Raw genomic sequence first — 70,986 nt, forward strand, 5'->3', positions numbered from 1 at the left:
GAAAGGCCTCATGCTACAGCAGATGTGCCTGCAAGTTCTCAAGAAAAACTGGGGAGGGGACTTAGGGAAGGCTGAGGCCCTGCCTCCACATGAAAGCCATAGTAGAATACGGGTCATCAGTGTTCACATATCTCCTCTCCAGCATGTGTGAGCCACATCCAGGGGCTTCCCAGGCAGCTCAGTAAAGAACCCGCCTGCCAAAGCAAGGAGACACAGGTTCAGTTTCTGGGTCAGGAAGATCTCCTGGAGGAGGAAATGGCAACCCACTCCAGTATTCTTGCCTGGAGGATCCCAGGGACAGAGGAGCCCGGCCAATGGCTGAGCACACACAGAAGCCACAGCCGTGGCAGGGCCTGGAGCCCTTGCACGCGCCCACGGTGTGCAGTGATGGCTCTGCACGGTGGGCGTGGGCCAGGTTTCTTCCCAGTCTCAAGCTTTTTGCTCCCTTGAGTGGTTGTGCGCCTGCATTTCTCCCCTTCTTGTTCCTCATCATCTCCTGCTGCTCAGCCACTCGATCCTCGATAGCTCTAGTCACTGCCACAGACAGCTTCTGTCCAGCTGAGAAGACAAATCTAATGTCTGTTCCCCATCTAGACTGGGGGCTCCCTGAGAGCAGGGAGTACTCTTGTTTTGTTTGTCCTTGGCTCCATCCTCAGGGCTGGACACATTACAACCGCTTCATAGATACTGGATGACTAACAGTGATGGGAACACAGAACAGAGCTTTTAACCAAGCCAGAGAGATGGGGAGGGCTAAAATAATAGAACGTCAGCCAAGACAGGAAGGGTGAGTGGAAAGAAATGAGGGTGGGGTGGGGAGAAAAGCAACTTCCAGGGAGAAGTAGTAGCAACCTGGGTGAAGGCCCTGAGGGAGGAGGGAATACAGCTGATTGGTGGAACCGAGAAAAAAGTGAAAACTGGACTGGAGGGTAGGGAGATGGTGAGAGGCAAGGTTAGAGAGGGGGGTAGCTCCCTGAAGGCCTGTTAACCCATGCTGTGGACACTGGACTTCACTCTAGGGACCAGGGGAAGCCACCAAAGGGTTTCAAGCAGAGGGCATGATAACACAGGCACATCTGTACTGTACAAAAGGTCAAGTGGAATTGCATGCAGGGATTGGGTTGGAGGGACCACAGGAATCCAAAAGATAAAAGACATTATGGGAATCCTAGAGATAGAGGCAGAGAAGGCAATGGCAACCCGCTCCAGTACTCTTGCCTGGAAAATCCCATGGACAGAGGAGACTGGTAGGCTGCAGTTCATGGGGTCACGAAGAATCAGACACAACTGAGTGACTTCACTTTCATTTTTCACTTTCATGCATTGGAGAAGGAAATGGCAACCCACTCCAGTTTTCTTGCCTGGAGACTCCCGGGGATGGGGGAGCCTGGTGGGCTGCCATCTATGGGGTCACACAGAATCAGACATGACTGAAGTGACTTAGCAGCAGCAGCAGCAGCAGCAGCAGAGAGAGACGATGGTGGCTAGAATGCGGTTACAGTGTGGAGGTGGCCAAAGAGGAGGAGTCAAGGATGACGTCCAGGTTTCCAGTTTGAACAACTGGTGGATAATGGTGGCATTTACTGCGATAGGAAACAGTAGGGAGGAGTGTGCTTTGGAGGAGCAGGGAGGAAGACAAATTCTGTTTTTGCCATGTTGACTGTGAGATGACTGTAGGCATCATCATTGTTGAATATGAATTCATATCCAGGTGGGGAATTTTATATCTGGATATGCATCTTTGTAGAAAGACCCAGATAAAAGATGTAAATCTGAAAGTCATCTTCATTTAGATGGCACCTGAACCCCCTGTGAATTTGTGAAATGTTTGGGGAGAGTACAAAGTGTGGAGGGCAGAGGGCCTTTAACCAAGCAGTGAGGAACTATTAAGTAAGGACTGAGCAGGAGGAGCTGATTCCAAACCTGACTGATCTTTAGAATCACCTGGGAAATTTTAAAAGCCTACCTGCTGGAGGAGGAGTATATCTAGTGTGGTGGACATGTGCTCAGTTGTGTCTGACTCTTTGCGACCCCAAGGACTGCAGCCTGACAGGCTCCTCTGTCCATGGGATTCTTCAGGTAAGAATACCTGCGTAGGTTGCTATTTCCTTCTCCAGGGGATCTTCCCAACCCAGGGATCACACCAGTGTCTCTGGAGCCTTCTACCCTGGCAGGCAAATTCATTACCACTTGGGCCACCTGGGAAGTCCAGGGAGCATGTCTACATAACCTATATTTTGAAAAAAGTATAGTGTGATTAGAAACCATTTGGTAAAAGAAAAAAACTGTCAAAGAAAGGATCCGTGGTTAGGAAAAAGGGGGAAAAAAAAAAAAAGGATGGTGGTGTTTCAGAGTCCCAAGGGAAGGAATTCAGGAAGAAAGGAGGAGACAAAATCAGGACTGAATTTTGTGCTAGGAAGCCAGATGGTGAGGTACCCACTTGTCTGACTCCTCGAAAGCAGGGGATAGGTGTTTGAACTCAGTAAACATTTATGATTTAGGGGATTATGGGAATGTGCCCAGCAGAGCACGCTGTGCTCGATGCCCTCTGGGAGGCATGCACAGGGTGGGCACAAGGCAGGGGAGGGAAAAGGAAGGGGCATCAGGTGGCAGGGAGCTTTTCACTGGAAGTAGCATCTGAACTGCAGCATTCTTAGAAAATAGTGGAAATGAAATTATGGAGAATTATCAGAATGAATGTACACTCTAGGCAAGAATTAGACCCACCCAGAGCACAGAGAATTAAATGTTCGGTATGAAACAAGAGAAGCGGGCAGAGGCAGTTATTAGGAACTGTACGTTGTTGTTCAGTGTGTCTGACTCTCTGCAACACCATGGACTGCAGCAAGCCAGGCTCCCCTGTCCATCACCAACTCGCAGAGCTTGCACAAACTCATGTCATGGAGTCGGTGATGCCATCCAATCATCTTGTCCTCTGTCACCCTCTTCTCCTCCTGCATTCGATCTTTCCCAGCATCAGGGTCTTTTCCAATGAGTTGGCTCTTTGCATCAGGTGGCCAAAGTATTTGAGCTTCAGCATCAGTCCTTCCAATGAATACTCCAGACTGACTTCCTTTAAGATTGACTGGTTGGATCTCCTTGCAGTCCGAAGGACTCTCAAGAGTCTTCTCCAACACCACAGTTCAAAAGCATCAATTCTTCAGCACTCAGCGTTCTTTATGGTCCAACTGTCACATCCATACATGACCACAGGAAAAACCATAGCTTTGACTAGATGGACCTTTGTTGGCAAAGTAATATCTCTGCTTTTTAATATGCTGTCTAGGTTGGTCATAACTTATCTTCCAAGGAGCAAGCATCTTTTAATTTCATGGCTGCAGTCACCATCTGCAGTGACTTTGGAGCCCAAGAAAATAAAGTTTGTCACTGTTTCCTCTTTTTCCCCATCTATTTGCCATGAAGTGATGGGACCAGATGCCATGATCTTAGTTTTCTGAATGTTGAGCTTTAAGCCAAATTTTTCACTCTCCTCTTTCGCTTTCATCAAGAGCTTCTTTAGTTCTTCTTTGCTTTCTGCCATAAGGGTGGTATCATCTGCATATCTGAGGTTATTGATATTTCTCCCAGCAATCTTGATTCCAGCTTGTGCTTCATCCAGCCCGGCATTTTGCATGATGTACTCTGCATATAAGTTAAATAAGCAGGGTGACAATATACAGCCTTGACGTACTCCTTTCTGAATTTGGAACCAGTCCATTGTTCCATATCTGGTTCTAACTGTTGCTTCTTGACCCGCATACAAGTTTCTCTGGGGCAGGTAAGGTGGTTTAGTATTCCCATCTCTTTAAAAATTTTCTACACTTTGCTGTGATCCACATAGTCAAAGACTTTGGTGTAGTCAATGAAGCAGACGTTTTTCTGGAATTCTCTTGCTTTTTCTATGATCCAGTGGATGGTGGCAATTTGATCTCTGGTTCCTCTGCCTTTTCTAAATCCAGTTTGAACATCTTGGAGTTCTCAGTTAATGTACTATTGAAGCCTTTCTTGGAGAATTTTAAGCATTACTTTGCTAGCATGTGAAATGAGTGCGGTAGTTTAGTTGTGTGGTAGTTTGAACATTCTTTAGCATTGCCCTTCTTTGGGACTGGAATGAAAATTGACCTTTTCCAGTCCTGTGGCCACTGCTGATTTTCCAAAATTGATGGTATATTGAGTGCAGCACTTTCACAGCATCATCTTTTTGGATTTGAAAAGCTCAGCTGGAATTCCATCACCTCCATAAGAACCTTATATGCCAAAGTAAAAGGCCACTGAAGAACACAGGTGACGTGATTAGCTCTGTGATCTAGTCAGATCATTCTGGAAACCAGTATGAAGGGTGGTCTGCGGTCAGGGTGGTATCTGAAAAGACAAAAGTTCAAACTGACATAAAGGGGCTTTGTGAGATAACAGTGTAAATCCAATATAAAATAAAAATTAAAAAAAAAAGTTAAAACAAAACAAAACAAAAAGAGCGTGTGTGTTGCAAGGATCCAGATGAGGGTCAATGGATTCCCCAGGATAGGAACAGAAGTGAGGGGGTCGTTACCCAGAATGAGAAGAGAATGGACCCAGGAGGCCAGGATCACTACCTAGGTTCTGGCTTAGGTGACAAGCCTGCTGGAGGTGTTAGTTACTGAAATAAGGAATGAGGAAGACTAAATCTAGGTGGAGAGGGGGTGCAGATTGGACAACACAAGGGAACATTTCAACAGTGGTAAGCTATTCTTTTCTCTAAAGGAGAAAAGATGTCAGTAACATTACTACTAGTTTCCTAACTCTTCTTTCTCTCACCTTTTAAGTCATTTTGCAGCCTATTTCTTTCAAATATCCAGATTCACCAATATCCCTTTTCTCTATCAGAAAACAGCAGCTTCAATGAGTTACTACAAGGTTTTTAATTACTTCATTCAGTTTTAATTACTTCATTACATTCAGTTTTTAATTACTTCATTACAAAAATACGTATAATGTAACAACGACTTGCAAGGTACTTGTGAACCTGGGAAGGAAAAGTGAGGAAAACATAACTGGTTTCCCCTCATACAGCTTGTGTTCAGCAGAAGCCAAATAAATTAGCCTACCAATTATAAACCAGGTAACTTATGTCATGAAACTTTGAAGACATATAAAGTAGTACATGGTTAGTAACTGAGGGGGGCAGGGGGGTGGTGGTGTTCCACTTAAGTTTATAAACAGGTTTTAGCAGATCTGTGAACTTTTTAATGTTTGCTTGTACACTTGACATGGACCTAACAGAAGCAGAAGATATTAAGAAGAGGTGGCAAGAATACACAGAAGAACTGTACAAAAAAGATCTTCATGACCCAGATAATCACAATGGTGTGATCCCTCACCTAGAGCCAGACATCCTGAAATGTGAAGTCAAGTGGGCCTTAGGAAGCATCGCTATGAACAAAGCTAGTGGAGGTGATGGAATACCAGTTGAGCTATTTCAAATCCTGAAAGATAATGCTGTGAAAGTGCTGCACTCAATATGCCAGCAAATTTGGAAAACTCAGCAGTGGCCACAGGACTGGAAAAGGTCAGTTTTCATTCCAATCCCAAAGAAAGGCAATGCCAAAGAATGCTCAAACTACTGCACAATTGCACTCATTTCACACGCTAGTAAAGTAATGCTTAAAATTCTCCAAGCCAGGCTTCAGTAATACGTGAACCACGAACTTCCAGATGTTCAAGCTGGATTTAGAAAAGGCAGAGGAACCTGAGATCAAATTGCCAACATCTGCTGGATCATCAGAACAGCAAGAGAGTTCCAGAAAAACATATATTTCTGCTTTATTGACTATGCCAAAGCCTTTGTGTGGAAAATTCTGAAAGAGATAGGAATACCAGACCACCTGACCTGCCTCTTGAGAAACCTGTATGCAGGTCAGGAAGCAACAGTTAGAACTGGACATGGACCAACAGACTGGTTCCAAATAGGAAAAGGAGTACGTCTAAGAAGAGTCTTGCTTACAATGCAGGAAACCTGGGTTCGATCCCTGGGAGGATAGTCTGGAGAAGGAAATGGCAACCCATTCCAGTACTCTTGCCTGGAAAATCCCATGGACAGAGGAGCCTGGTAGGCTGCAATCCATGGGGTCGCAAAGAGTCGGACACGACTGAACGACTTCACTTTCACTTTATTTAACTTATATGCAGAGTACATCATGAGAAATGCTGGGCTGGAAGAAGCACAAGCTGGAATCAGGATTGCTGGGAGAAATATCAATAACCTCAGATATGCAAATGACACCACCCTTATGGCAGAAAGCAAAGAACTAAAGAGCCTCTTGATGAAAGTTAAAGAGGAGAGTGAAAAAGTTGGCTTAAAGCTCAACATTCAGAAAACGAAGATCATGGCATCTGGTCCCATCACTTCATGGGAAATAGATGGGGAAACAGTGGAAACAGTGTCAGACTTTATTTTGGGAGGCTTCAAAATCACTGCAGATGGTGATTGCAGCCATGAAATTAAAAAACGCTTACTCCTTGGAAGGAAAGTTATGACCAACCTAGACAGCATATTAAAAAGCAGAGACATTACTTTGCCAACAAAGGTCCGTCTAGTCAAGGCTATGGTTTTTCCAGTGGTCATGTATGGATGTGAGAGTTGGACTGTAAAGAAAACTGAGCACCAAAGAATTGATGCTTTTGAACTGTGGTGTTGGAGAAGCCTCTTGAGAGTCCCTTGGACTGCAAGGAGATCCAACCAGTCCATCCTAAAGGAGATCAGTCCTGGGTGTTCATTGGAAGGGCTGATGCTAAAGCTGAAACTCCAATACTTTGGCCACCTCATGTGAAGAGCTGACTCATTTGAAAAGACCCTGATTCTGGGAAAGATTGAGGACAGGAGAAGGGGATGACAGAGAATGAGATGGTTGGATGGCATCACCAACTCGATGGACATAGGTTTGTGTGGACTCCGGGAGTTGGTGATGGACAGGGTGGCCTGGCATGCTGCAGTTCATGGGGTCGCAAAGAGTCGGACACGACTAAGCGACTGAACTGAACTGTACGCTTGCACGAGGAGGTGTGGAGGGGGAGCTCAGATGCTCAGTGGGGTCGGTGACCCCTATAAGGTTAGCAGCCACTCTACCCTTCAAGTTTATCTGGGTACCACGAAACACAAACTTCTGAGCAACAAAGCTGCGTCTAAGGGGAGAGCCAGGAGCGTCGCAATACTGGTCCACAGACAATGCCCTTACTTGTATACTTACAAGTATAAACTTACAAACAACAAAAGGGATCAATCTTCTGACCTGAGAAGAGACAACTTGGTGATTAACTTTTTAAAAATCCACTTAATCAGAACAGATCGTGGGATGGTCTAATCCTCCATCCCTGGGGACGTCCTAGCACGTGCTCGGCGTCAGAACGCGGGAGGAGCTGCATTGGGCCGTGGCAGACGCCGTCCCGCCCGGAAGGAATAAACTGTTCCGAGCTCCGCCTTTTAGATCTGGCCCAGAGACAAGTAACGCACGCTCCCCGAGTCCGGGCCGGGTTTTCAACCATCGAGACGGAAGTACAGCGAGCCGGAAGTTCCAGGGCCTGCACCGGGACCCGAGTGGGGAGGGGGGGAGGAGCAAAGCTCAGGGTGGGAATGGCGGCTCAGATCCCCATTGTGGCCACCACATCCACTCCGGGGATAGCCCGGAACAGCAAGAAGAGGCCGGCCAGTCCTTCCCACAACGGCAGCAGCGCCGGGGGCTACAGCGCCAGCAAGAAGAAAAAGGTGTCCGCTTCCGGCTTTGCGCAGGTTCGCTGTCACTCGCCTAATCTGCGCGTGCGCGGAAGCCCACATTCCCTCCCCCTCCCGATCCAAGGGGCTCGAGGGCGCATGCGCGGACCCGAGTGGGTGGGGCTCAGCGAAGCTGGGCGTTTCGTGTGGGCGGGGCCGTACAGTCACACCTCTTTCGTAGATGCGGTCTATGGTGCAAGTGAAACTTCTCCGCACCCTCTTACTTTGGCTACGTGGGGTTTGATTAAATAACCACCCGCGTTGCATTGTCCAGAAGAACAGGGGAGGTGGGGAGGCTGTTATTGCCTTAATCGTAGGGCCACCTCTTCCCGTCGAAGTCTCGTTTGGAGCGAGGCTCCGGACTTCTCCTTAATGTGAGTTTCAGTTAAGCAGAAGTTCGCGTGTGTCTCGCCTTGCTCCATTCTTCAGACATTTACCAGATGCCTGTGAGGTGCAGAGCGCCCTAATGAACTGTGTGGAGGAATATAAAGATGTATTGCTACGGATGGTTTCCCTCATCCTCAGGAAAGTGCTTTTTTGACCTTTAGTTTCCCTGCCCCAGAGTGGGTTTGGTCTTACCTCATAGGGTTGTTATGAGGATTCAATGAGATCATGGTCGTAAAGCTCTTGAGCACAGCGCCTGGCACGACTTCACCGCATCTGGGCGATCCGGGCTCTACGATTCCAGAAAAGCATTTGCAGCACAAGAGTAGCTTGGTTAGATAAGTGTTTTTCTTGGCTCCTGTATTTTATTTAAAGCCGTGAGAAAGCAAAGATGGAGTGTGTTACTTTGTACTCTCCAACACAAGGTGTAGCATCCTTAACCCAGAAGGATAGTCTAGCGATATTAGCTGTCTATGGTTTTCTCCATTGGTAATTGGTAGTGCACTTTTTCGGAGAAGGCAATGGCACCCCACTCCAGTACTCTTGCCTGGAAAATCCCATGGACGGAGGAGCCTGGTAGCCTGCAGTCCGTGGGGTCGCTAAGAGTCAGACACGACTGAGCGACTTCACTTTCACTTTTCACTTTCATGCATTGGAGGAGGAAATGGCAACCCACTCCAGTGTTCTTGCCTGGAGAATCCCAGGGACGGGGGAGCCTGGTGGGCTGCCGTCTATGGGGTCGCACAGAGTCGGACACGACTGAAGAGACTTAGCAGCAGTGCACTTTTTTCCTTTTAAAATATTTATGTATGATTTGCCTACAGTGACATGCAAGAGTATAGACCAGTGACTTTACATATGTACCCACCTATGTGGCCACCATCCAGATTAGGATAGAGAGCATTTCTAAGAGCCCCAGAATATTCCTTGGTGACCTTTCCAGTTGGTACTCTCTTCCCTCCCAACTGAAGGTAATCGCTACTCTGACCTCTCCCACCATAGCCTGACTGTCTTTTTGAGCAGAATATAAATGGAATCATACAGAGCATAGGGCTTCCCTGGTGGCTCAGACGGTGAAGAATCTCCTGCAATGCAGGAGACCTGGGTTCGACCCCTGGGTTGAGAAGATCCCCTGGAGGAGGGCATGGCAACCCACTCCAGTATTCTCACCTGGAGTATCCCATGGACAGAGGAGCCTGGTGAGCTGCTGTCCATGGGTCACAAAGAGTTGGACACTCCTGAGTGACTAACACTGTTTCTTTTCTTACAGAGCATATTCTTTTGTGTGTGTTTGGATTTCTCTGTGAAACAGTGTTTTTGAAACAGTGTTTCCCCATTTCCTTCTCCAGGGGATCTTCCTGACCCAGGGATCCAACCCGAGCCTTCTGCATTGACAAGCGGGTTCTTTACCACTGAGCCACCAGGGAACTAAACTATAAGAATTCTTTACATATTCTTGGCTGGGAGAAGAAATGGCAGTCCACTCCAGTGTTCTTGCCTGGAGAATCCCATGGACAGAGGAGCCTGGTGGGTTACAGTCCAAGGGGTTGCAAAGAGGCAGACACGACTGAAGTGACTTAGCATGCATGCACTAGCTCGCACGGAGTTCTCGGCCAGATATATGCATTGTGAGTGCTTTCTCCCAGTATTGTGCTCAATGCATTTTGATATCCGGCTGTGCCAAGACCAAAGAATGTAGTCAGTACCTATTGAGAGGAATGATTGTCTTGACCCAAGGTAGCACTGCTCATCAACTCCCACCACCACAGCAAGCTTCAGAAAGTGGATGAATGCCCTCTGAATGGGGGGATTTCCAGTAACCCCACTGGGTGGACATCACAACCTTGCTGGTCTTAGAACTCTCAGTAATGGGAAGGGCTGCTTAGGTTCTTCCTGTGGGTCTCCTCCATCTCAGCAGCCTCAGCCCTTTTTTGGGCTGGAAAGAGAAGGGCATTCCCGAGAATAGTGACTTCTTTGTTCACTTCTCCCTGGCTGGTGTTTAATTAATGGGGTGGATAGCCAGTTACCTGACTCCCACCCTCAGCATCTCACGAAGGAAAAAAAAAATTGTCTTCTGTCTCCAGAAGTCTTAGATTTCCCCCCTGTTCTAACATAGCACCAGGGCTTCCCAAATGGCTCAGTGGTAAAGAATCTGCCTGCAAGGCAGGAGATGGGTTCAGTCCCTGGGTTGGAAAGAGCCCCTGCCGGAGGGCATGGCAACCCACTCCAGTATTCTTGCCTGGACAATCCCCATGGACAGAGGAGCCTGGTGGGCTACAGTCCATGGGGTCACAAAGAGTCAGACACGCCTGAGCGATTAAACCACCACCACCACCAACATAACATTGCATCCTTGTTCCCTGGTCCACAGTAAATGCAGGCATTAGCACAGTGCTGCCCTGAGGGCTGCCTGGCATCTTCCTAAATTGTCCTCAGCCTTCAGTTATGTTTCTGTTGAGTTCAGTCAGCAAGTATTTATATCTGTTCTGTCTCCAGCAGTAAGCTTAAGTTATTTCAGTGGATTATCGCTTGTCTCTGCCCTCCCAAAATCCTTCCAGGAGAAGAGAATGACCTACATATATTGTAGTAGTTTTCTTCTGCTATCATAACAGATGACCACAAATTCTGTGGCTTAGATAACACCGGTTTATCAGTTCCTGGTTTTGTAGGTCAGAAGTCCAGGCACAATGAGATAGGGTTTGGTTCCCTGGTCCCTGAAATCAAAGTATCGGCTGGGCTGGTTCGTTGGGTGGATGCTCTGAGGGAGGATCTTTTTTGAGCCTTACTGAGATCGTTGGCAGAATTCAGTTCTTTGCAGTGGTAGGACTGAAGTCCCTGTCTCCTGGCTGTCAGTTCGTCCCCGTCCACATTCCTTGCCGCATGGTCTCCTCCGTCTTTGAAGCCAACTGTTGAGAATCTCTTTTGTGTCTAATCCCTCTCACTTCTCAAACATCTCTGACTTCTCTTGTCTCTGACTCTGAGCCCAGCTTTAAAGAGCATATGTGATTAGGGCAGGCCCACCAGGATAGTCTCCTTTAAGATCAGCTGACCTGAGACCTTAATTTTATTTCAAATATAAGATATATGTTGCATTTCCCTTCAATATATCACAGATCCCTTCACAGTGGTGCATACATTAGCATTTGCCTAAAAACGGGGTCAAGGTGTGTATACACCAGAGACCTGGAATCTTAAGGGCCATCTCTGAATTCTACCTGACACATATCTGAAATGGGAAAATCTCATCATTTCTCATCATGTCCCAAAGCCAGTTATGGGTCTTTTCTGGTATTGGTGCCTTAGTGGTGGGACACAGGAAGATGAAGACTCAGAGCCAGAGATGGTCACCAGAGAAGGAGAGGTGGAGAGAAGAGGGACTAGAGGCGGCCTTTGAGGAGTGGACGGTTTGACTGGGGAAGGCCTTCCAGACTTGGAGCTATGCCCAAGTGTCAGGATGCTCAAAGTGTCATCAGTGGGAAATGAGTGTTTTTCTATATAAATGATCATAGTTATTGAGTTAAAAGGGACTTTACAGATCTTTCAGTATCTTAAATTACCCTACTTCAGTCATTTCAGCTATTTTGTGTCTTACAAAAAAATTAGAAAAACAGTGTCTGTTAACCTTTCATGGGATTTAAAAATTTACAAAGGACACTCACATAGACATTAGAGTGCTTTTTGAAATTAGTGAAAATAACTTGATGGATTCTTAAGATGGGTTTTACTTTTCCAGAAGGTGCATGCTTTTTCTAAAGTAAAACTGAATGAATGGATGAAATATAAAGGGCTTACTGCTTGGAAATCCTCAGGGGTTGAAGGGAATATTTTTGACCTAAAAGTATTTGGAGCAAAGCATTTATAGATGTCTCATTTATGTCAGCCATGTAAAATGATATTAAATACTTTGAGTACTAAAACAATTTTGTTTTATTAGTTCATCAAGATGAATCTTTAGTTCAGCAGAAATCATTAGTATTTGTGCTTGCTAAGTAGTACATCTGTCACAAAACTACAAGTCTTCTTTTTGGATTTAGATTTTCAGTGTAACTAACATATTTATTGATTACTTACATTATAATTTGGAAAGTGCCACCTCCCACCTGTTTTGGTCCTGATACTTTGAAAATGACTAGTGTTAAGTTGGGTTGAAAAACAGATACACTGTGCTAAAGTGAAAGCAATCATGATAAATAATAATAGTTATATTTATTGGGCACTTACTGTGTATACCCTGGAGAAGGCAATGGCAACCCACTCCCAGTACTCTTGCCTGGAAAATCCCATGGACGGAGGAGCCTGGTAAGCTACAGTCCATGGGGTTGCAAAAAGTCGGGCACGACTGAACGACTTCACTTTCACTTTACTATGTATACCGAGTACTGTTCTAAGTACTTTCTAATTGCTGTCTCCTTTAATTCTCAGAACAACCCTCTAAGAATTGTTATTCTACAGATAAAAAGACAGACGCACAGAGAGGTTAAGTAACTTTTCTGTGGTCACACAGCTGACAAGTGATAGAGTCGGTATTGAGACACAAATGGACTACCCAGAATCTACGTTCTTTTTCTTGACTGCCTCTCTTAACATCACTCTTACTACTCTACATCTGAGAAGATATAGTTAGATCTCTAATATAACCATATCCCAGGTGCAGAGAAATGCTTTGGGGTGGGGGGAAGATTTTATTAGATCAATAACAGGGCATTTTTTTAAATTGGAGGAGAATTGCTTTACAATATTGCCTTAGTTTCTGGTGTACAACAACGCAAATCAGCTATTTGTTGTTAAGTCGCTAAGTTGTGTCTGAATCTTTGCAACCCCATGGATTGCAGCATGCCAGGCTCCCCTGTCCTTCACTGTCTCCTGGGGTTTGTTTAACTTCATGTACATTGATTCAGTGATGCCATCTAACCATTTCATCCTCTGCCTCCCCCTTTTCCTCCTGCCCTCAATCTTTCCTAGCATCAGGGTCTTTTCCAATGAGTCTGCTCTTTGCATCAAGTGGCCAAAGTATTGGAGCTTCAGCTTCAGCATCAGTCCTTCCAATGAATATTCAGGGTTGATTTCCTTTAGGATTGACAGGTTTGATCTCCTTGCAGTCCAAGGAATTCTCAAGAGTCTTCTCCAGCACCACAATTTGAAAGCATCAGTTCTTTGGCTCTCAACCTTCTTTATGGTCCAACTGTCACATCCATACATGACTACTGGAAAAATCATAGCTTTGATTAGACGGACTTTTGTCGACCAAGTAATTTCTCTGCTTTTTAACCAGCTATAAGTATACATACATCTCCTCCCTCTTGAGCTTCTCTCCCACTCCTACCCCTATCCCACCCCTCTAGGTCATCACAGAGCACCTGAGCTGAGCTCCCTTTGTTATACAGTAAATTCCCACTAGCTATCTATTTTACATATGGTAGTCTATGTGTCGGAGAAGGCAGTGGCACCCCACTCCAGTACTCTTGCCTGGAAAATCCCATGGACAAAGGAGCCTGGTAGGCTGCAGTCCATGGGGTCGCAAAGAGTCAGACGCGACTGAACGACTTCACTTTCACTTTTCACTTTCATGCATTTGAGAAGGAAATGGCAGCCCACTCCAGTGTTCTTGCCTGGAGAATCCCAGGGACAGGGGAGCCTGGTGGGAGGCCGTCTGTGGGGTCGCACAGAGTCGGGCACAACTGAAGAGACTTAGCAGCAGCAGCAGCAGCAGTCTGTGTGTGTATGTGTGTTAGTCACTCAGTCATGTCTGACTCTTTGTGGTTCCATGGCCCCACCGCCAGGCTCCTCTGTCCATGGGATTCTCCAGGAAAGAATACTGGAGTGGATTGCCATTCCCTTCTCCAGGGGATCTTTCTGATCCAGGGATCCAACCCAAGTCTCTTGCATTGCGGGCAGTTTCTTTAACACCAAGCCACCAGGGAAGCCCCATGGTGGTCTATATATATGTCAATGATACTCTCTCAATTTGTCCCACCCTCTCCTCCCTCTGTGTCCGCAAGTCCTTCTCTATGAATACAGGGCAGTTTATATTTGCCAAGTGGCTATTCAGGTTAACAAAATCTACAGAGAAACCTAATTGACCTATAGACTAATAGGTTACCTAATCAGGTAATAGGTTACCTAATAGGCTGATGTATGATGGTGATGCAGTTATCATAACATCTATGTAAGTAGAGAGGCAACAGTTGCTTCTTTAGAAGGCTAGTGCAGAGTACAGGTGACAGTAGACTCTTCTGTCATTGGAGGCAGCTTGAGAACACTATCCTGGCTTGCTTTATTCATTTAAGAAAGCGATCATTCTACCTCACCTTTCAAACAAACCATATTGTTAGTTTTCTTTTTTCTGTTTTTAAAGTGGCCATAAAACACCAGCCAGTCGTCTTCCCCCACAACTATGATCATTTGTGTTTTCTACGTGTAGATACAGGTTTTCACAAACCATATTTGGTGTATAACATTGTGGGCCCTGCCTTCCACTTAGCATTGTTTCCTGGCCCTTTCTCTGTGTTGATAGTCTTCACAAGGAATTAAGTGCTCTAACTTAATTGACTTGATTGGATGTTAGATTGCATCTCACGTTTTTGCTGTTTCAAGTAATAACCCTACAGTAGCCCTGTGTTGTAGACTAGGCTCAGGTGTTTGAATCTAGGTTACTATTAGATGTAACTGGGCGTTGGGTTCTTACATGATAGACAGAGGACATTTGTCTCTCTCTGTGTAACCACAGAGAGAAGGCCCCATTTACCCTTCGGTTGGAGTCAGAACCCTGCGAGCGGCCCTGGAGACACGAAGCCGTGTGACTGGGATCTCCAGGCAGGCGAGCTGAGGCCTGGCTGATTCTGGAGTCACTTAGGGGTTGTCAGGTGTTCCTTTGTTGGCGGGTTGGGTTTCTCTTCCTTGGGACTTCAGTTCAGTCGCTCAGTCGTGTCCAACTCTGCAACCCCATGGACTATAGCACACCAGGCTTCCGTGTCCATCACCAACTCCCGGAGCTTGCTCAAACTCATGTCCTCTGTCCTCCCCTTCTGCTCCTGCCCTCAATCTTTCCCAGCATCAGGGTCTTTTTAGCTCTTTTTGTGTTGCGGAGTAGACACCCCTTAGGGCCAGGCGTCACTTCTTTCCTGATCGCAGGGCGGTCATGTCTTCAACCGTTCAGCTCCTAAAGTCTCTTAGCAAAGGAAATGGCAACCCACTCCAGTGTTCTTGCCTTGAGAGTCCCAGGGACGGGGAAGCCTGGTAGGCCGCCGTCTATGGGGTCACACAGTGTCGGACACAACTGAAGTGACTTAGCAGTCACATATTAATTGCAGCCCTGCCTCCCGGACTCGATCCTCCTCTGGACAGAAGGTCTCTCCCTCTCATTTCGTCACTAACAGACCCAGGCGTCCAGCTTGGCAGAAGCCCAGGGGAAGGGAAGACCGAGGGTGGAGTACCACAAAGGGTGGGTTTAAAGGGGAAAGAAAAGCAGAGCACCCAGCTCTGGGCCCAGAGCCACGTGTTCTTTGCACCTGCTCAGAGAGGGAAGTCAGCAGTCACTGTTTCAAGGTCAGGAAGCGGCCCCGGGTTGACGGTGGCCCAGTTGGTGTCAGGATGGTGTCCTTTCCTGTCCCCGCCTCAGCTGCTGGAGGTCTGACCTGCGGACGGGGAAGCGGCGAGGAAAAGGTGATCAGACAAACAGGAGGGCTCGGTTGGTTCTGGGGTCAGGGATGGAGGGCGGCCTCGTCAATCCCTTCCTGCTGCTGGAGCAGCCCGTGCAGCAGGCCTCTCCTCCCACTGCCTCCCTCCCTCTGGCCGCTGTCTGTCTCCAGGTGGGGTCCCTGCCCTCCCAACCCACGTGGGCTGCAAAGCACCTGCGTTCCTCAGCAGCCCAGGTCCAGCGAGGCATTCCTGCCGCGTCCTCCTGGGCCTCCCAGGACCTGGGAGCAAACAACCCTTATCAAAGGGCTGTTCTGTGTTCCCTCCCAGGATTTCCCTGTGCACCCAGCACCTCTGAGCCTCCCCACTTAGGAGTCGGGGGCTTCCTAGGTAATGAACCCCTCTGCCAATGCAGGAGATATAAGAGATTCAGGTTTGATCCTTGGGTTGGGAAGACCCCTGGAGGAGGGCATGGCATCCCACTCCAGTAGTCTTGCCTGGAGAATCCACGGACAGAGGAGGCTGGCGGGCTACAGTCCACGGGGTCGCACAGTCAGGCAGGACTGATGCAGCTTAGCACACACGCACACACACTCCTGGTCCAGAAGAAAAAGCTGACGCCCCTGCTGAGGACGGTGCCCTGCGAGCCAGGCATGTTCCGTGGATGGTTCTGGAATCACCAGCAGAGCCCTCTGGGCCTGGTTCTTCATTGCCCTCAAGTATCTCCTCTTTGCTTCTGAGCAGTTCCATTTGTTTCTTTTCTCCCAGGTGGAAACAGCATTATGTAAGCTGTCATTTTCTTTATGAAAAACTCAGTGAAGCTGAATCTTAAAGTGGATCTGGCCCCAGGATACCTCTTTAACATTCCACCTGTTTTTTCTCGAGTTGGCCCCAGCTGGCTGGGCTTTTCTGGTCTGACCTGATGCTCACCATGTAGTTCTTAGAGTTGTTTTTCTCTCTCTCCCTTAACATGGGCCGCCTTATAGGCCCTGTGTCCTGGCAGTCCACACCCACTGGCCTGCTCCTCGCTGGTGTCGTGACCCCCAAAAGCAACGCCCTGCCCATTAGCAGCACTCCCCAGTCCCCTGTCCTGCCAGCTCCTGACAACCCCTGGCCTACTCTCTATCTCTGTGAATCTGACTACTCTAGGTGCCTCAGCTAAATGCAACCATACAATAGGTGGCCTTCTGTGTCTGGCTTCTTTCAGTTAGCATAATATACTCCAGTTTATCCATGTTGTACCATGTATCAGTACTTCATTCCTTCTTACAACTGTAGAATATTCCACTGTATGGATGAACCTCATTTTGTTTATGCGCTCATTGGTTGATGGATATTTAGGTTGTTTGTACTTTTGGGTTATTATAAATAATGCTTCTATGAATATCTATGTACGAGTTTTTGCATAAACATTTGTTTTTAATTCTCTTAGCTAAGTACCTAGGACTGGAATTATTAGGTCATATGATAATTCTGTGTTTAACTTTTGAGGACCCACCAGACTGTTTTTCAAAGTAACTGCACCTTTGTACAGTTCACGAGCAGTGTGTGAGGGTTCTAGTTTCTCCACATCCTCACCAGTACATGTTATTATGCCTCTGATAGAGCCATCCTGGTGGGTATGGAGTAATATCTCATTGTGGTTTTGATGTATATTTCCCTAATGACTAATGATGTTGAGCAAATTGTCCAGGTTTGCCTAGTGGGAACCTCTTCAAACTGACTCTTGTGTCTTTTACTTTACCTCTGTCATTTTTTGAGTGCCATGATGGACTGAACTGTGTTCATTCAAGATTTATTTGTTAAAAGCCTAACCCCCAGCATGCCTCAGAAAGTTACTATATTTGGAAATAGGGCCATTAGTAGTTAAGGTTAAATGAGGTCATAAGGGTGGAGCCCTAATCCAATTTGACTGGTGTCCTCATAAGAGGGAGGCTGTCATAGGGACGTGTATACACAGTCAGAAGACAGTCACCCACAAATCAAAGAGATCAGTCTCAGGAAAACCCAGCCCTGCTGACATCTTGATCTTGAACTTCTAGTCTCTAGAACCTTAATAAACTAAATTTCTCTTATTTAAACCATCCAGTCTGTGGTATTAATATTTTGTTACACAGCCCTAGCAAACTGATACAAGTGATTTCTTACCTTCCGGCACCAAAAACTCATGCTGTACTTTCTTGCCCCAGTCCTGGAATCAGCTGTTTCTTCAAAGATCACTTGTTCTTGGAGAACAATACCTGGAAACAAGGATCTGAGCACTGGTGTGCCTGTTGTGTGTTGACTAATAGAAGATGCACAATGTGAGAGTTGTGAGTTCAGCTTTATTTGGGGCAAAATGAGGACCGCAGCCTGGGAGACAGCACCTCAAAGAGCTTGGAGAAACTTCTCCAGAGAGGTAGTGGGGGAAGGTCGATAAATAAGATTTTGGTGAAGAGGAGTTCCATGCAATCAAATGCTTATCTTACAAAAGGTTTTCCTCTAGTCAAGAGGAGCTGATGTCACCATGAAGGGATTTGGTGCTTTTGTAGATAGGAGGAGGTGCAAGGATTGGGACCGTGAACTCAGTTCCTGAAAATATGTATCTAAGAGCTGCTGTCTATGGGGTCGCACAGAGTCGGACACGACTGAAGTGACTTAGCAGTAGCAGCAAGGAGCTGTCCACCAGTCCTCCTGGAGCACAGAGGGCCTTGCTGCTGTTCTCCACCCTGAACTCCCTTCAGGGCATGTGCAGCCGCAGCAGCACGGGGTTCAGTCCTCCACAGAGGCAGAGATGGCAAATGCCCTTGGCAAGCCGATTTGCGGTTGACATGTTCATTGTTTCTAGCCATCTCATTGGAAGCAATTAGGAAATGTAGGGGGTCATGTGTGTGAGTATGTGTATGACTGTCCCCCATGCTCCTGTATCCATTTCTTTATTATTATTATTAAAAAAAAAATCTGGCTGCCCTGGGTCTTCATTTCAGCATGTGGACTTTCTCTAGTGGTGATGTGCAGGCGTCTCTTGCTGCGGAGCATGGGCCCTCGAGCATGCAGGTTTCAGGAGTTGCAGCTCGCGGACTCTCTAGTCGTGGCCTGTGGGCTTAGTCACTCTGTGGAACGTGGGATCTTAGTTCCCTGACCAGGAATCGAACTCACGTCCCGTGCATCAGAAGGTGGATTCTAAACCACTGGACCACCAGGGAAGTCCCCATTTCCATGTTTATCTTTCTATCTATATGTTAAACCCATGAATTCATATCGCTAACCTGTGATTTCAGTCCAGTAGCAGGCGGTTCATTCTAGCTGTCCCTCATTCCTTATTTGCCTCATCTTAGAACGCATATTAAGTAGTTTTGGAACTATTAACCTGTACTCATGGGAGAAACAAACCTCCCAATTGTTCATGGTTCTTTTTGCCTCTCACCTGAGTTATATGTTCAGAATACTGTGTTCATATCACTAATGTTATTTCTCCCTTCCTCCCTTTTAGTGTGTCTGTGTTATTCACTCAAACCTCAGGTTGTTTTGGTTTCTTGTTTGCATTCCATTTTTTCTATCTGCTGCCCCATGCTTGTTGGATTTGTCCATCTATTTGTATGTGAAACTTTAACATTCTAAAGGAGATCAGCCCTGGGTGTTCTTTGGAAGGAATGATGCTAAAGCTGAAACTCCAGTACTTTGGCCACCTCATGGGAAGAGTTGACTCATTGGAAAAGACTGATGCTAGGAGGGATTGGAGGCAGGAGGAGAAGGGGACGACAGAGGATGAGATGGCTGGATGGCATCACTGACTCGATGGACGTGAGTCTGAGTGAACTCCAGGAGTTGGTGATGGACAGGGAGGCCTGGCGTGCTGTGATTCATGGGGTCACAAAGAGTCGGACACGACTGAGCAACTGAACTGAACTGAACTGAACATGCCTCAAAAGGTCAAAACTACGGACAGCTATACTCAGAGATGTTTACTCCTCTCTTACTTCCACCCTGTTCCCTTGGTCCCGCAGGTAACCAAACCCAGTCATTTCTGAATTAGCCTTCCTGTGTTTCTTTGGGTTTGGCTGCTGCTTCCCATCCAGAGGCGATTGCTTACAACGAACCCCTGAACATATACATCTCAAAAATGGATGCTGACAGAGTTATGCTGCATTGTCTTGTTCCTTAACTCCAATGAGTTAATCAGCCAGTGATTATTTGGTGCTTCTCTGTGCTAGGTGCTGGGTTAGACGCAGGCATGGAAGACTGGGCCAGATGGTGAAGCTGGATGTTCAGGCCCCTGTGCCTTCTCACTCTCGGGTCGGCCCCTCTCCTCATCTGTTCACCTCTCTCCTCTGTGTCTCCTTGTTCCGGTCTGTTGTTCCCTGCCTGTTTCACAAAGCTGCTGTCGTTTCATTGACTACTTGCATGCTAAGTCGCTTCAGTCATGTCTGACCCTCTGCAACCCTATGGACTGAAGCCCACCAGGCTCCTCTGTCCATGGGATTCTCCAGGCAAGAATATTGGAGTGGGTTGCCATTTCCTACTCCAGAGGATCTTCCCAACCCAGGTATTGAACCCAGATCTCTTATGTCTTCTGCATTGGCAGGTAGGTTCTTTACCACTCGAACCACCTGGGAAGCCCTTCATTGACTAACCAAGAGTTAAATACAGCTGTTAATTATGTATCCAATTTATGATATTACTCTTACCAATAGTCAACACAAAATAGCATTGACAACTGGCCAAAACTATGCCAGGTAATATTGGTTACTGATTAAATGTGATGGGAAAAAACCAAAGCTCCATCAAATTGGGTCTCCCAGGACACATATATTAATACCCGCAGAAATTTTAGGACCATGAAGGAAAAATCACAAGGGTAATGGAAGTTAGTTACATACAAAATGCTAGATCTTATCTTTCTTGTAAAATTAAAACTGACATGAGCTAATCCCGACGGAAATTTTTATGAAGCATAAATAAAAAATGGAAAACACTGAAGACCATTTATGCTGGCAGAAAATGACTCCATGGGTATGGGGACCAGAAAATGCAAATTACAGGAGGGAGGGGGAGTGGGAGGGGAGGCTGGAAAGGAGGCCAGCATTTGCGCCTGATCCCAAGGGTGGTGGGAAGCCCTGGGCAGCTGTCAGCAGGGGACAGACATCAAACTTACATCTTAACAGTGTGTCGCTGAGCATGCTGCAGAGAACGGAGTGGGCCTCAGGCCTCCTCTGAACCCCAGAACTGAGGAAGGGCCAGATAAAGGAAGGACTGTGGGAGGGAGGGGTGGAAAGGAGAAGAAAGAGAGAGAACTATGGCTACATATGGTGGGGAAAGGATGAGGAATCAGAGGGATCTTAGTTCTTAAGAGAGTGGACATCTGAACAGACCTTGGAGAGGAGAAAAGTTAGGAGAAGCTATGACTCGGGGGACGGATGAGGGGAGGGGCTGTCCAGATAGCAGAGGGGTCATGCACAGGCCCAGGGTCGGGGGAGGGGGAAGGAAGGGGAGACCCTGGAGGGGAGTCTGGGAAGTGTCTGAGGAGAAGCCCTTCAGGGGGCTGTTGCAACAGAATGAGTGGTCCCCATCTCCCCCTCCCGCCTTCCCCCACATGGAGGCCATTTTAGGGGGGCAGGTAGGGGTGGAATCTATGCATACAACCAGAACTCGCGCACCCTGCTGCTAGGAGTGTGAAAGAGGGCAGCCCGTTTGGGAAAGTGGTATGTCAGTTTCTTATCCCTGGGTTGGGAAGATCCCCTAGAGGAGGAAAATGGCAACCCACCCCAGGACTCTCGCCTGAAAAAACCCAATGGACAGAGAAGGCTGGCAGGTCACAGGCCAAAGGGTCACAAAGAACGGAACAGGACGGGGCGACTACACACACACACACTAGTCGGTTTCTTACAAACACGTGCTTACTGTGTAACTGGACCATCCCACATGTAGATGTTTACCCAGGAGAAGTAAAGACATACATCCATGCAGAGGCTTGTACAGTACGTTGGCAGCAGCTTTATTTATAATAGCTGAAGGCTGAAAGCAACCCACATTTCATCAGCAAGAAAATGGGTAAACACACTGTGTACATCCTATACAGGGGAATACTGCTCTTAAGAGCGGTATACAAATTCTGTGGAACAAACCACCAGTCCATGCTGTGACATGGATAAACCTCAAAAACTCCATGCTGCGAAGCCAAACACAGCAAACAGCACATGCTGTCGGATTTCACTCAAAGTTCTAGAACGGGCCAAAGTAACGTGGGATTCAGAACAGTGGTGGACCATGAAGGTGGAAGATACTGACCAGGAGGGGGCCTGAGGGAACTTTCTGAGAAAGATGGAAATAGTCTGTCTCCACAGGGACCTGGGTTACACAAATGGAAACATTTGGCAAAACTCATGAAACCTATACTTAAGATCTGTGCCTTTCACTGTGTATAAATTGTGTATCCATTAAAAAACAGTTTATTGCAGTCTGGGAAGATTGGAAATTGCAATACAAATCAGAAGTGATTTCTTGCTTTGGCTTGTTTTTTTCTTCTTCTTGATTCTTAGCTTAAAAGACATTTTGTTTTAAAGTCCAGGAGCCTGCTTGTCAGGGTGCTTTCTGCTGCAGCCAGCTGAACCAAGGCCCCCTGCCTCCTCTCTGTTTATTCTCCTCGCTCAGAATGCTCACAATGCATTCTATTGTGCCCTGAAGCGTGCCAGCACCAGCCTGGGTTCTCTGATTGGAGACCCTTCAAGGGACTGGATCTTTTCGGTCTTAATGTTTCAAGACATAATTTAACAAGATCAGTAGGAGCAGGGGCCACGTGGAGTCACAGGGATGGTGGGGCTTTGGCATTAGCCCCAGCTGGATTGAATCCAGAGGCAGTTACTGTGGGGCCTTGGACCTGTCCGCCTGAGCCTCAGTTTTCGCCTTGTAGTGGTAGGACACCTGTGCGTGGCACACAGAGAAGCCAGGACGTCTGGCAGCTGGGGTCCCGGCTGCCTCCACTGTGGCCTCTGCACAGACAGGTGCGGCTCCCAGCCTGGCAGGTTCTCCCCCTGACCCCACCCCATGCAGACCCCCGGCTGGGGCTCCGGGCACCCTGTCTGCTCTCCTGTGTCTGGTGCTGTCTTCTTACATCTTGTTGAGAGCTGAGTTAGGAAGCTCAGCTAAAGGACACTGACCCCATACTATTCTTATTTTGTTTTAAGGGTATCAGCATGGATGGTGTGAGTGAGAATAAGATGGTGCCCTCTGATTTTAGCACAGGACCCATGGAGAAAGCTGCCAAACCTTTGCCATTTAAGGATCCCAACTTTGTGGTAAGCATCTAAAGTGAAAGTGTCCACTCGTCAGTCATGTCCGACTCTTTGCGACTCCATGGACTGTAGCCCACCAGGCTCCTCTGTCCGTGGAATCCTCCAGGCAAGAATACTGGAGTGGGTTGCTATTCCCTTCTCCAGGGTTTCCTCCCGACCCAGGGATTGAACCCAGGTCTCCTGCACCGTCAGGTGGGTTCACTGTGCTCTGAGCCCCAGAAGCATCGAATTTGTTTTATAAATAAAAAACCAAACAACCATGCCTCGGCCTCTGATCTCACTCGGTCGGTCTGGAGCCCGGGCAGCGCTGGTGGCCTTTCTCCTTCAGTCTGCGTCACCACGCCCTCCGCCGGGGACTGTGGTTTGAGGTCTGGGGGCAGGACAGCCCTTCCTGTGGCTCTCCCAGTTCCCAAGGATTTTGTGGAATTCATTCAGTGATACTGTTTTTAGGGTGTCATTTCCAGGATGATTGCTCGCCTTCCTTTTTTCATGAGATTTAGATGAGGTGTGCAGTAATTAAAGGAGGAATGCGCCTCACTAGTTTCTTTAGGTACATCTAAGGTCTTGTGCTATCAAGTAGATATAGGTGCCTCTTTCTTTTGTTCTTGAGGGGTTGGATAAATTCCATGATTCTGATTATACCATTACAGTTTATTTTTCACTAATTACCTTTGAAAATACAGCATTAATAGTGCCTGTAACTTTTGTGTTCTTTCCATTTTATCTTCACAAGACAAAAAAGAAAAAAAATTTCCAGAAAGCTTGCCGTGTCATGAGGGAGGCTTCTTTGGGTTTTCCTGGAGCTCTAGTAATTTACAAGGTAGAGACTGGCCCTCAGAAGGGAATTGAGAGATGTGGTCATGTGTTTAAATCTAACTTTGTAGTAAACTTATTTTAAAGTAGTGAGAAATTCATGAGTGAATTCCATAAAGTTAGACCCAATAAAGGATGTGATTTTCTATGTACATATTAAAAGAATAACCCTTTATTTCTGTTCCATCAGCAACTAACTCATGCATTTTAAAAATCCAAAAGCTGTGTTTTTTTATAAGTAAGCTTAAGATATATGGTATATGTTTTTTTAAAGCCTTAGGGTACACTGACTGTTGATTGAATGAAAGGTTTATTACAGTTATGAATAAGCATAAATGTCAGATTCTGAAATGATCGTCTCCATTGATTTTTGTTTCTTCTAATCCACGCTTGCGCCTCGAGCATTCTGGCCATGGTGGTGCAGTGGCTGGCAAGAAGAACAGAACCTGGAAGAACCTGAAACAGATCCTGGCTTCTGAAAGGGCGTTGCCATGGCAACTGAATGATCCCAACTGTGAGCTGTCTAGACCCTCCTATGTGTTCATAATGTTCAGCCTAGGAACCTTCTTATAACAAACCCACATTATCTTATTGTGTTTGCATTCATGGAGAAACATTTTCTAGCTTAGGAATTTTACAGTGGTATCAATATAGGGAGATTATGTGTGTATTTCCTCATAGCTTTATACTCTGTGTTGAATCTGTGTGTATTGGCCTTGTCATGGATGTATGGTTTTTAGTGTCACTGTTAACATTTCAATCTGGAGAAGCAGGTCCAGATATGATGATATGGGTGTTGCTGTTAGACAAACTGCTTATTCAAAAGTCTACTCTTAAAATGTGTTTCCAAGTAAAAGGTTGCCCAAGCTTTAGGATGGTTTCTCACCACCAGCTTAAAGGCCCACTCTGTTTTACTCTCCAAGCCAGTGTTTTTCAGAGTTAATGCTTTATACTACAGTATTTCCGAACGTCTGTTGTATGTTCTGCTCAACTTTAGTGGAAAGTACAGGTTCAAAGTTTCTTCCATCTCCTGCCCCACGGCATGTGTTTCATGGCGGTGACTCAGACTGATGACAGATGAGCTAGTCAGATGCCTGGGTGTGGACATTCCGGTGTCCGGATGCTCAGATCCAATTAGTGGGTTGTTGACACCTCATCACCATCAGCCCGTGTAGCCAGAGACTGTGAAAGCAGCTGGTGGGCTGATGAGCTTTCTGGTGGTTCTGCTGGAGTGGAGGGTCCCTGGGGACAAGGCAGAGCCATACTTGAAGCCTGTGCTTGGCCTATGGCATCCTGTATTATTTCCCCAGAGAATTCTCTGGGCACTTAATCACAAGGTAGAAAGTTTGGGAATATTATCAAGCAATATTTTTAGGGAAAAGGGGGAAGGGATCTGAATGCTTTAAAGCCAGTTTAGTTAGCTTCTTGTTTTTTTTTTTCCAGACTTCAGTATTGATGCTCCTCCATCCTTTAAACCAGCTAAGAAGTATTCTGATGTTTCAGGTCTTCTTGTGAGTATCATCACACCTCTATGTCATATAACACTGAGCCGAAAAGGAGATTTCATTGTACCCTCTATTTAGACAGTGTTGAATAGCGACACTGGTCCTGCCTGGAGCTCGTGTACTGGGAACAGGTGATGGGTTTGTACAGAAGCGTTTATGCAGTTATTTAAGAGTGGCAGTGACCAAGAGCGGGGACTTCCCAGGTGGCTTGGTGGTAAAGAATCTGCCTGCCATGCAGGAGACACGGGTTCTATCCCTGGGTTGGGAAGATCCCCGAGAGAAGGACATGGCAACCTTACTCTGAGTATTCTTGTCTGGAGAATCCCATGGACAGAGGAGCCTGGTGGGCTACAGTCCATGGGGTTGCAAAGAGTTGAACATGACTTGGCAACTAAAAGGCAGCAGCAGCAACCTGGGGCATCTGTGTGGGCAGCCTGGAGCAGGCATTGCTCCAGAAAGCAGGAGACCTGGGTATTACTTTCCTTTCCTCTCCTTGTTAACTGTATGAGATAACATGAAAGAAACATTTTTTTTTTTTTTTTTTTTTTGGCTAAAGTTAAAAAAATCCCCTGCATCTTAGAGATGATTGTACTTAAAAAAAAAAAAAGTAAACTTTTCTAAAGAGGCACTACAGTAAAGATAGTGATTTTCATATTTATTTTTAAGCATCAGAATCCCTTTTCCAAATGAAAGCTTTTACAGAATGCCCTGGAGCCCACCTGCTCACTGTGGCCCCATGTGGATCTGGTCCTCTGTCCTTCTGCCCACTCCCCACCACAGGGACCCCTGTTGTGCTTCTAGGGGACACAGTTTGAAAACCAGCAGTGTGGTTCGATGAGTGGGACTTGGGCAAGTCCATGAACCTCAGTGTACCCCAGAGAATCTTGTTTCCTTATTTTCAGAATGTGGATGAAGTATAGAAGTTTTTAGAACTTTGTCATGCTTTTTCATTATTATTAAATTTGGAAGGTGGGCTTCTTCCCATAACTGTGGAAATAATGAGACACTTCATTTTTTGAAGCCCATATACCTCATTTAAATTCTTTACTTTTTTATGAAAATATATGACTCCAACTTCTGTAACAAACTAAATTAATGATACACATTTTACACTAGAAAAGATTTTTTTTTTATTAGTTTTCCTCTCTGGATTAGTTGTATGTTTTTAGCTTTTCTTCCAGAGAGGAGCATATACTCTTCAGACTTATTAACACAGACCTTAAATATAATGAGCCTAAGAAATAGGGAGAGCAGCAGTGTGGGGGGTGGGGGAAGGGAGCCGTGTGTGGGGGCTGTGTCTGGTGGGCTCTTCCTTTCGTCTGTTCATGGGCATGTGTCTCTTCCGAAAGGTCCCCTGAGGGAGCTTCCATTTGAGAGAAATGTAGTTTTAGGCTATCTCTTGTCTCCTGCCAGAGAATAGTTGCCTTGTATATTTGACCCATTTTAGTAGCTGTTTATGGAAGGAGAACTAGTCTCGCACCAGTTATTCTGTTCTGGTCCAAAGTGGAAATTTTCCCCTGTTCCATTTTGTGCTGAGCTTGTAGCAGCCATGGTTTATGACTTGGAGGGTGGCCCCTTAGAACATAGCTTTATCGTCACCGTTACCAGGCAGCTCATCTGCTAATACAGTGGTTTTTACACGTTGAAGGTGAAGTCGTTCAGTCGTGTCCGACTCTTTGAGACCCCTTGGACTGTAGCCTACCGTGCTCCTCTGTCCATGGGATTTTCCAGGCAAGAGTACTGGAGTGGGTTGCCATTTCCTTCTCCAGAGGATCTTCCTGACCCAGGGATCGAACCCAGGTCTCCTGCACTGTAGGCAGATACTTTACTGTATGAAACACCAGGGAATTTTGTTCATGTTGAAAAGCATTGTTCCAGGCCCCTTTATGCCATTGGTAAAGGACTTGTCATGTTATACATAACCTTTTGCCCCACTGTATGTAAGAATTAAGACATTCTGAATATACAAAGAACTCTACCAAATCATTGAGGGGCTTCCCTGGTGGCTCAGATGGTAAAGAATCTGCCTGCAATTTCAGGTTTGATCCCTGGGTCAGGAAGATCCCCTGGAGAAGGGAGCAATCCCATAGAAGAATCAACTGAAAGATTATGAATAGACAATTACAAGGAGGAAATGCAGATGTTAAGTTTCACTGAAACTGATAAATAGATGTTCGGTTTCACTGATAGTTAGAAAAAAGACCCATTGAATAGGGGAGAAATGAAGACATTGGCTTCTATGCCTTGCCACCAACATACAGAAATGGACATCCTCCTATATGGTTGTTTTGAGATGGGAGTTACATTGGTGCCTATTCTTAGGAAAACAAATGGTAAAGGTCAGTTTTCATTCCGATCCCAAAGAAAAGCAATGCCAAAGAATGCTCAAACTACCGCTCAATTGCACTCATCTCACATGCTAGTAAAGTAATGCTCAAAATTCTCCAGGCCAGGCTTCAGCAATATGTGAACCAAGAACTTCCAGATGTTCAAGCTGGTTTTAGAAAAGGCAGAGGAACCAGAGATCAAATTGCCAACATCTGCTGGATCATGGAAAAGGCAAGAGAGTTCCAGAAAAACATCTATTTCTGCTTTCTTGACTATGCCAAAGCCTTTGACTGTGTGGATCACAATAATCTGTGGGAAATTCTAAAAGAGATGGGAAAACCAGACCACCTGACCTGCCTCTTGAGAAAACTGTATGCAGGTCAGGAAGCAACAGTTAGAACTGGACATGGAACAACAGACTGGTTCCAAATAGGAAAAGGAGTATGTCAAGGCTGTATATTGTCACCCTGCTTATTTAACTTATATGCAGAGTACATCATGAGAAATGCTGGGCTGGAAGAAGCACAAGCTGGAATGAAGATTGCCGGGAGAAATATCAATAACCTCAGATATGCAGATGACACCACCCTTATGGCAGAAAGTGAAGAAGAACTAAAAAGCCTCTTGATGAAAGTGAAAGTGGAGAGTGAAAAAGTTGGGTTAAAGCTCAACATTCGGAAAACAAAGATCATGGCATGCGGTCCCATCACTTCATGGGAAATAGATGGGGAAACAGTGAAAACAGTGTCAGACTTTATTTCTTGGGGCTCCAAAATCACTGCAGATGGTGACTGCAGTCATGAAATTAAAATACACTTACTCCTTGGAAGGAAAGTTATGACCAACCTAGACAGCATATTCAAAAGCAGAGACATTACTTTGCCAACAAAGGTCCGTCTAGTCAAGGCTATGGTTTTTCCTGTGAACATGTATGGATGTGAGAGTTGGACTGTGAAGAAGGCTGAGCGCCGAAGAATTGATGCTTTGAACTGTGGGATTGGAGAAGACTCTTGAGAATCCCTTGGACTGCAAGGAGATCCAACCAGTCCATTCTGAAGGAGATCAGCCCTGGGATTTCTTTGGAAGGAATGATGCTAAAGCTGAAACTCCAGTACTTTGGCCACCTCATGTGAAGAGTTGACGCATTGGAAAAGACTCTGATGCTGGGAGGGATTGGGGACAAGAGGAGAAGGGGATGACAGAGGATGAGATGGCTGGATGGCATCACTGACTCGATGGACATGAGTCTGAGTGAACTCCGGGAGTTGGTGATGGACAGAGAGGCCTGGTGTGCTGCGATTCATGGGGTCGCAAAGAGCCAGACTTGACTGAGTGACTGAACTGAACTGAGGGAGACAGGAAAATAGAGGCCTACAATGTAACAACTTGTCTTCCAGCCAGTGCCCTAGAGAAATAGTGTGTACAAGGAGCTTCATGCAGAAATGCTCATAAGAAAACCCGCAAGCAGAACATTGAAAGCAACATAAAGGTCAACCGGGGTGGGGCGGGGCGGGGTGGGGGGGTGCTTCCCAGGTGGCGCTAGTGGTAAAGAACCCACCTGCCAATGCAGGAGACTTAAGAGTCGCAGTTCAACCCCTGGGTTGGGAAAATTCCCTGGAGGAGGGCATGGCAACCCACTCCAGTATTTCTTGCCTGGAAAATCCCATGGACAGAGAAGCCTGGTGGGCTACACAGTCCATAGGGTCACAAAGAGTTGGACACGACTGAAGTGACTAAGCACGCATTCAATGTGGGGTAGGGGTTCATCCTGTTCTGTGAGGTTGATGTGTAGGTAAAAACATGGAAAAACTTTTAAGATGTGGTACAAAGCAGTGTAAGTGCACGGTACTACCAAGTAAGAGTCAACACCCAGTCACTGGGCGCTTCTCTGGCATATGTGCGTGTGCGTGTGTGTGTGTGTGTGTGTGTGTGTGTAAGAGTATGTGTATATAAAGTCTGGAAAGGTGCCCACCTAGCAGTGATTTCTACAGGGGAAGATAAAGGACTTCTTGTTGTTTGGCCACTAAGTCATGTCCAGCTCTTTGCAGCTCCATGGACTATAGCCCCCCAGGCTCCTCTGTTGATGGGATTGCCCAGGCAAGAACATTGGAGTGGGTTGCCATTTCTTTGGGGATCTTCCCAGTCCAGAGATCGAACCCAGTCTCCTGCTTGGCAGGCACTTAGACTTGTAAAAGGAGACTTTAGTCTTATTGACAATGTTTTTCTTTCTTTTTTTCTTAAGAGAAGAATATGTTCACCTGCTACTTGTATAAATTAAACTTATGTAATTAAAAAATAAAGCCAGGCTTGTGTTTACACTGACGCATCTGTTCCAGTGAGGGGTTGTTTCCCTGTGTGGGGGCCTGGGCGGAAGGCCCGCAGGGTCACACCTGTCTTGAGCCCTGGTTACAAGGCTGTGGAAAGTGCTTCGGCCCTGGGGGAGGTGGGGGCCAGCGTTTGCTGCCCAGCTCCCTGCAACAAGGGAGGCGATAAAGCCACTTGCTGCCTGCCCTCCGGGGAGGGGGCCTTGGCTTCATCCAGGCTGGAGGGATGGAGTCCAGAGGAGGACAGACCACAGGAGTCCAGCTCCCTGCTCGTTCATCTCTGGGGGGTCACCGGCCTCCTTCCCTCTGTTCAGAACGCTCGGTCAGGTCCGGTCTGTGCAAGTTTACGTCGACCTTCCTGTCGGTGCAGCGGTGCCCTGAGTCCCGCAATATCGGTTCAGCAGCTTTCCTGGCAGTAAGGTCTGAACTTGGGCGGGCCGGCTCGGCACAGCTTGATATTGGGAGTGAGGCAGCCACAGAGATGGAGGCAGGCCATGGCTGGTTCATCCGCGAAGGCCAGATTATCAAAGCCAGATGCACTCGCCGGCACCTCTGCTGGGAACTGTAGGGCAGCCTCCTCTGCCAGTCAGTGCATCTCGCTGCCTCGTGGTCCCTCTGAAGGGACCCGCTGCTGTTTTTTTAGTTAAGCCTTCCTTTACACGAGCGTCACTGAAGGAAATGTGGTACAGAGAGGCAGTTGCTAGATTAAGTCAAAGGATCAAAGGTTTGTTTTGTATAGAGCTTTAATTAATCTTAGCTTTTTAGGAATAATCTCAGTTTCCTGATATGCAAACCTTAAACGCTTTAGGAAGCTCTCCGTGGTAGAACTGAGACTTTTTAGAGATTGAGAAACTCATGACTCAGTCTCTTCAGCTTGTTGCCTCTTCACCCAGCCTCTCTCCCTCCTGAAATCATCACATCGCTGGGCGTCTGGGTCCACGCAGTCGACCGGCGCTGGCACAGACGATCCACACTTGAGTAATTGGCTGTTATCTGTCTAGACGTTAGTGGCATCTTTTCTAATTTCTTAAAGGAATTCCAAATGACTCACCCTCGTGTTTTCTGTTTCAAAGTCTGTAGGAGCCGTGTGCCCTGAGGTAGACAGTGAGTGAGTATTTTCTCCACTGTGCAAATGGGGAGAACAGGCCAAAAGAGAAGTGTGATATGTCAGCAGAAACAACTTCTCTTTTCCGTGCTTGTGCTGGTCGTTCGTTTGTTCGTCCACCCACTCATCCCTCATTTGTGGGACAAGCACTCGCCGTAGGCCCACTGTGTGCTCTGCATTGCGCCAGGAGACAATGCAGCTGGGATCCAGTGATAAGCAGACCACGGGGTTCTGGCCTCATGGAGCCTCACAGCCTAGACTTCAGTCAGAATCACGCAGATAATAAACGTAAAAGCAGCAGAGCTATGCATTCTACCGGAGACAGAGGTGCTGAGGTGAACGCCGGGGTGGGGTCCTGACCCGCCTACAGGGGCAGATAAGGCTTCCCAGATGATATGACTTTGGGGGCTGAGCCCTGAAGGTGATTGCTGAGCAAGGAAAGGGCGAATGGGCAGGACAGGAAGGAGGGCGTCAGAGCCAGGGTAGCTGGAACCAGAGAGTGGGGGACACGTGGCTGAGGAAGAGGCTCGGGAAGGGGGGGATCCCAGGCAGTGTCTGAGGAGCCGTGCTGTGGCCTTGCACCTTTGTCCTGAGAGCAGAGAGAAGAGCTGTTGAGAGATTTCATGAGAAAAGACATGATCAGAATTGCAGGTTGTGACGATGCCCCTGGCTGCGGGTGTTGATGGCAGTCCCTTCCAGTGGAAGGAGGTGGGCTGGCCATCCCAGCCCTGCAGGGGAGCCCTTCGGGGAGCCTTGGGAGAGGCCTGGGGCGGGGGTAGCAGTAGAGGAGCACCCCTGGAGTAGGTGGAGTGGGGACGGGTGCAGTCTGGACGGGTGCCTGCCGCCCTGAGGCGCCAAGCAGATTTCCCCAGGTGTCTGCTGTGGTTATTCCCCTTCTTTCCTGTCCGTACCCTGAAGCATCTCTCAAGTCTAGGGAGATTAACGTGTCTTTCCCACAGTGAGTGATTTGGCGTTCTTGGTGACAGAGTCAGACATGATGAAGATACATTGATTGCACTTTGAGTAAAAGCCAGAAAACTAATTTTTAACTTGAACTTGAATCTCACTGCCAAGAACACCTCTCTGCCCTTCTCTCTGCCTGTTTTCTCACCCAGGCCAACTACACGGACCCGCAGAGCAAGCTGCGCTTCAGCACCATCGAAGAGTTCTCCTACATTCGACGGCTGCCGTCCGACGTGGTCACGGGCTACCTGGCCCTGAGGAAAGCCACGAGCATCGTTCCCTGAGCCTGGAGAAACGGAGATGAGGTGGAAAACCATTTCCCAAGGCAGACTCTGGGCTCAAGATTTTGTTTTATGGAAACAAACTCCTGCTGTCAATCTGGAAATGTCAGTGCTGTGCCTTGGAAAGAATGTTTGGCTTTCATTGAAGGAGGGTTTTTTTTTTTTTTTTTTTCTGTTTTCCCTCCAAGTGTGATATTTCCTGTTGAATTAAATTATACTTCAGTTGTTGCCTCAAATAAAGTTGTTTGACAAGAAAGTAGAAAATTGTGCTTTTAGTTTAGCCCGAGTAAGTCCTCGAATTTTGGCTTCAAAGCTATGGAGTCTCTTATAACACATTTAAAGACTCTACGATGCATCCTGACAGTAAGGCTGGATTATCCCTGATCCCTGTGACCCCCGCTTTGAGCACGTTCATCTCTGTCTCTGATCAGAATGCTTGGAAGAGGTCCAGAACTGGGGCTGGAGGAGAAAGCACAGAGGAGCTCACCCTGTTGCCCTGGCTTGGTCCTTGCCTTGGGCCTTGGTCTCTGAATCAGCCTCTCTTCTCGGCCTCCAGAACCTGTTAGGTAAGCCACTGACTGGTTTGCGGCATTTAAAGCAGCCTGAGCTGACTGAAACACTAGCTCTGGCCTGTTTCTGGAGGTATGGGGTGTGACCCTCGTAACCCCTTCCATGGGGCGTCTGTCTGGGCACGGGAAGCCACTCGCTTCCCCTCCTCCGAGAGGAAAGCAGTCTGGGCCCGGAGGAGATGGGCTTTGAGCCCCTCTGAGCCCCACTCCCGCAAGTCTCTGGGGAGGGGAGAGTGGAACCAGGCCTTGGGGCTGGCTCTGCTTTGGAGATTAGGTCCCTAAGTTCCTTTTCTTTCTGAGGGAAAGCCCCTCTGGGTGGTGGTGTTTTTCAGTTGCTAAATTGTGTCCAACTCTTTGCAGCCCCATGGACCTCAGCACGCGCCAGGCTTCCCTGTCCATCACCAACTCTCAGAGTTTGCTCAGACTCATGTCCATCAAGTTGGTGATGCCATCCAGCCATCTCATCTGTCGGCCCCTTCTCCTGCCCTCCATCTTTCCCAGCATCAGGGTCTTTTCCAATGAGTTGGCTCTTCGCATTAGGTGGCCAAAGTATTGGAGGAGAGAAAGGGAAAACAAAGTCGAGAGTCGGCTGGGGGCTGCCTGCAGGGCCAGCGGCAGCTGCCTGGAATCCTGCGTCATTCAGCCCCTGCCCCGTAGCTGGGCGGGGTAAGGGGGGTGGGAGGGGTGCTGTGTGCTTCCCCCTCCCCCATGAAAAGGGACTGGCTGACGGCCAGGAGAGCGGGGACCTTTCCTAAGCCTGTGGGCCCTGAAGCACTCAAGGCTTCGCTGAGGCACTAAGCACTAACAGAACCATCTGAGGCCTCAGTGTAACTCAGACACCCGCCCCCAGCAGGGTGTCTTAGCCGTAGATCAGGGGCGGGGCCTGAGAATCTTCATTTCTAACTAACGAGACTGATGTTGCTGACCCAGAAGCTGCACTTTGAAACCCACCGCCGACACAGAAGTTCTCTGCAAGGCCAGAGGCTGCTCCCTGGGTTCCTGCACTCGGCCTGGGAAACCCACATTTCTGTTGAAATCAAGGAGCCAGTGAGTCACGGGACCTTCCTGCCCCACTTCCACCGTCTGTGACACGCAGAACGCCTGGGGCAGGTGCACTTCTTTTCCAGGAAGGGCCCCCGTTTGGTTAGTGGCCCACTATCCAGTTCTAACCACGTCTAGAAATGGCAGTTCTAATCATTTTTAACCCTGCTTGCTGGCCGCTACCTCAGTCCTGACTTCAGACTCTCCTGGGCCACGTCCAGGAAGAAAGAGGGCCCCCACTGGGCACATATCCATGGTGGGGACCACGGACCCCTGCGGGCCTCTCAAGGTTGGGGATGGGCAGTGGAGGTGTGCCACCCGCTCTCTGGAAGTCACCTGGGATCTGTTAAATGCAGATTCCTGGGCTACACACTAGACTTCTAACCAGTGCAGGGAGTGGGGCCCGGGCATCTGCATTTGACCCGTATTCCGCCATGACTGTGAGGCACAGGAGGGTGAGACCGCCGCCTTCTGCAGCCAGAGGGGAAGCACGTGTGCCGGACACCTGGCTCCCTTCTTTCCTGTTCCCCTGCCAGGTCTTCCTTGCCAGCCCTTATTTTGGCCAGAGAGCTGAGTTCTGAAGGTCAGGTCACTTCTCTCACCCCAAGCAACGGGGATCCAGGCTGAGCCAAACTAAGCTTCGGGCTGTGAGCAGCTCCAAGGAGTCCTCCTAGCAGTCCTGAACAGGCAGGTAACCTGGTGCCCTCGCTGTGCACGCCTGGTCCAGTGTTCTCAGTCCCACTGTATGAAAGCATCACCTCTGCAGTGGGCAGGGGCCAAAGTACACAGAGGTTGGCATTCAGTTGTTCCAAGCCGGAGGTAGGTAATACAGGAGGAGGGCTGGGCATGGTATTTATTTTAAACTCCCTGGATGAGTCTGTTGTGCAGTCAGTGATGAGACTCTTGCGGCAACTATAAAGAGAGTATTTCCCATGAAATATGTTTTCTGATTCACAGATCAGCCGTCTCTGTATACCCCAGGCCCACGAGCAGTTTGGAAGGGGGTTCCTATGTATGTGGGTGTGTCTGTTCATGATTCCCAGTCAATCTTCAAGGAAATCAATCCTTAATAATCTTTGGAAGGCCTGATGCTGAAGCTGAAGCTCCAATACTTTGGCCACCTGATGTAAAGAACTGACTCATTGGAAAAGACCCTGATGCTGGAAAAGATTAAAGGCGGGAGGAGAAGGGGACGACAGAGGATGAGATGGTTGGATGGCATCACCAACTCGATGGACATGAGTTTGAGCAAGCTCTGGGAGTTGGTGATGGACAGGGAAGCCTGGCGTGCTGCGATTCATGGGTCTCAAAGAGTTGGACATGACTGAGCCACTGAACAACAACCAGCCCTGGAGTCAGAAACTTGAATGTCACTGAAGATTCCTCCCTCTTCTATATTTATTCCTCATGTTCACTTTGGACCCAATCTCTGATCCTTTTCTCACACTACTCCTTTCTCGCTTATCAGCCCCATTCCTACCCAACCTCGCCTCTTGCCTGGACGTTCTTGGTGTCCTTTTAACTGCTTTTTCTAACAGTCTGACCCCCACCCCTCTGCCTGCAGAGGGCCTTTCCACATCTTTGGATGACACGGGACTTTGTGCGTCGCAGCACATCCACTGGTGATCAGTCTGAGATACCTTGTCAGTTCTGGCGCTGGCCTGTAGTGTCCAAAGGATGAACTCAGTCCTTTAAAAGAGAAAACAGGTAGCTGAGAAACCAGGTTGTTTTCATAAAACCAATCTGAGGTCCAGTCTGCTCTAAGTTTGACTCTTTCCGGTATCTGACACTTGTCTTTGAGAGAAGAAAGCCATCTATTAGTGGACACAGTTTAGAATGACCTGGAATGTTGGGCAGATGCTTTCCAGAGCTGGGGGCAGTCTGTGTGGATGAGGGGTACCCATCTCCCAGGTAAAAGCATGCATCATTCTGGATTTTGAATGTGGTTTGTAATTGGGCCAAAAGTACTATCAGTGAGATGTCTGTGCCTTCTGAATCCAGGGCCATCAGAAAGCAACATCAGCACCAGATGCTGTACCCAGCAACCTATAACTGTGAATTGGGGGTCTTAACTTAGCAAAGCTAAAAAGGAAGGAAATAAACTGGGGGAGTACAGGGTAAAGAAACCAGAAAAGAGGACAGATACCCTGGGGAGGGACTGAAAATGTTGTCCTCTTACAAGTGTAAGAAATGATTAGTAATATTTAAAATAATGTTTTATCTGGTGGGAATGTTCAGGCCTTATTTGGATTCTGGTTCAAACAACAACAAAAAGGTTTTTGAGACAATTTGAAATTTGATACTGAATAGTTTTTAGGAACCCTTATGAATATTTTGAGCTGTGATTATGGTCTTGTAATGTTAAAAGAAAGGATTCATATCTTTTAGAAACACATGCTGAAATATTTATGGATGGAATGATGTGCTATCTGGGATTTGCTTCAGGATAATTCAGGAGACAGGAAGGGGATGGGAATAGTGTTGAAAGAAGATTGGCCGGGAGTCAGTAACTGTTGAAGCTGAGTGGTAGGTACACAGAGGTTCATTATACTATTCAGCTTTCATAGGTGTTTGAATTTCTTTATAATGAAAAGGTTTTTTTAAGAATGACATTTTTATTACTAAAAATTGTGATGATTTTTTTTTTACCTAAATTGGTGGTCTGCATGAGCATAAAGGGGCTTATGCAAACTGAAAGTTTGAGAAACGCTGCTAAATATTGTATGGTCGTGAATAGAGGGAATACCCAGTTCTCAAAGCATTTCACACAGGATGTGTTGTAAGAAAAGAATCACAAGTCAGAGGAAGTTGTCCTCAAGACGTTGTTAATAGAGGTCTTCGTTGTGGGTTCCGTTAGCCTGGAAGGCTGTGAGAGTATTTCCCATGTAGGGGCAGGCGTGGGAGTGGAGAAACTAAAGACATCAGCTTCTAGTTTCTTCCAGGGAATAAATAAAATATACTAGAGTGGGTTTGGGATATGTTAAAATGAATGTGGCTTGAGAAAATAACTATTGATATACTTCCTGGTAGGCTCTGCAATGTTTATACATCTATACAGAGATGGGAATTAAATCATCAGAGAACAAAGCACCCGAACAAATTGTTTTAGTTGAAGGCACTGCTTCCACAGAATTTTAACGGCATTTATGCCTTTGTGCCTATATTTAGGAATTGTACTGAAACAGGTGAGGAGACACAGTCCTACCAAAATCTCTATTGCATCTGCTGCAGAAATACCCCAAGGGCCCCCCACTGCCTTGTGGGGTGAGCTTTCTACTTTGGCACCCAAACATGGAGGCTCATAGTCTGGGTTTGAATCTCATTTCTATAGTTGACTAACTCTCTGGTCTTGGACAAATTACTAACTTATTCTCAAATTCTCAGTTTCGTTATCATTGTCATTCGCCCGACATGGTTACCAGATCAAATGAGAAAATGTCAGACAAGCATTTAACTCAGGGATTTCCCTAGTGGTCCACTGGCTAAGACTCCATGATCCCAAGGCAAAGGGGCCTGGGTTCAAACCCTGGTCAGGGAACTAGATGTCACATGCCACACCTGAAGAGCCTGCATGCCGCAACAAAGATCGAGGGTCCCAAGCACCACAACTAACACCTGGCACAGCCAAATAAAAAAAATTTTTTTAAAAAAGAGCATTTAACTCAGCCCCTGGCCCACACGCCCAGCTAGTGTGAATGGTGGTCCTCACCTCCCCCTGGTCTCTGCATTCAAAAGGTGGATTTTTTCCTAACTTGTTGATGTGTACACTCTGTGCCTGGTTATTCTGTCTCTTTTCTTTGGCTGCTAAGGACTCTTGGACCCAAATTTGCAGCCCACTTGCAGTAACTGAACAGCTTCATCTGAAATTCATTCCTGTGTCTTCATCCTATTATTACCTCCATCACTCTTTTCCTTGCTCTCTTCATTGCCTTGGTCACTTCTTCTATCCTTTATTCTGTGTGTTTTTATAAGCTGGTTTACCTTTTTAATGGAGCAAGGGAAGGTGTAAGTAACTAAGTAAATAAGTGTGTTGTAATACTTATACCAGGAAACCCTTAAAAACAAAAAAAGGGGGACTTCCCTGGCAATCCTTCAGGAACTTCATTCCTTCCAGTGGTTAAGAATCTGCCTTCCAATGTAGGGGGATTGGGTTAGATCCCCGGTCAGGGAACTAAGGTTGCACATATCACGTGGTGCAGCCAATTAAAAAAAAAAAAAAAAGAAGGGCCAAGTTGCCTACTTGTTTTAGGATTCAGTGGGAAACTACAGGCATCCCTCTTCCCACTACAGACACGGAGCCCTGGATTCAGCCCGGTTTTCTTCCATGACTCGGTGGCCTCTGTCCACTGGTGATTCTGTTCCAGCTGCAGACAAAGGCCTTCCTGGGAAGAGGCAGCGTTTTCCTGGCCAACAGGATGCTGATGGCTGACAGGCACACACTGTGCCCCAAACATGCCGCTTTCCTCCGCTGGGGCCAGGAAGATGAGTCAGCGCCACTGGCCCCGGACCTCAGAGTCTTGGGTCTTCCCAGTGAACTCGGAGGGCACAGCCTGGGCTTTTGCAATGTAGAATATTGCAGGGGCTTTTTTTTATGGGATCCAGCTGAGGCCTTGGTGACTGATATCTCCCCTAATAACAACTGGGGAGGAAACTGCTAGGGAGAGATAAAGATAAGAGAGCTTCTGGTGTTTTCAACACCAGACCTTGAAAATGAGGTGTCTTCAAAGCTCCCACTAGCAGAATTCCCCCCAGTGCTTTGCTTGCCCCCCTGGAAGTTTCTGTTAAAGAGACAACAACCTAAGTATTAATATTTGTGCCCACTCGTTACCATTCTGCCTGAAATTTGATGCTGTTCTTTCTAGGCTTACGGAGTGGCAGGTGGCCAACCTGTGCCTTGGCCTCAGTTGCAAACGTGGGTACAGGGTCAGAGAAGGAGGGCAAGGCAGGACTCCAGGGAAGGAAGGTGTCCATGAGGACTGGGGGTGCACAGTGGGTCTGGGGGGCAAAGGCAGCCTTGGCAGTAGAACTGCCCAGCCAGGACCCTCTGCAGAGAACACTCCGGACATTCTCAGAAATCTGATGTCTTGGGTCTACAGTGAGGTTCATCCTCTATTTTGTAAAAAGCCTTTTTATTTAATTTACTTCCTCCCCCCTTTTTTATCTTTTTTCTCTAATTTAATGAGAAGCGAGTGGGGAACCCACTACACATGGGCTTCCCCAGTATCTCAGCAGTAAAGCATCTGCCTGCAATGCAGGAGACATGAGTTCAGTCCCTGGGTCAGGAAGATCCCCTGGAGAAGGGCATGGCAACCCATGCCAGTATTCTTGCCTGGAGAATCCCATGGACAGAGGAGCCTGGTGGGCTATAGTCCATGGGGTGGCAAAGAGGCAGTTACCACTGAGTATGTACACATACAAAGAGTCAGATATGAGAAACCATGCATGGTATATTGCTAAGTGAATTTTAAAAATCACAAAGCCATAGACAAACCCCATTTTAAAAAAATGATTTATTTTTGGCTGTGCTGGGTCTTAGTTGCAGCATGCAGGAGCTTTAGCTGCTACAAGTGAACTCTTATTTTCAGTATGCGGGATCTAGTTCCCTGACCAGGAATGGAACCCGGGCCCCATGCACTGGGAGCACAGTCTTAGCCACTGGACCACCAGGGAAGTCCCCAAACTCCATTTTTATAGTACCAACAGCAAATAAATAAATGAGAAAGTGTGAAATGATTTATGCCAACAAGTTAACAGCTGCCTCCTTTGGAGAAGAGAGTGGATTTGGGGGAAGGAGTGATGAAGGAGAGGAAGTTAGGAAATTTAGGAATTTTTGGAGAGAACACAAAGTAATTTTAAAAGAGCAAAAAAAAAACCCCTCAATTTAGGAGCTCTGGGTGGGGAGAATTCACTTTCCCGCAGAATTCAGGTTCATCCTGGAGGTTGGGCGCTCCTTCCCAGGCTGCCTTGGTCCACAAGGAAAGCCCCCCTCACCACCTGGATGACGCAGGACCCTCTCTGCCCCCACCCTCTACTCCAAGCCGGGGAACGCTGGCTCTTTCTCACAACACAAAGACTGTACCTAACAGAGTGCAAAGGTTATTTCCATTTAATGCCCATGACAATCCTGTGAGGCCAGTAGAAAAGCATGCCCACTTTACACTGAGGAATCTGAAGTCCAAGATAAGAAACTGCTCAGCTACTGGGAGTCAGTGGGGGCAGTGAGCCAGGCTCCTCTATCCACATGCAGAGTCCTTTTAGCCCTGCGTCCTCTGGCAGGAAAAGATTGGCCTGGAGCTACCTAAGGAGGATGAAACAGAGCACAGGGACTGCCTGGGTATACCACCAGAATGCAGAAATGACCAGGCCAGGACTGTTCTGTGGTGGTTAGCTCTCTGTGTAACACGCCTCAGCCATGGGTGTGTCTGTGTGTGCACACTCAGTCGTATCTAACTCTTTGCGACCCCATGGCGTGTAGCCCTGCCAGGCTCCTCCGTCCATGGAATTTTCCAGGCAAGAATACTGGCATGGGTTGCCATTTCCTCCTCCAGGGGATCTTCCCAACCCAGGGAGCGAACCCATGTCTCCTATATCTCCTGAATTGGTGGGCAGATTCTTTAGCACTGAGCCACCTGAGACGCTCTCAAGCACAGTGCCCAGATATTTAGTCAAACAGCAGTCTAGATGTCCCTGTGAGGATATTTTTCAGATGAGATTAGCATTTAAACCAGTGAACATTGGATAAAGCACTTTACTCTTCATAATATGGGTGGGATTCATCCAATCAGTTGAAGGCCTTAAGAGAAAAAGAAAGCAATCATGGAAGAGAGAATTCTGCCTCCAGGCTGCCTTTGGACTCAAGTTGCAAGCTCAGCTCTTCCTTGGGTCTCCAGCCTGCTGGCCTGCCCTTCAAATTGCAGAATGGCCAGCCCCACAATCATGTGAAAGTGAAAGTCGCTCATTCGTGTCCGACTCTTTGCGACCCCATGGACTATACAGTCCATGGAATTCGCCGGGCCAGAATACTGGAATAGGTAGCTGTTCCCTTCTGCAGGGGATCTTCCAAACCCAGGGATTGAACCCAGGTCTCCTTCATTGCAGGCGGATTCTTGACCAGCTGAGCCACCAGGGAAGCCCAATCATATGAGTCAATTCCTTAAAATCAATCTCTCTCTACATGTATATACACATATCCCACTGGCTCTGTGTCTCTGGAGAACTCTGACCAACACACTTTCTCTAAAGGAGACTGGGTGAACACATGCCTTCTAAACTACCTTCCACAGGCATCACCACACCCGGCAGTGAGGCTTCTGAGACTCACATGCTTCATAAGTGATTAAGTGAAAACCACCAGCTAGGCTGAAAATGCTCGATGGCTTTGCCGGATAGGATATTTATTTAAACTGTTGTTTTGTTCCTGTCTGAGTCATTCAATCTCATGAAAAAGAACAGTTTGTCTTGATTAAATCAAGGGTGGGTGGGTAGGAGTGATGAGAGGTGAGGTGCCTTCCTTTTCTGAAAAGTCTGTGACCCAGGATTATTCCAGAAACTATAGCTTCTGTTCTGTCTTACAAATCAGAGTCAACAGGGACTGGTAGGGCCAGCAACAGAGCTCCAAGACTGGCACTGTTTCCTTTCACCTTCTGTCCTAGGCTCAGGTCCTTTCTGTAAGGAAGGGCCCAGCCCCATTCTGTCTACACACCCCTCACCACGGGCAGAGGCTTCCTGTCACCATATGCACAATGCTGAGACCAGCATGAACTCATTTAGGTGCCTAGCATGGTTTGCATTTTATGAGAGTTGGAAGAAGAACCCAGAAACAGCTCCTAATCAGAGAGCATCACTGCTTCCATTTTAATTGTGATGGAAACTGAAGCCCAGGGACATTGGGCTATCTGCCCAGGGCTGTGCGGGAGTCATGGTCTGAGCTGGTCGTGGGGCTGCTGGGAAGAAGAAAGGGGTCTGGGAGGATGTGCCCTGGCTTCTCTGGAATCGCCACTTACCAAGCCTCACCCCTTCTCAAGGAGCAGAGCCTGATGGAGGGATGGAGACTGGCATCCTGGCTTCTCCTCAGAGCTGTGACCCAGATATAAAAGAGTGCTTCTAAATTCTCACTTGAATTTCCGGCCTAGTGTCTCCTTTCAAAAAAGTGGAGTCCAATACCACACTTCATTTCCCACGACATGGGGAGCTCATTTCTTGCCCCCTATGGCAGTGGTTCCCAATAGTTTGGGGACCAGGGACTGTGCCAGTTTTTCCAGGCACCAGGGTTGGAGATGGTTTCGGGATGATTCAAGCATATAACATTTATTGTCCACTTGATTTCTATTATTATTGCATCAGCTCCACCTGAGATCTTCAGGCGTGAGATCCTGGAGGCTGGGAAATCCTACCCTATGGCTTGGAGAGTTCCCTTATCCCTCTGCACTCAGCTTAGCAGTTACCTCCACCAGAAAGCTTCCTTGTGCCTTCCCTGCCCCCACCCCCCACAAGTGCCCCTTGGAGTCCTGGCAGCCCATAGGCTGAGCCCTTTCAGGGCATGGAGGCTGACACTGAGAGCATCTGACACATGGTAGAGCTTGGTAAACATCTATTGACTAAATCATGGGGATTGAAGAAATAAATACACTAGGAAATATTTCCTTTTAGGGAAAAATGACTAGAAATTCCTACTCATCTTGCCTGATACATAATGGGCATTCAGTGTTTATAGAATAATTCTCAAACATGAGAAGGTTATGCTCAGAATAAATAGCCCCTGACATCAGCTGTGCTGTGGGGATAATAGGCAGTCTCACTGTCATTTCTGGGTAAAAACGTCAATGGCCATGGAGAGAATGCTTTCAATTTTAAGTTTTCCTTCCATACATTTTCTAAAACCAACATAATACCTTGTTGCTTATCTACAATCTAGTAATTAGCACAAAATTTAGCCCCAAATTAGGGGGTATTAGAGATATTTTCAACTTGAAATTCAATATGGCAGGATTCCGGGGGTCTGCCAATTATCTAGAAAAATAAGATCCACCTGGTCTCAAATTTTCCAGTTAATTCAACAAATTCAAAATCTTTTGGTTTACACATTAGGCAACATTGTGCTTGTTCCCTTTTCATTCATTCATCCGCTCCCGTGGGGAATGGAAGTCCCCTGCTGTAGGAGGGTTCAAGGTGCTCAGGGAGATAAGACATCAATAAGCAAGGAGAAGGTCAGAGGACTTCTCTGATGGCTCAGTGGTAAAGAATCCACCTGCCAATGCAGGAGACGCAAGAGATATGGGTTTGATCCCTGGGTCAGGAAGATCCCCTGAAGTAGGAAATGACAACCCACTCCAGTATTCTTGTCAGGAAAATCCCACGGACAGAGGAGCCTGGTAGGCTACAGTCCATGGGGTCACAAGAGTCGGACACAGCTGAGTTCACATACACTGATGGCCTGTATGGGATCTCTCACCTCAGAAATTCAGAAGTCGACAGCGGGTGGATAGCGTGCACCAACCAAACCTAAAAACATAGACTTCTGATCAAATGGCGCTGTAACAGTCAAGGAAACCTAGGTTATAAACAACAATACAGATAATGCTATGATCGGGGTGGGGCCCAATAGGGATGGGATAGGCTAGATCTTGAGAAGGAGGCAGAAAGGGAAAAGGGCTACCTTAAGTATGGGAGATTTGCTTTGGCTAATAACTGCCATTCCATATAGGCAGTAAGAATACATCTGCAGTATTCTTGACAAGTAAAGGGACAAGCAACAAGGTGGGATGGACGGGGGCTGGCCCCTAGGCCAAGCTGAAGGAAAGGCAGCTGGGGGCCTGGGGCCATGACTCAGGCAAGAGGAATGCCTCTCAGGCTGCCTGCAGCTGTGATAAGGAGGACAGGATGGGGCACATAGGGGACATCCTGGAGCAGCCTGGGGGACCTTCCAATCGGGAGCACAGGCACAAGCCCAGGGCCCAGGAGAATTCTGGCTGGCCTGCCAGGCAGAGTCCTGGAGGGTGATGGAACCATCCATCACCCAGTTGCAGTGGACAAAGGGAGGGAAGCGTGGCTGAGGCCTGGTATGCCGTGCCCACAGCTTCCTTACAGACTCGCTGGCTCCACCTTCCAGCCCTGCAGCCCCTGAGCTGCCCTAGACCCTTTTAGCCTGCCCTCAGATGTCCCCCTGCTCTGCGCCTTCTAACCCTTGGATTCAAATCTCAGGCCTGTTTCTCCTACCAGCCAGGTTTGTGCCACATCTTTGTAATGCTTGTGCCTTAATTTACTCCCTTTAGTGGGCTCCCATTTTAAACATGGCCTCTGCCTGCTAAGCAAATACCCTTGTTTGTAAATTACTCCCACCTGAACCACCTCTCCTTCCCTCTCCACCCTCCAACTCCACACAGAGGATCCCAGGGCTTCTTTGCAGCATGATCAAAATCCTTCTTGGGCATCCACTCACCAGACCGCTGGTGAGACCAGGCACAGGGTGCAACTTCTTCCCCCTAGGAAGCACTCTCATTAGTAGGCAGTTTAAACCACTTAGGGGGGCTTCCCAGGTGGTGCTAGTGGTAAAGAACCCACCTGCCAGTGCAGGAGACAAAAGAGACACAGGTTCGATCTCTGGGTCGGGAAGATCCCCTGGAGGAGGGCATGGCAACCCACTCCAGTATTCTTGCCTGGAGAATCCCATGGACATAGGAGCCTGGTGGGCTACTGTCCATAGGGTCACAAAGAGTTGGACACGACTGTAGCGACTTAGCATGCATGCATGTAAACCACCCATAGGTCCCTGCTTTGTCAGGTTTCTCTGGTTTTTTCCTTCTGTCATGGAGTCTGACACTCAGGCCCCTTCCCCTTCAACCTCTCCTACAAATGCCTGGAGTTTCGAGTTCTGGCCCATCCTTCAGTAAGTTCCCTGCTTCCCCAGTAAAAGAAAACATCATCATGTTAACACCCATGGTAGTAAGTCATGTTGGTAGTGTGTATCTTGATGTACGTGATGAGAATAACACTTCACCTCTGTCATCTTCCTTCCAAAACCCAATAAGTTCAGTCTAATTATGAGCAAAACCTCAGACAAATCCCAACTGAGCAACAGTCTCCAAAATAACTTACCCAGCATTCCTCAAAACTGTCAAGGTCATTAACAACAAAGGAAGTCTGAGAAATTGTCACAGTCAGGAGGAGCCAAAGGAGACATGAGGATGAAATGTAACATGGTGTCCTAAATGGGATCCTGGAGCAGAAAAGGACATTAAGCAAAAAATTAGGGAAACCTGAATAAGGTTTTGCTGTTCAGTCACTAAGTCGTGTCTGACTCTTTGCAACCCCATGGACTGCAGCACACCAGGCTTCCCTGTCCTTCACCATCTCTCTTAAGTTTGTTCAAATTCATGTCCATTGAGCCGATGACGCTGTCTAACCATCTCATCCTCTGTCGCCTTCCTCTCCTTTTGCTTTCAATCTTGCCCAGCATCCCGGTCTTTTCCAATGGGTTGGCTCTTATATGGGGTTTGAAAGTGAAAGTGAAAGTGAAGTCACTCAGTCGTGTCTGACTCTTTTCGACCCCATAGATGGTAGCCTACCAGGCTCCTCCATCCATGGGATTTTCCAGGCAAGAGTACTGGAGTGGGTTGCCATTTCCTTCTCCAGAGAATCTTCCCAACCCAGGGATCAAACCCGGGTCTCCCGTGTTGTAGGCAGATGCTTTACCGTCTGAGCCACCAGGGAAGCCTTGTGAATATGGGGTTTAGTTAATAATAATTCATCAATATAGGTTCATTAATTCTAGCAAATATATAAAGGTATAACATACAAAGTTAACAATCAGGGAAACAGGGTGTGGCTGTGTGGGAACTCCATGTACGATCTTTGCATTTTTTTCTGTGAATCTAAGACTGTTCTAAAAGAAAAAGTTCATTTAAAAAAAACAAAGGCTTTTTTGAAAAGTCATTCTACAACCCCTAATACAGCAGGAGCTGCTGGATCCTTTATTACTAAAGTAAATCTTACTTACAGATCCTAAATGCTGCCTTTCAAACTATAGCCATGATAGAGTATCACTTTATCATGCCTGTATCAAAGGTATGGTTTTTCCAGTACTCATGTATGGATGTGAGCGTTGGACCATAAAGAAAGCTGAGTGCCAAAGAATTTATGCTTTTGAACTGTGGTGTTGGAGAAGACTCTTGAGAGTCCCTTGGACTGCAAAGAGATCCAACCAGTCCATCCTAAAGTAAATCAGTCCTGAATATTCATTGGAAGGACTGATGCTGAAGCTGAAACAGCAATACTTTGGCCACCTGATGGGAAGAGCTGACTCATTGGAAAAGACCCTGATACTGGGAATGATTGAAGGCAGGAGGAGAAGGGGATGACAAGGATGAGTGGTTGGATGGCATCACCGACTCAGTGGACATGAGTTTGAGCAAGCTCCGGGAGTTGGTGATGGACAGGGAAGCCTGGTGTACTGCAGTCCATGGGGCCGCAAAGTCAGACAAGACTGAGAGACTGAACTGAACTGAAAGTATCACTAGTACTAAATGAAAACTCACCCACTTTAGCCTTATTTTTTGTTTAGTCGCCAAGTTGTATTCGACTGTTTTACGACCCCATGGACAGTAGCCTGCCAGCCTACTCTGCCCTACTTAGCCTACTCATGGGATTTCCCAGGCAAGAAAACAGGAGTGGGCTGCCATTTCCTTCTCCAGGGGATCTTCCTGACCCAGGGTTCAAACCTGCATCTTCTGCATTGGTAGGCAGATTCTTTACCTCTGAGCCACCAGGGAAGCCCTTAGCTTTCTTTACTTCTATTTTAAGTATCTACTATATACTCCAAAAGAACTTTTATTACTATGTCCTTTAAAAATTCTGGTTAGACTTATTTCTGATTCAGAAAGTAATATATTACTTGGTAAGACTTGAAAAGAAACTGTTGGCAAAATTGTTCCTCCCATAAAAAATAGTACTATTTGCAAACTTCTCTTAAAAGTATTTTTGGAAATGACTCAGAATGCTTCCTGACTCCACCACATTCTACCTTGTAGAAACTGTGATAACGAAGCAGTAATTTCCAGTAATAGCTAGGTGGCTTACATCCCAATAAGATGATTCCATATCTTATTGTGCAAATTTGAAATCTGTTCTCTTCTTTCTTGGAGCAATTTGTGAAGTTATGAAGGCATGTTATTCTGATTTCATCCATCATATTGTTTTTTGCTGATGTTGTCTTATGGAGAATGGGAGGATTTGAGAAGGGGAGAGAGGTGTTATCAAGTAGAAATTTGGGGAGAGACTTTTCTTGTTCTCTGAAGAAATATCTCGAACATAGTATTAGTGCCTTGGTTTGCTTGAGAGTCCCTTGGACAGCAAGGAGATCAAACCAGTCAATCCCAGAGGAAATCAGTCCTGAATATGCATTGGAAGGACTGATGCTGAAGCTGAAACTCCAATACTTTGGCCACCTGATGTGAAGAACTGACTCATTGGAAAAGACCCTGAAGCTGGGAAAAATTGAAGGCAGGAGGAGAAGAGGGCAACAGAGGAGGAGATGACTGGATGGCATCACCAACTTGATGGGCATGAGTTAGAGCAAGCTCCAGAAATTGGCAATGGACGGGGAAGCCTGGCATGCTGTAGTCCATGGGGTCGCAAAGAGTCAAACATAACTGAGCGACTGAGCTGCTTGCCTATGTGTGGCACAAAACACATTATGATACCACCATGAGATCAAGTTGTGAAAGGCTTTGCAAAATAGAAAATAAATGGGCTGGCCAATGCCTTTGAAAAACTGTAATATGTACCATGAAGCCTGTCATACAGTCCTGCCCCACCACTGAAATCCCAGCATCTGCTGGTTTTGTTTTACCTGCCATCTTTTCAGCTCTCTTGTCTTTTGAGCAGTTTGCTCACGTCCCCTCTACTGGTAAAGGGAAAGGGAAGAGAAGTCGCTCAGTCGTGTCCGATTCTTTGCGACCCCATGGACTGTAGCCCACCAGGCTCCTCCATCCATGGGATTCTCCAGGCAAGAGTACTGGAGTGGGGACATTTCCTTCTCCACCTCTGCTGGTAACTAGTCATCAAAGGAGTCCCAGTTTAAGTAAAATCTGACTGGTCTGCTCATACTTGGAGTTCTTAGCACTGCTTACCCAAACAAAATCTTCAGTTGCCCTAAGCCTTCGGCAGCTCCAGGTTGGCTGCTCACACGACACAAGGTCATCCTGAGAGAGGCAAATTGTCTGCTTGGTTCCGCCATCGTTGGGTCATCCTGAGAGAGGCAAATTGTCTGCTTGGTTCCGCCATCGTTCTGTAAATTCTGCCAAGTGTTTGCACACAGATTCACTCCTGTGATGATCAAGCAGAGTGAGTGAGACTATTTCTGCCATGTCTCAGCACCAGGCCTGACAAGGAAGTGAAACGTCTAGACTTGGAGGCTGAGGGTCGGGGTCTGAACGTCACACCTTTACTTACTAGACAGGGGAAGGACAGGTTACAGGAATTCTCAGAAACCTCAATGTGCTCATCAGAAAATGACAGTTATAATCCCTGTGTGTTGCGGAGCTTGTGTGCAATTTTACGTAATTGTGCTTTGTGAAGGGCTACAGATATGAAATGCCTTTAGTCTTCACAGTATAAAGTCTACACAAGATGCTTCCTGAGCAAGCTGAGGTAAGGTGCAAGCAGTTTCAGAACTGTCACTTACATCACGATATTAAAAATGTAATTCTTCAGGCCTTTTGTGCCACTTGGCTACCAATTGAATATTAAAAAGGAGGTTGAGAAAACCATGGCTGATTGGCATTTGCAGAAATGTTACTGGAGATGTAGGCTTCACAGTTAGGCAAGAAAGCTCTTGAATTGGTCAGGGCCAGATGCAAACTTCACAAGCTGTCCACCTATCCATCTAAGAGAGAGAAAAGATGGGTAGGGCTTGACAAGCTCTTTCAAAGGTCCAAGACTTTGGGGCAGGAGAGTGGGAAGCTGGTAGAAGTGTCTGGGGCCCTCTGCCACTAACCAGTCTGTGGTTGTCACCAGAGCTGTTCAGTCTTTTCATTCTCTGAATGGTATCTCTCAATGAACTGAGCTTAAATTTTGCTTTTATTGATCACTATTTTTCTTGTACAGTTAGTGGGGTTTTGTGTGTGTGTGTCCTTAGAAATCTTTGCCTACCTTGAGGTCATAAAGATATTTTCCTATGCTCTCTGCTAAAAGCATTTTGGTTCCCTTTTTTATTTAGATTTGTTCTCATCTTGAATTAATTATTTTGAGGATGATGTTGGGGTTTAGATAAATGACATGTATCCATCATTATGGTATTGCACAGAGTATCTTTGATGCCCTAAAACCCCTCTGGACTCTCTATTTGTCCCTCCCCTCCCCCACAACCCCTGGAAACCACTGGTCTTTTTCAATGTCTCCACAGTTTTGCCTTTGCTAGAATGTCATACGGATGGACTCACATGCATTATGTAGCCTTTTCCAGGTTGGCTTGTTTCACTTACTAATATGCATTTAAGATTCCTCCATGTCATTTTTTTTTTTGGCTGAGCTAAGTCTTCCTTGCGGTGTACAGGTTCTCTTTTTTTTTGCTGCACACAGGCTTTTGTAAAAAATTATTTAGCCATCCTAGTGGGTGTGAAATGATACCTCATTGTGGTTTTGGTTTGCATTGCTCTAATGACTAATGATGCTGAGCACTTTTTCATTCGCCCATTGGCCAATTGTATATCTTTGTTGGGAAACGTCTGTTCAAGTCCTTTGCCCATTTTAGAATTTGGGTTCTTATCTTTTTGTTGTTGAGTTATAAAGTTCTTTAGATATTCTGGTTGCTAGACTTTTATCAGATATATGATTTGCAAACATTTCCTCCCATTCTGTGGATGGCATTTTTCCTCTCTTGATAATGTTCTTTGGTGCACAGAACTTACAGAATGTTGATGAAGTTAACTTCATCTCTTTTGTTGTTGTTGCCTGTGTTTTGGTGTCATATCCAAGAAATCACTGCTAAATCCAGCATCATGAGACATTTTCTATATGTTCTCTGCTAAGAGTTGTAAAGTTTCAGCTCTTACATTTAGGCCTTTAATCCATTTTGAGTTAATTTTTATATATGATGTGAGGTAAAGGCCCAACTTTATTCCTTTGTATTTGGATATACAGTTTTTCTGTCACTAACTGTTAAAAGGGCTTCCCTGGTGGCTCAGTGGTAAAGAATCTGCCTGCCAATGCAAGAGATACAGGTTCAATCCCTGGGTTGGGAAGATTGCCTGGAGGAGGAAAAGGCAACCCACTCCAGTATTCTTGCCTGGGAAATCCCATGGACAGAGGAGCCTGGTGGGCTACGGTCCATGGGGTTGCAAAATCAGACATGACTTAGTGACTAAACAACAATTGTTAAAAAGCCTGTCCTTTCCACATTAAGGTGTCCTGACCCTTGTTGAAAATCAACTGACCATACGTGCAAGGGTTTATTTCTGAACTCTCTACTCCATCCATTGGTGTGCATATCTATTCTCATGTCAGTGAAACACTTTTTATTTCAATGGCTTTTCATGAGGTTTTTGAAACCAGGAAATGTGAGTCCTGCGACTTGACTCTTTTCAAGATTATTTTAGTGAGTTGGAATTCCTTAAGAATCCATCTAAACATTCAGCTGCATTTCTATTTCTGTAAAAAAAGAAAATGCCATTGGGATTTTAATAGGGATTGCATTGAAACTATGTTGCTTTTGGGGAGTACAGTTATCTCAACAATATTAAGTCTTCCAATACATGAAAATGAGATATCTTTCCTTATTTAAGTTTTTCCTTTCTTTCGACAATGTTTTGTAGTTTTCAGCCTGCAAGTCTTTTGCCTCCTTGGTTAAATTTATTTCTAAGTATATTATTCCATTTTATGCTACTTTAATGAAATTGCTTTCTTCGTTTTATTTTCAGATCATTCATTATTACCATCATAAACATGATTCCAATACCCTCATAAACATAATTCCAACATCCCTCAATCTGACCCATTTTGTCAAATGGTATATTTAATTTCATTTTTAAATTTTTGCACCATATAAAACTAGAATTTATGTCTGACCTTGTCAAATTAGTTTATTATTAATTTATTGTGGTGTACAGGTTTATTATTTATTAGTAGTTTATTATTAAATTATTAATTTGACCTTGCCAAATTCACTCACTAGTTCTTGACAGCTTTAATTCTTTCTTTCCAGTTTATATGCCTGTTATTTTTTTGCCCCATTGTCCCAGTGAATAGCCATCTCCAGTGCCATGTTGAAGAGAAGTGGTGAGAGTGGACAGCTTTGCCTTGCTTTCCCTCTTAATGTGAAAATTCCAATATTTCATCACTATGTATGGTGTTAGGTATAGGACTTTTGGTGGCGATAGTGGTAAAGAACCCTCCTGCCAGTGCAGGTGACTCGAGAGACATGGGTTCGATCCCTGAGTCAGGAAGATTCCCTGGAGGCGGGCATGGCAACCCACTCCAGTATTCTTGCCTGGAGAATCCATGGACAGAGGAGCCTGGCAGGCTACAAAGAGTCGGACATGACTGAGACGGCAGCACGCACGCACATCAGGCTGAGTTTTCTTTTGTTCCTAGTATGCTGAGGGTTTTTATTATGAATAGATATTGAATTTTTTAGACCGCTTTTCCTGTATCTACTGAGTCAGTCATATGATTTTTCCATTTTATTCTGATAATATGATGAATTATATTGATTAATATTTAAAAAATAAATAAACTTACATTCCTGGGAGGAAAAATCCTAGTTTTTGGTCATGCTGTATTATCCTTTAAAAAATGCTGGGTTCAGTTTGCTAATATTTTGTTAAGGATGTTTGTGTCTATATTCAAGAGGAATATTGGTCTGTGGCTTTCTCTTCTTGTAATGTCTTTGTCTGGTTTTGGTATTAGAGCTGGCTGGCCAAAATTTTTAAAAATTGAGAAATGATTTTCTCCTCTATTCTCTGAAACAGTTTGTGTATAGTTGGCATAATTTCCTCCTTACAAGTTTGATAGAATTTACCAGTGAAACCATCTTTGACTGAAGTTTTCTTTACAAAAGGTTTTTAATTGCACATTCAATTTTTTAAATCAACATCAGATTTTCTATTTCTTCCTGTGTCAGTTTTGGTAAATTGTGTTTTTCAAGAAATTTTTTCCTTTTAATCTAACTTAGTATTTGCTAGTGATAGCCCCTCTTTACTCCTATTGTTTGAAATGTTTGTTTTCTCTCTTGTTACCCTACTCAATCTGGTGTTATTTTCTATCAGCCTCAAGGAAATTGTTTAGCATTTCCTGTAGTGTGAATTTGCTAGAGATGACTCAGCTCTTATTTATTGAAAAAATGCTTTTATCTTGCTTTAATTTTACAAGATATTTTAGTATAGCTTATAATCCTAAATTGCAGGCATTTTTCTTTCAACACTTACAAGATCTTGTTCCTTTATCTTTTGGCCTTCACTATTTCTGATGAGATGTACAGCTTAATTGTGTATGTCTATCATGCGTCTTTTTTCTTCTGGCTCCTTTTGAGATTTTTTTTTTCCTTTAATTTGTCATCAGCACTTTGATTACAAAGTGACTGGGTGTGACTTTTTTATATTCATTTTGCTTATGACTTGCTCAGTTCTTGGGGCTGTGGGTTTACATTTTTTTTTCTTTTGTTCAGTCATTTAAAGCTTGGCTGCCTCCTGCCCACATCGTCTTCCTCTATTACAGTTCTGCTCTTCTATCTCTGACACCAGACTAGGTGTCTGCCTCAGCTGGGGCTATTGGTTCAAAAGTCGGGGGAGGGGTTCATTCCTACCTGAAATTCAGTGAATCAGGGCTTCCTTGCATCTACAACCTATTCACCAAATGATTCTTCACTCATGTAGATTTATTTTGTTCTTACCATGGTAATGAAGGCCTTTTGCCTTCTCATTCATCATAATCCTAAAATAAAATTCAGGGTATTTATTCCTATTCCCTCATTTTATATATTAATACATGAGTGATTGTACTTCCTGCCTCACTGAAGTGACTTGTGGCCATGTGACTTGATTGACCAATTGAATGTGAAATGTGACTTTCTGGGTAATGCATTAAAGTCTATGTGTGACTGGACATGGTCACTGCCCTCTGTATGGTAAGTTGAATAATGCCCCTCCCCCCAAAGCTGTCCTCTTAGTGCCTGCAAGTGTGCTGTGCTCAGTCCCTTCAGTCCTGTCTGACTGTGCAACCCCATGGACTGCAGCCCGCCAGACTCCTCTGTCCATGGGATTCTCCAGGCAAGAATACCGGAGTGGGTTGCTATTCTCTTCTCCAGGGGATCTTCCTGGCTCAGGGATCAAACTCGCGGCTCCTGTGTCTCCTGCATTGCAGGCGGATTCGTGACCACTGACTACCAGGGTAAAGAATGCCTGGGACGTGTGAATATGTTACCTCACAAGACAGAAAAGATCTTGCAAGTGTGATTAAGGTAAGGATCATGAGATAAGGAGATTATCACAATGTAATCACAGGATCCTGCCAAGAGGGAGGCAGGAGAGGCAGAATGGGAGAAGATGTGATGATGGGGTTGAGGTAACAGAGAGACTTGAAAATGCCCCACTGCTGACTCAGAAGACAGAGGAAAGCGCACAGGAAGCCTTGAGGAGCTGGAAGGGAAGGAAGAAGATGCTTGTCCTCCTAGAGTCTTGGGAAGATAAAGAGTCCTACCAACCCCTTGATTTTTAGCCCAGTGAGACCCATTTCAAACTATGACCTTCATCGCTGTAAGACAAATTTGCGTTGCTTTCAGCCACTTAAGTTTCTGGTAGCTGGTTATAGCAGCAATTCTCTGATAGCTCAGTTGGTAAAGAATCCGCCTGCAATGCAGGAGACCCCGGTTTGATTCCTGAGTCAGGAAGATCTGCTGGAGAAGGGATAGGCTACCCACTCCAGTATTCTTGGGCTTCCCTGGTGGCTTAGCTGGTGAAGAATCTGCCTGCAATGACGGAGACCTGGGTTCAATCCCTGGGTTGGGAAGATCCCCTGGAAAAGGGAAAGGCTACCTACTCCAGTATTCTGACCTGGAGAATTCCATCGACTGTATAGTCCATGGGGTTGCAAAGAGGCAGACACGACTGAGCAACTTCCATATTCCAAGAAACAAATACATTCTGTCCCAACTACAGTAATGCTCCAAGTTGAGGAGGCTGTCAGCCTGCTTTTCTGAGTGAGTGACACAGAGCACAGCAGAGCCCCAGCTGATCACGGCATGCCTGGAGAATGAGCAAGAAGTAAAATTCTGTCCTTTTAAGCCTCAGAGTGTTTGCAGATATCTACTTTTACAGCAGAGCTATGTGTCAGGACCAATCCCACTTAAAGAATGTAACGCTGTATGGTTTTGCTGTGGGACTTGAAAAGTTTTTTCAGTGGCGCCTGTGAGTTTAGGCCCCGAGAAGTGATGAAATATTGGGGCTACTCCGACGGGAACATCAGGAATGGTTTCGAGTTAGTTCTGCTGAGGGCCTAGTTATGTCATGGCTCCTCATACACAGAGGACACACACAGAGGTTCAGAATGCTCTGCAGTTTCTCCAACAGAGAGTAATTGAAAGGAAAATCTCTGTAGCGGGAAACCCAGGGGACAATACAAGGTGTGAATGCAAGTGTACTTTGGGGAGTTTTGGCAACAGCAAAGAAAGGTGACTACGGGGGGAAGAACACTGGTGGAGAGAATATAGCCTCTTGGAATCAGTAATGAGTTTTGCTGGATGATGCTGTTCAGAGGCAGAGAGAGCTGAGGTCTTCACGCTGCTTTTGTAAGAACCAAATGACAAGGGCAAAAACAAAACACAAGCAGAAAGCATAGGCTTCTGCAAGCAGGCATGTTTTAGGGTCTCTACTGGGACCCGCATACATATAATCTGATAATCCCTTTGCTTGTCTGTAGATAAGGACAACAAATATTCCCTAAGAGCAATTCCAAAATGTTAGGATTCTATACTGTGTAATGTAAATTATGACTCTGCAGTTTGCAGAAAGGATGAAATGTGTCTACTACATCAGTTTCTAAGGACATCAGTTTCTAAGGCCATAAGGAGTGTATTATATTTTTAGATATTTCTCTTAGGGTCGAGGAATACCAGGCCTTGAAAATATCTAGTGAAACATTCAATCTAATGCCCTGTGAGGGCTGGATGATCTTGACACTGACTCTGGGTCCAGAAGGAACCCAGGGGTGAGAGTGCATTTTCTAGTTTCTGAAGTGAAAAATTCGAGGATCTGGATTGAGTCTAGAGACCTTTCCTAGAGGTGGGGTTGAAGGCAGCCAAGCAGGGTGTAGCTAGAAGAGTGTGAACCAAGACCCTCAAAGGGGAGTGAAGGGTAAAACAGACACAAAGGCAGAGCACCACCGTGATGGAGAGGGGACGAGCCACTGAGAAAACGACTCTCAGGACCAAAGATAGGAAGCTGGAATCCAGCCTGGAGACTGAATGGGGCGCCTGGTGCAATAAAGCCCATTTTCATGAAGTGCTGGTCTCCTGGCCTGGGGCTCAGAGAACCAGAATTGAGGGGACTTCCTGAAGATGACTTGGAGGAGGACCCTGATCCCTGTGGGCATCTGTCGTCTCTCCACTCTGCCTGTGGGTCCCTGAAAACGTCACCCATGAACTCTTGCTTGTCCTATCTGCCTCAGGGCCTTTGAACTGGTTCTTCTTTCTGGTGGGAAGGCTCTTGCCCCAGTTTCGACTTGACCCACTCCTGCTCTTCTGCCTTTTCTCAACGTCCCTTCCCCCACGAAGCCTTCTCTGACCACAGTTGTAACCTGCTCTACCCATCCTGTTACTGCCCTTCTCTCATTTTCTTTCTTTTTTTCCTTCTTTGACACCTATCTGACATCTCGTACACAGCGCAATTTACTGATTTACTCTATTTGCAGCTCATGGTCTATTTCCTCCTGCTTAAGTGTGAATTTCATGGATGGAACTCTGTCTGATTGGCTTACTGATGCATCTCTAGTGATGTTCTGGCCCAGTGCAGCTGCAGGTTCTACAGATACCTGTTACATGGATGCAAGGGGCCTCCCTGGTGGCTCAGATGGTGAAGAATCTGCTTGCAATGCAGTTCGATCCCTGGGTTGGAAGACCCCCATGGAGAAGGGAATGGCAACCCACTCCAGTATTCTTGCCTGGAGAATTCTATGGACAGAGGAGCCTGGAGCGCCACAGTCCACGGGGTTGCAAAGAGTCAGACATGACTGAGACTAACATGTCCACTTCCACATGGGGGAAAAGGACATTTCCAAATATTATCCTGTTGGCAATAGCATATTCCAAGTAACAGGTCATTTAGGGCCCAGCTCTGCCTTATATAACACACATTAGGGCTGCCAGCACTAAATGGGAGCATCCTGATGCCTATTTGTGGCCTCCAGCTATGTCATTTTTAATCTCCTTTTAAAATACCCTGACCTTCTCCCGAAGTGTGACTCCTCTTGCCCCTGTCCCACCAGGGGTGGAAGCAGAGGTCCGCTCCTATGGCTGGGAGAGCTGGCTGCAGAGGGGCAAGGGCAGCAGGCCTCTAATTTTTGTCACAAGGCACTTGATGACTCTTTCAGAGTCTAGGTTTAGAGACAAATACCAGGAAGGCATAGTGCCAGAGAGAGATGGCTGCGGGGTGGCCAACCCAGGGACCAGCTACTCCGGGGACCGGCTACCCCAGGGGCCGGCTAATCCAAGGGCTGGCTTCTGGAGGCACACAGGAAGGTGGGGAGGTCTCCTCAGGCCCTTTCCTGCTGAGAGCTCCTCCCTCCTTCTCGGGGCTCCACCCACATGAGCACGTGCAAACAACACACAACCCCATGGGTGCCCAGCGCTCACTGTATATCCTCCTTGTATGGGCGTGGGAAGTGAGGAGGGGACGCCTGGCTTCTCACAAGCAGGCCAGTCTGCAGTCTGAGATGCACCATGGCCCGCACCTCCCTCCCATCCAGCTCTCTCGGCTGAGGACCAGCACACAGCTCCTGCATCTGCACTTTAGCTCAGTTTGGAAAGAACTCGTGCACCATAACTTTCCCCGCTTGTCAGTTGAGCTTCTGTCTTGACAGGCCAGTCAGGGCACACTGATCCCGTTAGGGCCCCAGCCCCTACCCAGAGCAGCAGACACGCTTCCTGAGCAGACATGAGCCAAGCTGATGCTGGGGAGTCCTGACCTTCCTCCAGGTAGCAAAGTGGGACACCAGTTCCTTGGGTGCGGCTGTGAACTGAACTGTGACTGCCCCCACCCCCAAATTCCTATGTTGAAATCCTAACCTGTCATGTGATTGTATTCAGAGAGGGGCCTATAGGAAGTATTAAGGTTACATGAGGTCACGAGGGTGGGTCCTGATCCCACAGGACTGATTTCCTATACAGAGACACACTAGAGAGTGGTTTCTGTGTGCATGCACCGAGGAAGGGCCATGTGAGGTCACAGCAGGAAGGTGGCTGTCTGTAAGCCAGGAAGAGAGCCCTCACCAGAAACTGGCCCTGCTGGACTTTGATCTTGGATAACTGGCCTCCAGAACTGTGACGAAATAAATTTCTTGTGTGTAAGTCATCCACATGCTGAGTTTCTGTTATGGCAGCCTGGGCAGACTAATACAGGAGCCACCATGAGATTGCCCCAGTATAGCCTGATCCATGGATCCAGGCCCTGGGGCCTCTGACTCTGAGGACAGTGGTCCTTCCTGTGGTTCCCTGACCTACTGCTGCAGGCCTGGGCAGGCACTTGCCTGTTCTCCTTTCCATCACTTGCTCTGTTCACTGAGAATTTGTATTTTGGTCTTTGGAGACTCTCTGGAGATGAGTTTTGCTTTTCTCCCACAAGCTGATAATCTTCCCTAGAGATCACATTGCAGCCTGCAATAATACCTTCCTCAGAACCCCTCCTCCACCCCAGGACACTGTCAGGAGACCACAGTGCTCGTCTCCTGTGGTTTCCACAGTCCCTTGGGGACCCAAGCTCGGGGTGACCAGGTGGAACTTTCAGGGGGTGGGCTTGGACAGGGGCAGGCTGGTCTGCTTGGAAAAGAACACTGAGGACTGCCCCCCTGGCACAAGCCATGCCCAGGGCCTCCATACCTTCTTCCTATTGCCCAGGGCAACTGGGAAGTCGCAGTTCCCAGGTGATGAAGGCAAATTATCTGCAGCTGTATTTCCATTATAGACACTTCGGGGCTGAGGCCGAGTTGGGTCAGTTGGTTAACTGAGTTGATTTAACCTATACTGGGGGGAAGAGCAGAGAAGGCGATGGCACCCCACTCCGATACTCTTGCTTGGAAAATCCCATGGACGAAGGAGCTTGGTAGGCTGCAGTCCATGGGGTCGCGAAGAGTCAGACACGACTGAGCGACTTCACTTTCACTTTTCACTTTCATGCATTGGAGAAGGAAATAGCAACCCACTCCGGTGTTCTTGCCTGGAGAATCCCAGGGACGGGGGAGCCTGGTGGGCTGCAGTCCATGGGGTTGCACAGAGTTGGACACAACTGAAGCGACTTAGCAGCAGCAGCAGCAGGGGGGAAGAGAGAAGAAAAGGAAGGATAAAATGGAGGAGGAAAAGGGTCAGGAAGAAAAGTGGGGACTAGGAGTTGAAGGATCAAAGCAGAGATGTCAGATCCTGCAGAGCCAGGCAGGGAGGGGACAGAGGCAGCTCTTGGAGAAGTGACACCAGAGTCACCTCTCTGGGTGACACTTTGGATGCCGAGACACGAGTTCCCAAAACTCAAGAGCTGCTGCACTCCCAACCCCTTCATGGACCTAGTCGCGTAGAAGGATATTTATGGAGGAAAAGTCTTTGAGAGCCTGGACTCATTTTGGATTGTTTGTGAGGTGTTTTTTTTTTTTTTTTTCAGCCCCGTGTATTTTTGAGAAAGAGGCACAATAGTCAGGCTGACATCATCTGGTCTTAATGAGAACACTATAAACATTTCCACTTCGAGTCAAGCCAAATCATTATTTTACAATACTACTTAATCATTTCTTCCAGCATTCACTTGATCAGTACAGATGTCAAGCTAAGGTTCAAAATGAAAGAAACCAATGTAGTAAGAAAGAAATGAATTTATGGTGATGATAATAACAACAACCACCTCCCGGTCCGGCTAAGTACACAAGGTTCTGGACTTCTTCCAGGGGCTTCCACAGGGCAGAGGAATGTTTTTGCTGTTCACTTACACAGCTGAGCTGGCCCGCAGCCATCACAGGCAGCTTTGTTTATTTGGTTTTCACTTTTCAGGCTGAAATACAGTTCTGTCTTGCTTCTCCTGCCTCTCGGGCTCTCTGATGTTTCTAACTAGACTCCTTTCTGCTCATTTGCAGAAAGACTCCTTCCCCTGGGACTGGTGATGCCGAGAAGCGCAGCTGGGGAGGGGGCCAGGGCCTATGTGGACTGCAGGTCTGGTCATAAATCAACAAGAGTTTCTGAGTTAAAACTTTGCCTGCAAGAAAGTTTTACTTCTGGAGAGTGCTAATTTGTTTTTTGAGCTCAATGTGATTTGCTTGTAAACCCAGTGGACTGCTTCAGCTGGGGAACGTCCACCCAGTCGGCCTCGTCATCACAGCCACATTATGCGGTTCGTGGGCTCACTGGCCTCTGTATGCCCTCAAGATGTCAGGGAGATTTCCCAGTGGAGACAGCCAGTCAGAGAGCTGACTTCAGGTCTGTACCCACACGGGCGCTTCTTGTGTCTGCTCAGGCCCAGAATGACACTGTGGGGGAGGGGATGGGTAAGACAGATCAAATGCAATACATCTAATAAATAAATACGCCCATTATACTACCTGGGGAGCCCTGGTGGCTCAGCTGTTAAAAAATCCTCCTGCAATGCAGGAGATGCAGGTTCAATCCCTAGGTCGGGAAGATCCCCTGGAGAAGGAAATGGCAACCCACTCCAGTGTTCTTGCCTGGGAAAACTCATGGACAGAGGAGTCTGATGGGCTACAGTCCATAGGGTCGCAAAGAGTCAGACACGACTGAGCAAATAAACAACAGCAAATGTTACATTAGAAAGAGAAGTGCTGTGGAAAAGATACAAACAAAGCAGAGATAAAAGGTGTTGGGTGTTTTGGGTGTGAGAAGGGAAGCTTATAGATCAGGATAGAATGCCAGTTTCTTTAAAATTTAAACATGCAATTAATATGCAATTTAGGGATTATACCCTCAGGCATCTCTCCTAGGGAAATGAAAACTTGTGGCCACACAAAAACCTATCCATGAATCTCCATGGCAGCTCTGCTTGTAAGAGGCCCAAACTGGAAATAACAGAGTTGCCTTTCATCGACTGAATGATCAAATGAACTGGTGCTTCCTCACTTTGGAACACTACTTAGCAAGAAAAAGGGACTAACCATTGATACCCCCAGGCACCTGGAGGAATCTCCAGAGCATTATTCCTAGTGAAAAAGTCAATCCCAAAAGGTTACATACTGTTTGATTGCATATAAAGAACATTCTTGAAATGACAACGGTCTAGAAATGGAGCACAGATGAGTGGTTTCTAGGGATGTGGAAGGGGTGAGGCCAGAGGAGAGTGTGTGTGGCTATGAAAGGGACAACAGGAAGGTCCTGGCAGGGCTAGAGACGGTCTGTACCTTGACTGTCGATGCTGGCATCCCAGGTGTGTAAGATGTAGGTGTGTAAGACATCACCGTGGCAGCTAAACAGGGGAAAGGCACAGATCTTCCTGTAGGATTTCTTGTAACTACATGTGAATCTACAGTTGTCCCACAATAAAAAGTTTAATTAAAAAAATAGAGTGGCCCCAGTGGGCCCACTGAAAAGGTGACATTTGAACCAAGACTTGAAAGACTTGAGAGATGCATTTATCTGGTGGACACTCTCTCTGGCAGAGGCCCTACTGCAGAAGAGCATGTGGCGTGCGGGGGTAGAGGGCAGGCCCCAAGGGACAGGGTACAGAGATGAGTCAGAGAGGGAGCTAGGGTCTGCTGGGTATGGTGAGGTCCCGGGCTTTCACTCCTGGCGGTCAGGGGAGGTTTGGATGGTTCTGAGCAGCAGAATCCCTGTAATCCACCCCCTGGCTGCTGCGTGGAGACTAGACTGGGGGGGTGGGGTCAGGGAAGAAGCAGGGAGGCAGTGAGGAGGCTGCTGCAGACTCCCTGGATGAATCTGGCGTCTCCCCTGCTCTGGCGGCCCTGTCTGTGCCTCTCCTGGACATGTGTACATGCAGATCTTTGGTAACGTAAGCAGAAGCTTCTTACGTTTCTTCTTAGAAAACCCCAAGTCTGCAGTGGGAACCCACAGAGAGCATGCCAACAGTGGAGGATAAGGATCATGTGGGTAAAAATGAGGGGCCGCCTAAGGACAGGGAACATCAGGCTGTAACTTAATCATTAGCCTCCCGGGCCATGCGAGGCAGGTCTGGGAGTCTAGCAGTTTAGAACAGTCAAAACAAAACTCCCCTGGATGGTCCAGTGTCTGCATGTCTGTCCCCGAGCCTTCCAGGTAGGAATGCGTTATTTAACAGGAGGTTTTGAGGGCCTGATATGTGTGGTGACCAGTGCTCAGTATCAGAGGTAGAGTTGGGGGATACTCACCGTGGCAAAAAAAACAAGTGAGCAGATGAATAAATAAATAGTGACAAATCATAATGAAAGTTAGGAAGCAAGCAAAGAATGGGGGAGGTAGCATCCAGACTCGATGGACATGAATCTGAGCAAACTCCAGGAGATAGTGAAGGACAGGGAAGCCTGGCGTGCTGCAGTCCACGGGGTCTAGAACTGCAGTCCATGGGGTCTAGAAGAGTCGGACACGACTTAACAACTGAACAGCAGCAAATGTCAGGTAAGAAGGTGCCACTTGGGTTGAGACACACAGTGGGATTGGCAGCTAGGTAGAGTCCCCAGCAGAGGGAGCAGCCTTGCGAAGGCCCTGCACCAGGGTGGGACCAGATCCAAAGATGAGGACGCCAACATGACACCATTCAGCCCGGTCCCCGCCTGGCTTCTCCCTGGAACAGCACTCTGTATCCAGGACACCAGCCACACACTCTTGCCATTTCTCGTACGCAGGGTGTCAACTTGGCCTGCCTAGTTCTTCAGTAGTGCCCGAGAAACAGCTGTAATCTCACCGTGACCATGACAGATACTTTCCTCTATAACAGACCAGATGCTGGGAAGTGTGAGAAATTGTGGGAAAAAATAAAAAGGCTGTCTCTTAAAAATCCAAGTCTATAAAATGAGCCTACTTCCAAAGCCACTGACCCACACATGGCACCCCCATGTGGCAGCAGGCTGGTGTGCTAGGCTGGAAACAGGCGTGGGAACTGTGAAGACACAGAGGCTGATGTGACCAAGGATGCACACCGCGTTTATCAGTTTCCTGGGGCTGCTATAACCACGTGCCACAAACTGAGGGGCTTAAAACAACAGAACTTTCCTCTCTCACAGTTCTAGAGTTTAGAAGCCTGGAATCAAGTTGTCAGCAGGGGTTTTTTTCTCTCTGATGTCTCCAGGGTCAGATCCCGCTTGCTTGTCCCAGGTTCTCGGGGCCCCAAGTGTTCCTTGGCCCCTGGTAGCAGCACTCTGCCTCTATCTTCACATCATCTTCCAGTCATATGGGACACACGCATGTGTGCTAAGTCACTTCAGTTGTGTCCAACTCTTTGTCACTCCATGGGCTGTAGCCCTCCAGGCTCTTCTGTCCATGGGATTCTCCAGGCAAGATTACTGGAGTGGGTTGCCATGCCGTCCTCCATGGGATCTTCCCAACCCCAGGGTCAAACCTGCGTCTCCTGCAACTCTTGCATTGCAGGCAGACTCTTTACCACTGAACCACGGAGGAAGCTCCATATGGAATAGGGCCCAACTTAATGACCTCACCTAACTATATCCACAATGACCCTACTTTAAAATAGGTCAGATTCTGGGGCACCCGGAGTTGGGACTTCAGCGTATCCTTTAGGGGCACACATTCAACCCACAATGCATGGCTCTGCCAGAATAAGAAGAGAGCTTGGAAAGGACTGGGCGGCACAGGACTGAGTTGTAGATTCTGCACCAGAGATGCTGTCAGCTCACGTCCACACCCTGGAGCTGCTGACTCTGAATCGCTCCCACCAATACCTTTAAAAACATGCTTTACTCTCCATGTTTCTGCTGCATAATTTCAAGTAAAAAAGAAGTTTTATGCTCCTAAGGCTTGGATGCTTTTGTTAGTGACACTGTTACTGTCATGCAGGCCTCAATGACTGGTCCTCTCCCTGTTCCTTACCCCATAATAGGTAAGTCTAGACCAGGTCATGGAAGACCCAGAACCTGAACTAGCTTGGTAGGCAGTGCATGCATGTATGCCAAGTTGCTTCAGTCTGTCCGACTGTGACACTGTGGACCGTAGCCCATCAGGCTCCTCTGTCCATGGGATTCTCCAGGCAAGAATACTGGAATGGGTTGCCATGCCCTTCTTCAGGGGATCTTCCTGACCCAGGGATCAAACTTGGGTCTCCTGCATTGCAAGCAGGTTCTCTGCCATCTGAGTCACCAGGGAAGCCCCTTGGGTAAGTAGTAGGGAACTATTCATTCCTGAGCAGGGCAGTGATGTGGGAAACAGAGAGTGTCTGGGACTGGGCAGGGCAGGACGAAGGGCACAGACCAAGAGTCATCTGGAATTGAAGCAGAGGGGAAAGATCAACAATAGGGACTCAATGGACTCTCCTGATGGTCCAGTGGTTGAGGATCCTCCTGCCAATGCAGAGGACACAGGTTTGATCCCTGGTCCAGGAAGATTCCACATGCCGTGGAGCAACTAAGCCTGTGTGCCACAACTACTGAGCCTGCTTCTTGCAACTACTGAAGCCCAAGCACCCTAGAGCTATGCTCTGCGAGAGAGAAGCCACCACAATGAGAAGCCCGAGTAGCTCCACTTGCCACAACTGGATAAAATCTCATGCAGCCATGAAGACCCACACAGTCAAAAATAAATAAATAAATAACTTTTTAAAAAAGAGTTAAAAAAGAATAGAGAATCCTTGATGTGAGGGTGCAGATCATCTGATGGTCTGAGCCTAGGGAGAAGATGAACCTTGGAGTTTCTCTTTAGGAGAGACTGAGACTTAAGGAAAGATGAGTTGGTCGGTGATGAAAACAGGAGCTTGAAGGAAAACCAGGGAAGAAGGGGATGGTCAATGGCTTCAAACTTCACTGGGGACAAGCTTGTGGTGCTTCCAGTAGGAAAGCCTTTCCTTCCAGATGTCCCCCCATCCTCCTGAGGGATGACTGTTTGCCCTGCTTTCAGGGTCCTGGGATGTCTCAGTCTGCCCTGGGGAACATTGTGGCTTCTGAGACCAAGGCTGGATGTCCCTCAGGCCCTCTTCCCATGTCCCCATCCAGAGCAGGGCAAGAGAAATGGGCTGAAAAGGAGGAGAGCTGGAAAGGACCCAGGGGAGGTTGTCTGGCTGAACACCTGAAATGGCCACAGTCCTGGTCCACAGGCTGACCTCCACATTCTCCTGAGGCCATAGAATCCATTTAAAAGAGGATGGCAAGTATATAAATCGTGCCTGCCCTCACAGGACACCTGGAAAATATTTATATTATGCCTCAATAGCAACCAAGTCAGGAATACATTTGGACTTCTTCAGTTCAGACTCCAGTTCATTCATATGCTTGTTGCTAAATTAAAAATTTGAAATAATTTCCTGCTATAAAAAATGAGACATATTATTCAGAGAGACTTTTCAAATCCGAGACTTGAAAACTTAGGACTTATTTCAAAATGTCTTTTGCAAAGCTTTTCTGTTTCTGATCATAATAATAAAATGTCAAAGTCACATTATTGTGAACTATGATTTTCTTACACTTGATCTTAGCCAAAAGATCAGTTTTTCTAAATTTGATTTTGCTTACTAGTACTGATTCATAGCCCAATTGATAATATATCATGCTTAAAAATAATAAAATGCATTTCTTTAAAAATAATTGTATGTGGTTAGACTTTCAGCTACAAAGGAGTAAAGAGATCAACAAATCTGCCCCACTAAAATAAACTATAAAACCGGACACAACTGTAAAAAACCCAATCATTTCAGGGCTCTGAAAATTTAACCACAGGCAAACATGCATGCTATGTTAAGAAATCAGTTGTGTCTGACTCTTTACTACCTTATGGACCATAGCCCTCTATCCATGGGACTCTCCATGCAAGAATACTGGAGTGGGTTGCCAAGCCTTCCTCTAGGGAATCTTCCAGACCCAGGGACCAAACCCACGTCTCTTAAGTCTCCTGCATTGGCAGGTGAGTTCTTTACCACTAGCACCACATAGGGAGAAGGCAATGGCACCCCACTCCAGTACTCTTGCCTGGAAAATCCCATGGACGGAGGAGCCTGGTAGGCTGCAGTCCATGGGGTCGCTAAGAGTCGGACACGACTGAGCAACTTCACTTTCACTTTTCACTTTCATGCATTTGAGAAGGAAATGGCAACCCACTCCAGTGTTCTTGCCTGGAGAATCCCAGGGACGGGGGAGCCTGGTGGGCTGCCGTCTATGGGGTCGCACAGAGTCAGACACGACTGAAGCGACTTAGCAGCAGCAGCACCACCTGGGAAGTCCAAGTACACATGCACATAGCCATGAAAAACTATGGACACACAGGTAAAAACAGTGGAGCTACATGGCCTTCTTGTCTGGGACTGACTCCATCCGACATCCCAACCCAGTCAGCCTGTTCTTCCAGGATAGGACTGGCCTTCACTTGATCTGGAGTAAAGTAGAAACCCATAGTCTACAGCAAATGGGAAAAGTCTACAGATCTCCTAGCCTGAAAAAATTGCAGTCTTGGTTAGGATGAGTTTATAAGACTGGCCAGAAATGGAATAGGGAAATCCTGGAAATGAGATAGCTACTGAGACCTTGGTAAGCATTTGACATAACCCTGGCTGTCTGGCAGCCTGTGTGCATGCACAGTGGAGACCTAAGAGGGCCTGGTGTTAAAGTAATAGCAACGGTAGAGTTGAAAATCAACAAATTTGAATACATCCCCCAATTCAAACACAGATCTACCTGCAGAGAGTGGTGTTTAAGCACAACTGCTGACCAATCATTGAGTGGCCATTAAGACATACAAACACAGAGGTGACCCCAAAGAACCCAGGCCCCCAAAGGAAAAAATACAAATAAGAATTGGAAAACTGAACTGAATTGTCAACTGATGCATACTGTGGGGTGACAGATTCTGCAGATCAAGTTGCATGTTACAAACAAAAAGCAGTACAACTAGGAATCTCATAAGATGAAAAGAAAACCTAATCTAGATTTCTTTTTTATCCATAATATCCAACATTCAAGAAAAAATTTACAAGTCATGCAAAATAACAAGAAAGTGTGACCCTTTCAATACTTTGAGGGGAAAAAAGTCAATGGAAACTTTCTTTGAGTGGCCCAGATGTTGGATTTAACAGACAAAGACTTCAAAGGTATTTTAAGTATTTAAAAAAAACTACAGGAAACCATATTTAAAGAATTTCAGGAAAATATTATTAAAATGACTCAACAAGTAGGAACATCAATAAAAAAAAAACAAATTTTTTAAAAATGCCAAATGGAAATTCTAGAGTTGAAAAATAGAATAACAAAATGAAAATTTTATTATATGGGATCAGCAGTAGATTTGAAACATCAGAAGAAGAAATCAGTGAATTTGAAGATGGATCAATAGAATGTTATCCAATCCGAAACACAGAGAAAAAAGATTGAAGAAAAACAATCAATCTCAGAGACCTATGAAGCAACATCAAGCATATCAACCGCAAAATGGGAATCCCAGAAAAAGAGGAAAAAGAAATAGGAGCAGAAAAAAATTGAAGACATAATGGCTGAAAACCTCTCAAACTCATACACCTAACATACCACTGAATCCCAAGGAGGGAAAGCACAAAGAGATCTTCACTTAATCATATCAAACTCTTCTAACCAAAAAACTAAGAGGAAATCTTGAAAGCAGCAAGAGAAAAACTAATCATATATTGGGGAACAGCAATACAAATAATGGCTAAATCTCATCAGAAAAGCTGGAGGCCAGAAAGCAGCAGGATGACATATTCAAGGTGCTGAAGAAAGCAACTGTCAGCTAAGAATTCCATATCCAGCAAAACTACACTCAAAAGTGAAAGTGAAATGAAGATATTCTCAGAAACACAAAGACTGAGATACTGTGATGCTGCTGCAGCTGCTAAGTTGCTTCAGTCGTGTCCAACTCTGTGAGACCCCATAGATGGCAGCCCACCAGGCTCCCCTGACCCCGAGATTCTCCAGGCAAGAACACTGGAGTGGGTTGCCATTTCCCTCTCCAATGCATGAAAGTGGAAAGTGAAAAGTGAAAGTGAAGTTGCTCAGTCGTGCCCGACTCTTTGCAACCCCATGGACTGCAGCCGACCAGGCTCCTCCGTCCATGGGATTTTCCAGGCAAGAGTACTGGAGTGGGGTGCCATTGCCTTTTCTGACTGTGATCCTAACAGACTTAAATTACAAAAAATATTAAAAGAAGTCCCTTAGGAGGGAAGAAAAATACTTCAATTGGTAGCTTGAATCCACAAGAAGAAATGAAGACTAGAAATGGTGAAAATGTGGGTAATTATAAAAGACTTAATGAATATACATTGTCTTTTTTCTTCTATTATTTCTTTAAATGAAATAAGATTATATAAAGCAAGTGTATTTTGCAATTTATAATGTATAAAGTTGTAGCAATATATATGTAACCCTAACAGCAGAAAAGTGAGGTAGGGAGAAAAACTACATTTTAAAAAGTTGCTATATTTTACTAGCTTGAGTTAATATTAACCTAAGGTAGGCTGTGCTATGTTAAAATGCACATTGTGATTCCTACAGCAAATACTAAGACAATAACTGAAAAGTATACTTAAAAAAAAAAATCAACCAAGGAATTAAAACACTATACAAAATTCTTTGTTGAATACAAAAGAAGGGAGTAAGAAGGAATAAAAAAAGGCACAAGGCATATAGAAAACAAATAGGAAAATAACACACATACAAATTCAACCATATTATTAATTACAGTAATAATAAATATTCCAGTCAAACATCAGAGATAGTTAGACTGAATAAAAAGCAAAAACCAAGCATATGTTGTCTATAAGACACAGGCTTTCAAGTCAAAGTCAAATAGGCTGAGAGGAAAAGGATATCTGTTCTCAGCATAATAATGAAGGTTTTAGCCAGTACAATGAAATAAGAAAGATCAACCCAATGTATCATATGCATGTTGGAAAAGAAAAAGTAAAGCTGTTTTTATCCACAAACAGCATCACTCAGAATGTAGAAAATCTCAGGATAAAAGATTGATATACAATATATTAATTTTTCCTATAAACTCACAATGAACAGTCCAGAAAGTTAAGAAAATCCCATTCACGACAGCATCCTAAAGAATAAAATACTTAACAATAAGTTTAACTCAAGAAGTGCAAGACTTGTACACTAAAAACGGAATTTAAAGAGAATACAGGAGAATTTAAAGATATAAATAGAGATATATTCCATCTTCATGGTCTGAAAGAAGCAATATTATTAAGATGGCAGTTCTCCCCAGACTGCCCGAAGGATCATTATCTAAATCTCAACAGAATTTCTTGTAGCAATTGACAAGCCAATCCTAAAATGTTTATGAAAATGCAAAGGACCTAAACTAGTCAAAACAATTTTTTAAGAGGAGGACAAACTTGAACAACTCACACTACCTGATTTCAAAACTTACTGCAGAGCCACAGTAATCAGGAAAATGTAATATTGGCATAAAGATCAACATACAGATAACTGGAATAGAACTGAGAATTCAGCAATAAACCCTTATATTTATGTGTGCTGCACTTAGTCGCTCAGTCGTGTCTGACTCTTTGTGACCATATCAACTGCAGCCCGCCAGGCTCCTCTGTCTACGGGGATTCTCCAGGCAAGAATACTGGAGTGGGTTGCCATGCCCTCCTCCAGGGGATCTTCATGACCCAGGGATTGAATCCAGGTCTCCCACATTGCAGGCTGATTCTTTACCATCTGAGCCACCAGGGAAGGCCTTATATTTATAGTCAATCAGTTTTCAACAAAAGTGCCAGGTCTCCCACATTGCAGGCATATTCTTTAATGTCTGAGCCACTAGGGAAGCTCAATTAGACTTCATCAAAATTGAAAACTTTTGCTCTTCAAAAAATACAATTAAGAAAATAAAAAGACAAACCACAGTCTATGAAAAAATAATTGCAATCTATGATAAAAAATTTTTTTATCTAGAATGATATAAAGGAGCTCTAACAATTCAATAAGTCAAAAATCTCAATTAAAAATGAGCAAAAGATTTTAACAGGTATTTCACCAAAGAAGATATTCAAATAATTAATAAGCATATGAAAACATATGTCTACCCAAAGACTTGTATGTGGCTGTGTCTAACAGGTGGGAACCAAGGGGCTGACTCTGCCCCTGTTCTTGCTTCTAGGGCTTCCTGAAAGGAGAATAGCATCCGGATGTCCTGTTCCTGAATGGATCTGACCTACACAAACTAAATCTGTCATGAGTCGTTGTAGTAACAGTGACAAGAATGACACTCTTACATAATCTATTTATTCCTGGCAACCATGGCCTTCTGCCCCAGTACAGACTGCCATTTTCAAGGCACATTAATGAACACCATGTTATCTGAGCCTCACTCACCCGATGGGTAAAATTCTCCCCACAACTGGTCTCCTCTGGCCACCAAGTAAGCTCCTCACCTCACCTGCATAACCCAGTCACTTTCTCACAGTCTAACAACATCCCAAGTGGAAATGGCCTGAGCTACCTAGTCTGTCATTCCTGGGAGGGGGCATCTTGAGTGGTTGAGACTCAGCATTCTACTCTCCTGACCTCTGTCTTTGAAACAAAAAGATTGATATCATATCACCCTGATGTGTCTCATAAAGAGAAGAAAGGAGAGAGAAATGAAGCATTTACTATGACTGGAACTCCACTGCCTAGACTTATTAAAAATCAGTGCAAAACCACAGTAGCTGAAGAGGAGGGAGAAACGTGGTGTACTGAGCTTTGCTGAAAAGAAGGAATTTCTCTCATGGGACAGCTTGCTTGGAAATAGAAGGAGCTGGAGTTTAGACATGTGATTCTCATTACCAGCTCCATCCTTCCAGACAGCAGGCAGATATAATTGGATCCATTTCTATTTTAATTATAATTCTTTGGCTTTAAAGAACTCGCCAGTGGAAATCTGCAAGCCACCACAAATGCCGCCATTTCGAATTCCCTGGATTCTCATGTGGCCTGGACAGCCTTCCGCAAGGCTGAGGCCACCCGCCACAATTGATGTTTGCTGTTACAGGCCTAAGGTTTTCCCCAAACAGAAGATGAACCAATGCCTTCCCTTTCTTCTGCCCTTGTTCTATTTTTCCTTTTGAAGCACACAGAGAGACCTTTCAGAATTTGCTAAATCCTTCCCCTCGGGAAAAATAGGAGACAGAAGGAAAGCTTTTGTGATGAATGACAGCAGAGGTGGTGTCCAGGGCTGCTTTTGGCTCCTCCTGGCTGCCAGAGGGGCTCCCCTCCTCCCTGGAGCCCCAGTTTCATGAGGAAGCACAAACTGGGAGCAATGCTTGAAGCTAGAGGACAGGCCTGTCCTCAAGTCAAACAGCACACTGCTGCTGCTGCTAAGTCACTTCAGTCATCTCCGAGTCTGTGCGACCCCATAGACGGCAGCCCACCAGGCTCCCTCATCCCTGGGATTCTCCAACCAACACTGAAACTCCTGGAGTGAAGGCTCAGTTGAGCTGCCTCCCACCCACTTTCTTTCCATCAGTCTGAAAGGCTGTTGCTGAACCACACAAAGACGCTGGGATTCTTGACCTCCAGAGGAGAAGAATTCAATCCGGGGCCAGAGACGAGGCTTGATCGCTCAGAGCTTTTGTGTAATAAAGTTTTTATTAAAGTATACAGGAGATATAGAAAGCTTCTGACATAGGCATCAGAAGGGGGCAGAAAGAGTACTCCCTTGCTAGTGTTAGCCATGGAGTT

At 46.3% G+C, this 70,986-nt stretch overlaps 1 protein-coding gene and 2 long non-coding RNA genes across 7 annotated transcripts; 1 reads left to right on the forward strand and 2 right to left on the reverse strand.

The window, feature by feature from the left end:
* The first annotated feature begins 7,529 nt into the window (after window positions 1–7,529).
* On the forward strand, window positions 7,530–32,609 carry INO80C (INO80 complex subunit C). Of its 3 annotated transcripts, none has more exons than XM_055559108.1 (5): window positions 7,530–7,762; window positions 22,927–23,037; window positions 24,250–24,361; window positions 25,291–25,358; window positions 32,225–32,609. In XM_055559108.1, the coding sequence occupies exons 1-5, from the start codon at window positions 7,607–7,609 to the stop codon at window positions 32,354–32,356; spliced, it is 579 nt and encodes a 192-aa protein (XP_055415083.1). In that variant the 5' UTR covers window positions 7,530–7,606; the 3' UTR covers window positions 32,357–32,609. The 3 variants fall into 3 exon arrangements, with proteins under 3 accessions (XP_055415083.1, XP_055415084.1, XP_055415085.1); XM_055559109.1 differs by lacking the exon at window positions 7,530–7,762 and adding an exon at window positions 14,761–15,790; XM_055559110.1 differs by lacking the exon at window positions 7,530–7,762 and adding an exon at window positions 16,002–16,153.
* On the reverse strand, window positions 13,196–16,048 carry LOC129635887 (uncharacterized). Of its 2 annotated transcripts, none has more exons than XR_008706514.1 (3): window positions 15,979–16,048; window positions 15,637–15,762; window positions 13,196–13,329 (listed from the first exon to the last, which is right to left on the reverse strand). It is a non-coding gene; the product is annotated as an uncharacterized LOC129635887 (long non-coding RNA). The 2 variants fall into 2 exon arrangements; XR_008706515.1 differs by having other exon boundaries at window positions 13,221–13,332.
* Window positions 31,585–44,458, reverse strand: LOC129635888 (uncharacterized). Of its 2 annotated transcripts, none has more exons than XR_008706517.1 (4): window positions 44,402–44,458; window positions 43,415–43,494; window positions 35,604–35,652; window positions 31,585–31,717 (listed from the first exon to the last, which is right to left on the reverse strand). It is a non-coding gene; the product is annotated as an uncharacterized LOC129635888 (long non-coding RNA). The 2 variants fall into 2 exon arrangements; XR_008706516.1 differs by lacking the exon at window positions 44,402–44,458 and adding an exon at window positions 44,179–44,218 and having other exon boundaries at window positions 43,415–43,464.
* Window positions 44,459–70,986: the final 26,528 nt, after the last annotated feature.

Source organism: Bubalus kerabau, chromosome 21, assembly GCF_029407905.1.
Source record: "Bubalus kerabau isolate K-KA32 ecotype Philippines breed swamp buffalo chromosome 21, PCC_UOA_SB_1v2, whole genome shotgun sequence".
NCBI classification, from domain to species: Eukaryota; Metazoa; Chordata; class Mammalia; order Artiodactyla; family Bovidae; genus Bubalus; species Bubalus kerabau.

What these genes read in the sequence shown, in the direction of transcription:
- INO80C (XM_055559108.1), top strand. Translation starts at nt 7,607, where the DNA reads ATGGCGGCTCAGATCCCCATTGTGGCCACCACATCCACTCCGGGGATA. An exon ending in TTAAGGATCCCAACTTTGTG is followed by an intron (nt 23,038 to 24,249) that starts GTAAGCATCTAA and finishes TTGCGCCTCGAG; the next exon opens with CATTCTGGCCATGGTGGTGC. An exon ending in GCAACTGAATGATCCCAACT is followed by an intron (nt 24,362 to 25,290) that starts GTGAGCTGTCTA and finishes TTTTTTTTCCAG; the next exon opens with ACTTCAGTATTGATGCTCCT.